Source organism: Bombina bombina, chromosome 3 (genome assembly GCF_027579735.1).
Source record: "Bombina bombina isolate aBomBom1 chromosome 3, aBomBom1.pri, whole genome shotgun sequence".
In the NCBI taxonomy this organism is placed as follows: Eukaryota; Metazoa; Chordata; class Amphibia; order Anura; family Bombinatoridae; genus Bombina; species Bombina bombina.
The window spans coordinates 426,609,855-426,681,943 of record NC_069501.1 but is presented as its reverse complement, the minus strand read 5'-3'; the positions used below and the strand labels follow the sequence as shown (position 1 = coordinate 426,681,943).

Sequence of the window (72,089 nt, the reverse complement as noted above, 5' to 3'; positions counted from 1 at the left end):
GGCCGCCACTTAAACCAATTCAGGAACAAGAGCACAGAAGGATTTTTGCCAGTCCGTTATCTGCCATCCAAGGGCCTGAGTTTGCTGGGTCGGTTTAACAATGTGGGATATTGCCTCCACACCGACTGTATACTTTACAGCGACTGTATCCAGCATGTCGTCTCCCTCAGTGAGTAAACTGCTCCCACACCCTGACTGGGTAGGAGGTGAGTAGTTATGAGTTGTCCCAGCAAAGACCCTAGTCAGGTGCGTTTCCAGTAGCCGGAAGGAGGCCTCAATAAGGCCCAAAGCTGCTGACTCCCAATCCTCCACCATTGCCATTTTCATCATCAGTGAAATCAAAACCGCTTCTGGTAAGACTTCAAGGCTGCTTCGATAACGCAGTTCAAGAGGCTGGGTACATATAAAGATCCACTTTTGAGTATTTTGTAATATAAGCCTTATTATAGCTGTCTCCGGTCATCTGTTAGCTGCCCTGGCTGTCCTTATCTGTGTGGCCACATTATGGGCTTAAACGAGAATTAGGTGTGTTATATAGCTATTTAGGCTTGACTAGCAGGATACTCTATGATGATATCTTGCAATGGTCATCGATAAATCTATAAAAGTATATATTAGGCTTTGTTTTTATCCCTATTATCTAAATTGAGAGCCGGAGCTCTTGCGGTGTGCATCTGGTCGTTTAGGAGGTTGGCTCTGCCCCCCAGTTTAATTTATAGTTTAATCATAGTTTTTTTTTTATTTCACAGTTAAGTTTATATTTATTTAAAGACAATTATATTGTAATTTAAATTTAGGTTAGGGGGGTGTTAGGTTTAGGGGTTAATAGTTTAATTAAGTGTTTTGCAGGGGCGTGGCCTGACTGAGCTCAGAGATGGCAGCTTAGTGTGTGAGCTCCAACCAACATAGAGGCTAATTGGGATATAGCCATCTCCAAATGCAGCTTTTTGACACTACCTGAAAGGAGACACTGCCAGGCAAGTAAACCAGCTACATACTTGCCGAAAACTAAGCGAGTGGAGGTCGGACAGAACTCCGTTGCAGAAAACACAGGAGCATGTAACTCCGGAATGCCAGGCCTACACAAACACTCAGCCCGAGAACATGCATCACTAATACAGCCAGAGAGTGACTGGTTTGACCACAAAGAACAAGGTTCTCTGGGTGCACACAGTTTTGGGGACATTTAATACGCCATAATACACTATATATTAAGCCACATGGCCCTCAGATAGCGGTCTTAAAATGGCACCAGCAAATGTGAAAACAGCCTCTCTCCTCACTAGGCTGGATTTAAACCGGCCAGCCGGTCACTATAAACGGCAGACATACTAACATCAGATGCAGAAGGCTAACTACTAGGTGAAATATGGCCATAATGGGGATCGCTATTCCTAAAATCTAAGTAACAGTGAACATGATATAAAACAGTGTCAAGCAGCAGCATCTGGGCATATGCAAATAGCTTTGAGACTTCACATAAGGAGGCAGGTGTGGGCTCTGCACATTTCCTGAATCAGTTATAAAACACTAAGCATCGGAGTGAAGAAATCTCCTTACTTATTTAGAACCTTCATCCATAATAAAAGAGACATAGAGGTCAATCAGCTCCGGCTTCTATAACACAGCGCTTCCAAATCTATACTAACATACCTTATAATCACCACTACAATCCTCAGGGACCAAGTTAAAATGTCAAATAGGAAATCAACGAAAGGGGAGAATCCCCCTAAAGTGACCCACATGAACTCATTCTTTAAATCCTCTCAGAATCTTAGAAAATTAAACACGGGAGAAATAGATTCAGTAGAGCAGGAAGAATCAGAGCGGTCATGCAGATGGAAGATGTGCTTATACCAGTAACAAAGGCAGACTTGAAAGACTTGGTCTCAAAAAAGATTATATTAACGGGTGATTTTAACATTCCCATGGCTACGATACAGGCTAAAAAGGGCAAATCTCTATCAAATAAACATCAAAGGCATAATAGTATGATTAAATCTATTCAAGAATCCCTGTCCCACTCATTGATAGATACATGGGTCACTCTAAATGGTAACACAAATGACACCACATTCTACTCCATGGCACATAACACTTATAGTAAGCTTGATTATATTTACTCCAGCCACATTTTACAACCAGTCCTTATCTCTTCCTCTATTCATCCTTTTGTATGGTCTGACCAATCCATAGTTACACTACAATTACAGGGGGTCTGCGATTTTCAAAAAATTAGATTGTGGACATATGACTCAACGATCCACAAAGACCCAGTGACTCTCCAACACCTTACTGAATACTGGAATATAAATGTGGAATCCACTGATAACCAACTATATACCTGGATGGCACACAAAGCGGTTTTTAGAGGTCTACTAATTCAGGAAAAAATTCTCCATATGAGGCAATCTAGAAACCACATGGCTCAATTGTATAAAGATATTGAACATTTAGAACGACAACATAAACTCACCAGACGATGAATTCTCAGGCCTGTCGGGCTATAACAAAACTGAAAGCGCAATACTTAATTTATGCCAATAAACCAGGCAAGTTTTTAGCCCACAAAATTAGGGAACGCAATAAAAAGGTAAACATTTAATGTATTGAGAAATCTGATAAATCCCTGACATCACATCCTCAAGCTACAGTTGACATATTTGCGGAATATTATGGAGAACTATATAGTGGGAAGAAGGTGAATCACACCCCAGAAGTAGAGAGATCCACAAGGGAATTTCTAGACACTGCTCCCTTGGGGAAATTGTCGGAGGAAGATAAGAAAACACTAAATGCTCACATATAAAAATAAGAAGTAGTTTTAGCTGTCATAGCCCTTAAGCTGGGGAAAACGGCGGGGCCAGATGGCTTCCCTGGTGAGTATTATGAATTATTTAGAAACAATCTTATTCCTCACCTAAGTTTTGTAACTATATCATGGTGGGACACTCGATACCTCCAGAATTACTACAGGCCAAAATTGTGGTTATACCTAAACCAAACAAAGACCCTAAAAAATGTTCCAACTATCGCCCAATTTCCCTTATAAATCAAGATTTGAAAAATTTTACAAACATTTTGGCCAACAGACTTAAACATATGCTACCTGGTCTGATCCACATGGATCAGGTGGGTTTTATTAAAGATCGGGAAGCCCCTGATAACATCAGACATCTAGTAAACATAATTCACTTTCTGAATGAGTCAAAGACGCCTTCTCTGCTCCTTTCGTTGGATGTGGAAAAGGCGTTTGATAGAATAGATTGGCGTTATATGATGATGACGTTGAACCATATGAGTTTTGGGGGCCCTTTTGTAGATGCTTTGAGAGCAATTTATTCATCTCCATTAGCCCAGGTATCTTCGAACGATTACAGATCTCCCTTTGTATTGATCCCCTTGCGGCACGAATTAGAGATCATAAAGACATTCAGGGGGTTAAGATAGGCAATATGGAGTACAATTTGACTCTTTTTGCGGACTATATCCTGCTCACTGTCACAAAACCACTGTTGTCTCTCCCCAATATATATGATATTCTAAATACATTTTCAGTAATCTCAGGGTATCGGATTAATCTAGACAAATGTGAGATGTTATGCATAGAGATCCCCCCTATAACTAAAAAGCGCCTGGAAATCAACTTTGAACTGCAACAAACCTGTCATATTCCTGTAGCTTTAAGAACTAAGACCAACCCACTCCTTTACCTCCCTTTAAAGGTGTGTTCAGTACACCTGTGCTTTGCTTGATAATTGAAGTTTGTAGTTCCCACTCTGCTTCAAGCTCTAAAGCTAAAATCTACAGATCCTGCTTTTGTACCTGTTAAAGGAAATCCTTGTTGTCATTTCTCCAGCTTCTAAACCTAAGAAGCATTTCCTGCTGCTTTACACTTCAAGGAACAGTCTTTGGCAGCAACTCTTGCAAGTCTGTGTTAACTCTGCAGTCTGATTTTCCAGCCAGCTCCATTACTGAGTGTTTACCTCTACCAGGAAATAAGAACATCTTCCCTGCTGTGATCCATTTTGACTCAGTGCCAACTTCGCTCTCTGCAGTTCTAAACTCACTCGCAAGTATCATTAATTTTATATACAATTGTCTCTAGCTGTATATATTCTTATCCAAAGTTCTGCTGACATACAAACTGTTAAAGTGCTCACAACTGGTTAAATCTGGCTCTCTCCTTCTCTCTGCATCACATACTCTGCCTGCTGTAACCTGATACCTCTTGATATATGGACATTGCAGACTGCAAATCAGTTTCTCATTTCTAAGCTTAACTATAAAGAGACTTTGCTATAAAATTCTGCTTTTCTCAGACAATACCAATAAGCTGCTTGTTTGCTGCCTTCTATCTTTAAAGAACACAACTCTTTACAACTGTGTAAAATATACAAAGGCTTCATTTCATCTGTTTTATTCACTTTATTTTGATTTTGTAAAGTGTTATAAAAAGAACTTGTACTAAGTAAACCAGCTATCTCCCTTGGTAATAACCTTTTGTATAAGCCTGTTTTACTTAAGGTTCTCTGGGAATAGCCACATTATACAAGCTTATAACAAAACCAAACAATCCCCCCAATACTTAGGAGTACATCTCACAACACAAACCAATATCTATACCAATTTAACTACACAGTACACACCACTGTATAAAACAATAAAAAAGACATCCAGAATTTGAAGAGCTACAATTTTTCATGGTTAGGGAGAATGTCTGCAGTCAAGATTAATATTTTGCCCTGTGTGCTATATCTTTTCAGGGCTCTTCCGATCAAGCTAATTTACTCTGATCTTGCGGCCTTACAAACAGAACTAATAGCATTTGTCAGGGGGAAAGGTGCAATGAGAATATCTAATAAAAATATGATGAAACATAGAGGCATGGGAGGGCTGGGAATACCTAATTTGATTGACTATTACAGGTCTGCGAGAATAGCGCAAGATATACTATTGGGCAAAATGAGGCAGGATGCTATATTGATAAAATTAGAGGCAGATTTGGGAGGCTGGGACACCCCTGATGCAATTATATGGGGAGACAAGCCTCCAACCAGAAAATCAAGGATGCATGAAACTCCTGTGACAGACTTCACCAGGCAACTCTAATCAGAATTAGTAGTAGCAAAAAAATTGTGGCCAACTGGGTCCGCGCTGATGCCAATCAGATATTTACTGCAAGAGGATTTCAGAAGAGATATAGGTAAATGGGAAATCAAAGGCCTGTATAAGGTAGCAGATATTCTCACACAAAATAAGATAATGACGTTCACCCAGATCCAAGAGAGAGTGTTCCCTATTAAAGTACACTGGTATTTATACCTTCAACTATCCTCTTCCTTGAGGATCTAGGTCCATTTTAGAGAACATCTATGCTACACAAAATAGACCACAACAAACCATTAGCAAACTATTGGCTAGATTACGAGTTTTTCGTTTTGAGCTGTGCGGTGCTAACGAGCAGTTTTCTCTCACCGCTCACTTACATGCAGCGCTGGTATTACAGGTTTTTATAAACCCGGCATTAAAAGACAAGAAGTGAGCGTTGAGCAAAATTTTGCTCCTTACCACACTCCAATACCAGCGCTGCTTAAGTCAGTGGTGAGCTTGTCGTATGTGCTCGTGCACGATTTCCCCATAGGAATCAACGGGGAGAGCCGGCTGAGAAAAAGTCTAACACCTGCAAAAAAGCAGTGTAAAACTCTGTAACGTAGCCCCATTGATTCCTATGGGGAAACACATTTTATGTTTACACCTAACACCCTAACATGAACCCCGAGTCTAAACACCCCTAATCTTACACTTATTAACCCCTAATCTGCCGCCCCCGACATCGCCGACACCTGCATTATATTTATTAACCCCTAATCAGCCGCTCCAGACACCGCCGCCACCTAAATGATACTTATGAACCCCTAATCTGCTGCCCCCGACATCGCCGACACCTGCATTATATTTATTAACCCCTAATCTGCCGCTCCGGACACCGGCGCCACCTACATTATACTTATGAACCCCTAATCTGCTGCACCCAACATCGCCGACACCTACATTATATTTATCAACCCCTAATCTGCAGCCCCCAATGTCGCCGCAACCTACCTACACTTATTAACCCCTAATCTGCCACCCCCAACGTCGCCGCCACTATAATAAACATATTAACCCCTAAACCGCCGCACTCCTGCCTCGCAAACATTAGTTAAATATTATTAACCCCTAATCTGCCGCACCTAACATCGCCGCCACCTACCTACATTTATTAACCCCTAATCTGCCGCCCTCAACGTCGCCGCTGCTATACTAAATGTATTAACCCCTAAACCTAAGTCTAACCCTAACCCTAACACCCCCTAACTTAAATATAATTAAACTAAATCTAACTAAAAATTCCTATAATTAACTAAATTATGCCTATTTAAAACTAAATACTTACCTATACAATAAACCCTAAGATAGCTACAATATAACTAATAGTTACATTGTAGCTAGCTTAGGTTTATTTTTATTTTACAGGCAAGTTTGTATTTATTTTAACTAGGTAGAATAGTTGTTAAATAGTTTTTAACTATTTAATAACTACCTAGCTAAAATAAATACAAAAGTACCTGTAAAATAAAACCTAACCTAAGTTACAATAACACCTAACACTACACTATAATTAAATAAATTAACTAAATTAACAACAATTAAATCAAATAAATTAAATTAGCTAAAGTACAAAAAAACAAAACTCTAAATTACAGAAAATAATTACACCTAATCTAATAGCGCTATCAAAATAAAAAAAAAGCCCCCCAAAATAAAAAAACCCTAGCCTAAACTATCAATAGCCCTTAAAAGGGCCTTTTGCAGGGCATTGCCCCAAAGTAATCAGCTCTTTTACCTGTAAAAAAAAATACAAACAACCCCCCCAACAGTAAAACCCACCACCCACACAACCAACCCCCCAAATAAAATACTATCTAAAAAAACCTAAGTTCCCCATTGCCCTGAAAAGGACATTTGGATGGGCATTGCTCTTAAAAGGGCAGTTAGCTCTTTTGCGGCCCAAACCCTAACCTAAAAATAAAACCCACCCAATACACCCTTAAAAAAACCTAACACTAACCCCCTGAAGATCAACTTACAGTTCTGAAGACCGGACATCCATCCTCAAGGAAGCGGCAGAAGTCTTCATCCAACCGGGCCGTAGTCCTCAACGAAGCCGGGAGAAGTTTTCATCCAAGCCGGGTGAAGTGGTCCTCCAGACGGGCAGAAGTCTTCATCCAGGCGGCATCTTCTATCTTCATCCATCCGACGCGGAGCGGCTCCATCTTCAAGACATCCGACGCGGAGCATCCTCTTCTTCCGATGACTAAAGATGAATGAAGGTTCCTTTAAGTGACGTCATTCAAGATGGCGTCCCTTAGATTCCGATTGGCTGACAGAATTCTATCAGCCAATCGAAATTAAGGTAGAAAAAATCCTATTGGCTGATGCAATCAGCCAATAGGATTGAAGTTCAATCCTATTGGCTGATCCAATCAGCCAATAGGATTGAGCTCGCATTCTATTGAATGATTGGAACAGCCAATAGAATGCAAGCTCAATCCTATTGGCTGATTGCATCAGCCAATACGATTTTTTCTACCTTAATTCCGATTGGCTGATAGAATTCTACTCATTATGGACTCAAAGTGCAGAACTGGGGGGCACGAAGATATGGTGGCTTTCTGTTCTGTGATAGAGATCTCAGACTGTATAAAACTGCTGTATAACCTGATACTTAGATTTATATGTACGGAATGACTAGATTTGTTATGTTGAAACCAAAATGTTTAATAAAAATGATTTAAACATAATTTAGTGTTTTGCAATGTGGGGGGCCGGCGGTTTAGGAGTTAATAGGTTTATTTAAATATTTACGATGTGGGGTCCAGTGGTTTAGAGGTTAATATGTTTAAATAGTGTTGGCAATGTTGGGGATGGCGGTTTAGGGGTTAATAATTTTATTTTGTGTTGGCAATGTCGGGGGAGGCGGATTAGGGGTTAATAGCTTTATTTAGCGTCTGTGATGTCAGGGAGTGGTGGATTAGGGGTAAATAATTGTATTTACTGTCGGCAATGTCGAGGGCAGCGGATTAGGGCTGTTTAGACTTGGGGTTTATGTTAGGGTATTAGGTTTAAACATAACTTTCTTTTCCCCCATAGACATCAATGGGGTTGCGTAACGGCGATCTCCATTCCGTGATTGCAGATGTTAGTTTTTTCTCTAACACTTTCTCCCCATTGATGTCTATGGGGGAAAGTGTGCACGAGCACATAAACTCAGCCCTTGGCTTTTGTTTGATATGGATCTTAACGTACCATACCGCACAGCACGAGCAGGCTTTTCAGTAACTCGTACTGGCAGCGCAATGGAAAGTGCAATAACACTAATTTTTTGGCTTTATTTTCGCACCCTGTTTAGCGCAACATTCGTAATCTAGGTGGTCAATTGCTCCTCTCTGGATTCTACCTCAATCAAGGGATCTACTTCATCAATGACCCATTCTTCTTCCACAGCCGTTAAAGTTAGAATCATGGCTTCTGAAATTTTGCGATTACAACAGTTGAACATCTCCTTGTCTGTTATTCAGACTTCACTTCAAGCCAGACAAAAGTCAACATGCACAGTTTTTAAAATAATTTGGGATGTCTTTTCTTCTTGGATGTCTCACCATTCCTTTTCTGTAGATCAATTTCTTCTATTTAAACTTTTAGAATTCCTACATTATGGTTTCCTTTAAGAACTAGTCTTAGAACTTTGAAAGTGCAAGTCTCAACACTTTCGGCTATTTCAGGAAAGAAGTGGTCTTTGAAATCTTTGTCCTTCTACAAGATCTTGTATGCCTGCCTGGGATTTGCCTCTTGTTCTTTAGGCTCTAATGGACGTACATTTTGAACCATTAAGAAAAATATCTCTTGTTTCTAACTTAAAAAAAAAAATCCTTGTGGCTATTACTTCTGCTAGACGTGTATCAGAACTTTAAGCATTTTCAGTAAAGGAACCATACATTACCTTTCATCAAGATGAGGTTGTTTTGAGAAATGTTTCTGAGTTTCTTCCTAAAGTAGTTAGTGATTTTCATTGTTCTCAAGATGTTGTCCTTCCATCTTTTTGTCCCTACAATAAAGAGACTCATATTAAACCACTTTGGATGGTTGGATGAGATATGATTTTTGTATATCTATGTTACCAGCAAGTAGGAAAATTGACCAGCTCTTTGTGATACCTAAATGTCCTAGTCAGGGTCAAGCTCAAGCCAAAACTACCATATCTGACTGGATTGTTAAAACAATCTCAAAAGCCTACAAGCAAAACAATTAAGATATAGTTTTATATTTTTGATTCATATTAGGCGCATTAGTATATATGATTGATGTATTATTTGAACATCCGTATAATATATTTATGATATTGTTATGATATATGTTAAAGACCAATAAGTTTAGATTTATAAGTATGGGGTTAGAACTACATATCCCATACATCTTAGCGCCCATACTTCTGATTACTGGAAGTGACGTACTGGAAGTGACGTACCTTTAATGATGTCACTCAGATACCGGAACCGGAAGTGATGCAGATGAAAACGCGATTGGCGCCAAACTTTTGCTTGAATACTCTGCACTGAGATGCCCAATTTAGGGCTCATTTCCATTGAGCTGTCAACAATGGAGCCATACTACCAAAGTTGCTAGCGGCTAAAAGTAAATTTCGGCTCTATTTTTGTACCGGTGTCTAATTAAAATAGTTTGCGGATTGCATGCAGTCGCCCTTTTCGTGTAGGTGTAAGTTAGAGTTGTGTTAACGCTGCCACCCGATGCCGGATTTCTTGAAAATCAATAGGTTGCTATGGTAACCGACCTTAAACTACATTTACACTCGATTACATATATGGCGCACGTATATTTTACCTGTTGCTCGCTGTGATAAAAGCAAACACCTAACGCATGTGCAATATCTACCTCTCAACAGCCATCGTCCTACCGCCATAACTAATAGATGTATTAACCTCTAAACCGCCATCCCCCACATCACAAAGTATCTATTAAAGTTATTAACCCCAAAACCGCCATCCCCTCACATCCCAACTAACAATAAAATGTATTAACCACTAAACCACCAGCCCCCCACATCGCAACTAACAATAAAATGTATTAACCTCTAAACTGCCATCCCCCACAACGCAAAGTACCTATTTAAACTATTAACCCCTAATCCACCATCCCCACCACAACGCAAAGTACCTATATAAACTATTAACCCCTATTCCACCATCCCCCCACAATGCAAAGTACCTATTTAAACTATTAACCCCAATTTTGCCATCCCCCACAATGCAAAGTACCTATTTAAACTATTAACCCCTAATCCACTATCCCCCCACAACCCAAAGTACCTATTTAAACTATTAACTCCTAATTCGTCATCCCCCACAAGGCAACCTATTAATCTAATCACTAAGCCCCCTAACCTAACACCCCCTAAGTTAACCCCCATTACATAAAATAAAAAAAGACTATTAAACTAATAAATTAATTAAAATACCAAAATTAAAAATCCTAATCTAAAATTAAAATAAAAAATCCTAACTTTACATAAAAATTAAAACCTGTCAGGGTTTTCCCTGCTGTGTTTGCCATGTGTTGCTGGCAGCCATTTTACTCACCTCGCTTGCTGACTCTGGTGCATACTGTGTGATGCTGATCATTTCCTGCACTTCCTTTTATGGCCAGACTGGTGTACATCATCCGTCTGAGACAGGATGCAGTCTCAGAATTGTGATGTCATCACTTATTATTTAAAGGGCCTCTGTTCAGTATGCTTTGCCCTTGCGTTGTCTCAGACCTGTTTGTGAGAGCTCCTGTGTATTACCTGGCTGTCTGATGTCCCTCCTGGTTCCTGATCCCTGGCTTGTTCCTGACTCTGCTGTTCTCCTTGTTCCTGATTCTGGCTCATCTGACTACTCGCTTTGGCTCCTGACTTGGCTCATCTGACTACCATCTCTGGTTTTGATTCCTGGCTTGTTATTTGACTTGGGGACTTTTTATTATTTTTTGCTATTAATAAAGGTGTGATTATTTTTGCACTTCTCGTCTCAGTCTGATTCCTGGCACCCTGACAATGACATTACGCATGGGCCATGAATCCTGATGGTGCTAATAATCCACCTTTACCTGCCATAATTTCCAGGATGGATGAACAGGATCACCGCTTGGATCAATTTGCACTAACCCTGCAAACCCTGCTGACTCGCACTGCACATTTGGACCAAAAGTGTTCCGCAAGTTATGGCTGCTCCTGTTTCCGCTGCTGCACCTAGTCCTACCAGAAGCATGTCCGGTTCTGCACCTCTACCTCAGCGATATGGAGGCGATCCTAATCAGTGCAGAGGGTTTTTGAACCAGGTGGGCATTTTCTTTGAGATGTTACCTCAGGCGTTTCTCTCTGACAGAGCTAAGGTGGGATTTCTCATCTCGTTACTCTCTGACACAGCTCTTGCCTGGGCTAATCCCTTGTGGGAGACTAATAAACCTGTGATTTCAAATTACCCTGAATTTGTGGCCTCCTTTTGAAGGGTATTTGATGTTCAGGCTCGCTCCCACTCTGCTGCTAAACGACTCATGTCCATTCAGCAAGGTACAAGATCTGTTGCTCAGTATGCCATTGAGTTCCGTATGCTTGCCGCAGAGGTAGGTTGGAACAATGAAGCCCTTGTTGCCGCCTTCTTTCATGGGCTCTCTGATGCGATTAAAAACGAAGTTGCTGCCAGAGATTTACCAGAAGATCTCGAGGCATCGGTGTCTTTTTTGATCCTAATTGACATCAGACTAAATGAGAGGCCCTCTTTCAAGGAGCGCTTGCGGAAGCCTCCTGTTCCGTTGTCTCCTACGTGTTCGTTCCCACCCATGCCTCCTGGTCCTGAGTCACCAGGTACTGCTGACCCGATGCAGTTGGGATTCACACGTCTCTCCATGGCGGAGAGGGCCTTTAGGAGGAGGGAGGGCCTCTGCCTCTATTGTGGGTTACAGGGCCACTTTTTGAAGTCTTGTCCTACACAGCCGGGAAATGCTCACACCTAAGGTCCTGTCGGGGGCAGACCTTGGGTGGTTTATCCTCGTCCCCGGATTCGCTAAAGGAGAAACCGTTGGTCACGGTTGTCCTTTCCTGGATGGAATCCTCCATAGTCACCCAGGCTCTTGTTGACTCCGGTGCTGCGGGCTATTTCATTGACAGTGCTTTTGTATCAAAGCACTCCATTCCTGTTTTGCCTCGGTCCGTTCCGCTTGCTATTAAGGCCATTGATGGCAGGCCCCTTCAGCCCGCACTTGTTACTCACGAAACAGCTCCGTTATCCATGGCTGTCGGGGCTCTCCATTTTGAAACCCTCCAGTTCCAGGTTATAAACTCTCCGCATTTTCCGTTTAAGGCTGTGACACACTGCAAGCGATGCAGTGCGAGGTGAAGCAGCTGCTTCGCTCCGCATCGCATCGCTTCTGAAGTTCAGATATTTCATCTCTGAGTGCAGCAGAGTGCTCGGATATGAAAAGGCAAGATACACTGAGCGCACACAGCTGCATCTACACTCTGCGCGCTGCTCCACTTGCAGTGTGTCACAGCCTTTATTCTGGGTTATCCCTGGCTCCAAAAGCACAATCCCAGTCTCGGCGCAGGTCCAAAATTTTGTCGTGGTCTCCGCAGTGTATTTCCACTTGTCTTCGGAAACCAGTTAAAGTCTTGTGCATGTTTTCGGTATCTCAATTGCCAGAGGAGTACCGAGTGTTCCTAAACATTTTTCACAAGGTGCGTGCCGGTACGTTGCCCTCTCACCGGTCTTATGATTGTGCCATAGACCATAGACCTGCAACCCAGAGCCATTCTTCCTTGGGGCCGGGTTTACTCTCTGTCTATTGCGGAGAATTTGGCTATGGAGGAGTATGTTGCCAATGCTCTGTCGCGGGGGATCATCCGCAAATCCTGCTCTCCTGCAGGGGCTGGCTTCTTCTTTGTGAAGAAAAAGGGTGGCGAGTTAAGACCATGCATCGATTATAGGGGTCTTAATCGTCTTACCATTAAGAATGCTTACCCTATTCTGCTCATTACGGAACTCTTTGACCGCCTCAAGGGAGCTACGGTCTTTACTAAACTTGATTTGAGAGGAGCTTACAATCTCGTTAGGATCAAGGAGGGCCACGAATGGAAAACAGCATTTAACACCAGGAGCGGGCATTATGAGTATCTAGTAATGCCCTTTGGCCTAAGTAATGCTCCTGCTGTTTTCCAGGAATGTATTAATGATGTCCTACGAGATATGTTGCAACAGTGTGTTGTGGTGTACTTAGACGACATCCTCATACACTCACCCACACTTAAGGCTCATCGTTCTGATGTTACACGGGTTCTTCACAGACTACTTGAGAACAGCCTGTTTTGTAAACTCGAGAAATGTGAGTACCATCAGACTCAAGTAACCTTCCTAGGTTATGTTATCTCCGTTGCAGGGTTCTCCATGGATCCTGACAAGTTATCTGCAGTTCTGCAGTGGCCTTGCCCAGTTGGTCTTCGGTCTATTCAAACGTTTTTTGGAGTTCGCCAATTACTATAGAAAGTTTATTAAAAACTTTTCTTCCTTGGTCAAACCTATCACAGACATGACCTGTAAAGAGAATGATCCACTCCATTGGTCACCTACTTCCATTAAGGCCTTTGATAGTCTTAAGACTGCCTTTGCTGCCGCTCCAGTTCTGGCTCATCCTAACCCTGTCCTGCCTTTCATTCTTGAGATCGATGCGTCTGAGACTGGAGTAGGTGCCCTCTTGTCTCAACGTCCTACGTCGGACGGTTCCTTGCATCCGTGTGGTTTCTTTTCTAAGAAATTGTCTCCAGTGGAGTGTAATTATGAAATTGGCGACAGGGAATTACTGGCCATAATTTTGGCACTCAAGGAATGGAGGCATCTTCTCGAGGGTACTAGCGTGCCAGTGCTCATTCTTACTGACCACAAAAATTTAACTTATCTATCTGAAGCAAATTGTTTGTCGCCCCGACAGGCCAGATGGGCGCTATTTTTTTCTCGGTTTAATTATGTGGTCTCCTACCTGCCTGGTAGTAAGAATGTTAGGGCTGATGCCATCTCTCGACAATTTTCACCTCTGTCCAAGGAGGAGTCTGTACCTACTCCAGTTATACCTCCTGACCATATTTTGGCTACCATACGTACTAATTTGACTTCACCCTAGGGGGAGGAGATCCTGGCTGCACTAACCAATGCACCTCCTGAGAAACCTAGTGGTTAGTGTTTTGTTCCTGAGAATCTTCAAACTAAACTTTTGCACACTTACCACTATCCTAAAGCCGCAGGTCACCCAGGCAAGAAACAAATGATTTGGTCTGTCACTCGACAATTCTGGTGGCCAGCTCTTCGTTCTGATGTATGTTGCCTCCTGCTCAGTTTGTGCAAGAATAAGACTCCTCAACATCTTCCTGTGGGTCTTCTTCAACCTATTGCTAATGGTGAGCGTCCTTGGACACATCTTTCCATGGACTTCATTGTCGAGCTCCCTGTTTCCAATGGCAATACTGTTATCCTTATGGTGGTTGAACGTTTTTCTAAAATGTCACATTGCATTCCCTTGAAGAAGTTGCCTACCGCTCAGGAGCTTGCTTCAATTTTTGCCCCGGAGGTCTTCTATTTACATGGGTTACCCAAGGAGATAGTGTCGGACCGGGGTAGCCAGTTTGTCTCCAGATTTTGGCGTTTCTTTTGTGCTCAAATGGGGATTCAGCTTTCCTTCTCCTCGGCATATCACCCTCAATCCAATGGGGCTGCGGAACGGTCTAATCAAGCTCTGGAACAGTTCCTCCGTTACTATGTCTCAGATCACCACAATAATTGGTCTGAACTGTTACCTTGGGCAGAGTTTGCTCGTAATAGTGCTATTAATGCTTCCTCCAAGTTATCCCCGTTCATGGCAAATTATGGGTTTCAATCATCCTTGTTGCCCGATTCATTTGTTCTATGCAGCGCCAAAAGTTCCAGGCTGTTTGTAGTCATCTACCCGCGCCTTCCTACCAGGTTGGTGAGAGAGTTTGGCTGTACTACCGCAACTTGAACCTTTGTGTGCCTTCCAATAAACTGGCTCCCCGTTATGTTGGTCCTTTTTGAATACTCTGACGGGTCAATCCTGTGGCCTACGCTCTTGACCTTCCTCCTGCAATGCGCATCTCCAATGTTTTTCATGTCTCCCTCTTGAAACCATTGGTTTGTAATTGGTTTACCACTGTGTTGCCTCATCCCCATCCTATCTTTGTTGACAACCATGAGGAGTATGAGGTCAGCAGCATTATTGCATTATTTAAATATAAAACCTAAGATTACATAGAAAAAAAAATTAAATCACAAAAAATAAAAAAATCCAAGATTACATTAAAGATAAACAAAATTATCTAAAACAAAAAAATTAAACCTAATCTAATACCTCTATAAAAACAAAAAAGCCACCCCAAAATAAAAACACCCTCTAATCTAAGAATAAACTACCAATAGCCATTAAAAGGGCCTTTTGTAGGGCCCTAAAGCAATCAGCTCTTTTACCTAAAAGAAATACAAATTAACCCCAACAGTAAAAACCCCCCACCTACACAATCCCCCAAAATAAAAAAGACCTAAATATGAAAATCTAATCTGCCCATTGCCCCTAAAGGGTCATTTGTATGGACATTGCCCTTAAACGGGCAATCAGCAATTTTGCTGCCCATTAAAAAAATCCCTAATCAAAAAAAAAACATTAACCGCACAAAAAATGTACTCACCGTTCCTGAAGTCCAAACATCCATCTTCATCCAGGCGGCGACAAGTCTTCATCCAGGCAACGACATCTTCATCCAGCACCGGGACATCATCTGTCTTCTTCCCAGAGGTGCAGAGCGGTCTTCTGATGTGCGGAGAGGTCTTCGGCGGCGGTGCGATCATCCGACATGGAGGCTCCTCTTCATGCGATCATCCACCACACACTGAAGCTTGAATGCAAGGTACCTGTTTTATATTGGGGAACCTTGCATTTCTATTGGCTGAAAATTTCAAATCAGCCAATAGGATGAGAGCTGCTTAAATCCTATTGGCTGTTCAAATTTTAAGACCGCTCCGCACCTCTGGGAAGAAGATATATGTCGTCCCCGCGCTGGATGAAGATGTCGCCGCCTGGATGAAGATGGCTGTCTGGACTTCAGGAACAGTGAGTACATTTTTGGGGTTAGTGTTAATTAGTTGTTTTTTTGGGGGGTGTTTTTTTTTTAGATCAGGGATTTTTTTTAATGGGCAGCAAAAGAGCCAATTGCCCTTTTAAGGGTAATGCCCATACAAATGCCCCTTTAGGGACAATGGGTAGCTTATTTTTTTTTAGACTTTTTTATTTTGGGGGGTTTCGTGGGTTTTTACTGTTAGCGGTTAATTTGTATTTCTTTTTAGGTAAAAAAGTTGATTGCTTCAGGGCAATGTCCTACAAAATGCTCTTTTAAGGGCTATTGGTAGTTTATTCTTAGATTAGGGGTGTTTTTATTTTGGGGTGGCTTTTTAGTTTTTATAGGGGTATTAGATTAGGTTTAAAAAAAATTATTTGTGATAATTTCACAATTTTTACGTAATCTTAGATTTTTTTTATTTTTTGTGATCTTAGATTTTTTTTATTTTATGTAATCTTAGATTTTGTATTTAAATTAAATCTTAGGTTTTATTTTTTATGCAATGTTAGGATTTTAGATTTTAATTTTAGATTAGGATTTTTAATTTTGGTATTTTAATAAATTTATTAGTTTACTAGTCTTTTTTTATTTTATGCAATGGGGTTAACTTAGGGGGTGTTAGGTTAGGGGGTTTAGTGATTAGATTAATACTTTGCGTTGTAGGGGGATGGAAAATTAGGGGTTAATAATTTAAATAGGTACTTTGCGTTGTGGGGGATGGCGGATTAGGGGTTAATAGTTTAAATAGGTACTTTGCGTTGTGGGGGATGGCCGATTAGGGATTAATAGTTTAAATAGGTACTTTGCATTATGGGTGGATGGCGGTTTAGACGTTAATACATTTTATTGTTAGTTGCGATGTGGGGGATGGCGGTTTAGAGGTTAATACATTTTTTGTTAGTTGCAATGTGGGGGGATGGAGGATAGAGGGGTTTTGACATGTCGGGTTTATTTTTGGGAGGCGGGTTAGATTTTAATGGGAAATAGGTCTCAAAAAGCTCCTTTTTCCTAGTTTACACCTAGTTGAGCTTGGTGTAATTTCTCTCATTGTATCGACAGCCTCCAACAGTGTATTAACGGTTTGCACGGTGATTGGAAACCTGGTATTATTTATAGATTAGCGGCTTCTGATACTTTCTATAAGACAAGAAAATGTTTTTGGCAGCCGAAATCTGGTTGCCGAAATTGAGGTATAACAGGCCATTGGAAGCAGTCGGTGAGCGATATTGCTTATGACAGCATATTTATCGTTTTGCAAGTGCACGGTCTTGTTAAAGACCTTGTGTGGTCAAATTGCATTGGCAAACTTGTGCATTATTATCTGGTCAGTGTATACCCACTAGGGTCGCTGTTTATAATATCATTTTGCTCTATTTGTTTTTTTCAGGTCCTGGTAAGCTGCATGTATTCAAGTCCATTTAGAAATCCATCAATGTGATTGTCTCTGCCTCTCTTTGTGGATTAATCAGGATACCACCTCCAGAGGTTTGTTTTTGGATTAAAAACTTTGGATTTTATTCTGATAATTTATAGGTTGATAAGTGACTTTAGTGCTGGCACTTATATCTGAATAGTACTTCAGAGGCCTTTTTTACAACATATGTTTGTGTATGATATTTTTTAGTACATATGTGCTTATATATATATATATATATATATATATATATATATATATATATAATTTTTATCTGTATTTGAATATGTGTGAATAAATATTGGTACTTTATCATTGTTTATGCCCTTTATCTGTCATTAGTATAATTTGTAACTTTTATTTTAGGATAGAGAAGTATTAGGTTCAAAATGTTCATGTCTTAGCTTTTTAAACAGGTTTTTTGATGCGGGTAATGGATGTTTAAGGAGTTAAAGGGACATTATACACCAAAATTTATATAGGCTATTTAAATAAAGCATTAATTGTAGATACAATTTGCAATTGACATGCATTACCTATTTTGCAGCTAACTCTCCTAAAAATGGGAAAAACAATGCAGGGTGTTCACTGAATATGTATACCTACGTACTATACTCTAATCATGAAGCTATTGTTTTCCCCTCACTCCCTAACTAACTGCCTACAGACAGGAAGTCACAAACTGACATGCCTGACTCACTGAAGCTGCACTTTGTTGTTTTATTTTTAAAATAAGAAGAACAGTAAAAGAGATACACAGAACTGCCTTAAACTCTCCAGATTTGCCTGTAGCCACTTGGGCAATGGTAAATGCGGGCAGTGTATAGCTGCCATGTGGCCGAAATGCTGCTCGGACAGGTTTGTGAAAACAAACCCTTGTCCGTCTGGACTTTCATAAATGGAACCCTTTATATTATAGCAATTATGAATGCATTAAAAGCTGATTTGTAACAGCTCTAAAATCCCAGAGTGCAATCATCTTTCAAAAAGAAATAGTAATATCCCTGCAACAAACTGCTACTTTTTACACAAGTCAGGAGAGAAAATGGTGCATTAAGAGTCATTTTTGGTTGTTGTCCATTATTAAAATCTGTTAATTCTCAGAATAAAGCTTCAGATCAGGTGTCAATCTGTAACTTTGGCGCAATCCCAGCCTCTTCTAGGGTTGCCACCCTGCCGATATTTTATCGACAATTCCGGTAGTTTTAAGGTTCAGGTGGTCAGACTTTAAAATAAAGATTACATTTATATATATAGATAGATATATTAAATATAGAAATAAAGATGGTGAAACGTCTTGTGTGTTAAAGTAGTGTATAACTAGAAGTGAGCTAGCAGGGCTAAGTTGCAATGCATACTTACAAATGTAGGCATCATATAGTGTGGGGTTTGGTAAGGTTCAACTTTCATAAAAAAATACAGTGAGGCCTATTTATGAAATGTCTGTCGGACCTGATCCAACAGTGCGGATCAGGTCCGACAGACATTGCTGAATGCAGAGAGCAATACGCTCTCCGTATTCAGCATTGCACCAGCAGCTCTTGTACTCGATCGGGTTGAATTCCGGCAATTCCTGTCTGCCTCATCAGAGCAGGCGGACAGGGTTATAAAATTAAACAGGACTTTTAAAAACATTAGGTAAAAAAAAACAACTAAAAACTGTTTACCATGTCTATGCTGAGTGAGTTATTCATCACTCTCCCATATTTATGGTTTTTGAAAGTGCACCTCTTAGTACATTATCCCTTTTTGTGGCCTTCTTTCTGTGCTTCATTAGTGGCAGATCACACAAATCAGTTCAGTTTGTGTTAACAAAAGAAGGGGAGTTGGGTGAGTGCGTAGACCTGTGCATTTAGCAGTTTTATTCACTGTCGAATGCAGAAGAAGGTGGACACTCGTGGCATTCAACTCTTTTTCTGAGCCAGATTTATTCTTGTGAAAGTTCAACACACTGAGATCTGTGCAAATCCAGATCTTAGTGTATTGCACTTTCACAAGAAAAAATCCAGGCTGCAAAAAGAGCTGATTGCTGCAAGCGGCCATTTTCTTCCGCATTTGGTAGTGAACTAAAGTGCCAAATGCACAGGTCTATTATTATTATTATTATTATCGGTTATTTGTAGGGCGCCAACCAATTCTGCAGAATCTAAAGTGGCAGTTATTGTTAAACTGTTGTGGGGGTGAGCGGAAGTTAGTATTAACCTCTGGTGGGTTAAATTAACAATGGATATTTTAGTTTCTTTTTCATAATTTGCATTGAGTCTGTCTGTATACTAAATGGATTACTATAACAACTAAAATCAGTTTTACAACTGGTTTCAGGACATGCTTTCCTCATTTTAGGTCAGATTACAAGTGGAGCGCACAAGTGGAGAGAATTTCAAGACGTGTGGGCTGTGACCCATGGTAAGGTTCCCAGAGGCAGTTGCTGCACCAGAGGCTCTGATTAGAACAGAGCACTCTGGAGCGTATCTGCCCTCGGCTGAAATTGGAACATTCTTTGGCTTCTTTTTCAATAAACAGTTTACATGAGAGAAACAAACTTTTCTAAAAAGCAAAAGTGCTTGAAAGTGTATTATTTGTTTTTCAACTGTATTATCACAGATACATTACAGCTAGAATGGCAGATATTTCACATTCTCAGTACGATGTTCTTACATTTATTTGTGCTCATTGCATAATTCCACAATGGGTTGCAGGGAAGTCGATTCTGTAACAATTCAGAATGCAGAATGGGAAATATACAATGCTTAGAAGTGTAGAGGCCAAGATGCTAATAAATGCAAAAACAGAATGAGAGCAGTTGTTATACCCTTGGGAAAACTACTATAAACTTGTTAAGAAGTTGAAGTGTGTCTGGGCAATGAATGATGCATAAAGTGTGCCGCACTGCCCTTTAAGATTTAGTTTTTACCGCCATTTTCACAAAAAAGTGCCCCAGGCTCTCTAAAAAAAGTGATATGAACTGATTATCATAGGAAAAACCATGGGACTCCCTTTAGTTTATATATATGTTACCGCTAAAGTGCATTTTTTGCCCTTTAACTAGGGCCTAGTAGGTAATGTGCAGATTATCTAGGTAATTTGCAGATTACCTAGGTAATTTGCAGATTACCTAGGTAATTTGAGAAATGAAACAATTTTTCTGCACTTTAACTGATTACCCTAGTTAATCTGCAGATTAGCTAGGTAATGTGCACATTAACTGATTTCTGCACTTTAACTGTAACATATATGCTTCTATACATATATATTCATTTGCCTGATTTGATTGTAACTTCTTTAAAGGAACATGAAACCTAAAATGTTTATTTCATTGTTCAGCTAGAGAATAGCAATAAGAACAACTTGTCAGATTACTTCTATTGATAGAATGTTGTTTAAAATTGTATGCTCTGTCTGAATTATGAAAGTTTAATTTTGGCTTAACTGTCCCTTTACGCTGGTGCATTTCAGATTCCTTCTGCATTACGTTCCCTCTGTTTGGAAGTGTTTCACATTGCACTTGCCCAGCCATTGCTTGATTTGTTTTCTGTACTTCCTGTTAGTATGACCCATGTATTTACATTCCGCCTGTTCCTGCATCTTTTCCTTAGGGCTTGTTTCTGTATGCCATACAATTCTGGATCTTGCTCCTCCAAGATCTCTGTTCCCAAACCTATTCCTACTCCATGATGAGGCCAGTCCTGTCCTAGTTCCATATTTCTGCCAGTTCTCATGCTGGTTCCAGTCCTGCTTTCTGTTGCTGTGCTTCTATAATCAGAACTTTTAGGACTATCATTCAATTATCCCAAACAATTTATATTATACCACATTACTCCTGCCTTACAGTTAGGGTTACCACCTCAGCCATGCATTCCTGGACACTTATGAGTTATACATTCTGCAGGGTGTGCAGGAAGGAACATGAATTTCAACCCTGGACAGCACACAAATAGTGACGCTGAACAGCACAATTCATGTTCCTCTCTGCACACCTTACAGCATGAATAGCTCATTAGTGTCCAGGAAAACATGGCTGAGGTGACAACCCTACTTACATGTGCTGCATATGGGCCCTTGATTTAGTTACATGTTAAAGGGGCCTTAAACTCAGCATTTCATCACTCCCATAAAAGGCGTAATTAAAGGGACAGTAAAGTCATAATTAGACATTCATAATTTAGACAGAGCATACAATAATAAACAACTTTCCAATTTACTTCTATTATTTAATTTTCTTCCTTGAAAAGTTTATCTAGGTAAGCTCAGAAGAAGCAAAGAACCTAGGTATTAGCTGCTGATTGGTGGCTACAAGTATATACTGATTGTGATTGGCTCACCCATGTGTTCATTTAGTCACCAGTAGTGCATTGTTGCTCATTCAACAAATGATACCAAGAGAATGAAAAAAAATGTTAATAGAAGTAAACTGGAAAGTTGTTTAAAATTGTATGTTCTACCTAAATCATGAAATATTTTATTTGGTTGTCATGTCCCTTTAATAAAAATAACAATATTCCAATATACATTCATTATCCTGTCCTTGTAATTATAGTAACACAGTGCAATATACTAGATATTAAATATGTGAAGCTATTTAGCTTTTTTATTATAAATTCTATGACATTTACGTGTGTTTTCTGAACTGTTTTCTTACACAGAATTTCTTTTGTTTAGTGATGTAATGATGCTTCTATATATCTACTCTTTTATACACTGTTTTTTTGCTGTTGTTTTTTTGCAAGAGATTACTGCATGTGACCAGAGGAAGCACCCATCTCTATCAAGTTTCAAAAGTTTGTTCTCTAAATATTCAGTACAAACTTTGTAGTAGTTCGTTTTCATTAGCAGCCTATAGTAGCATATGATTACTACATCCTACCAGAACGATGTTTTGAGATCACTCAAAACAGCAGCTATTTCCTTTGGACAGCAGGTTTCATCCTTCAATTGTTATCTATTTTTGAAAATCAGAAAATAGAAATTGCACCGGCAAAAACACAATTATAAACCACTTTTTGTCATGGAAGGATGAGCTGTATCAAGAATCACAGGGCTACAGCATCTCAGATTTATGACCAAGATCTATTTTGTTCTTCTGGAATATAGGTGCTACTGTGCATAACCATCTCTAGCTATGGCTAATGAAACCACAGACAATTATACGATATTCTACATTGCTGCTGAAACTTTGATTGGGATTTCAGCTTTCTTTGGAAATATAATGGTGATTTTGGCTGTGAAGCTGAACCCAGGTCTACAAAACACAACTTTTTACTTTATTGTATCTCTGGCACTGGCAGACCTGGCAGTGGGAATTCTTGTTGTGCCTTTGGCAATTATTGTTACACTAAATATGGAACTTCATTTTCATGCTTGCTTGTTTATGAGCTGTTTGATCATCATATTAACAAATGCCTCCATCCTGTCTCTGCTGGCTATAGCCATTGATAGGTATCTAAGAATTAAGATACCAACCAGGTAGGTTAAATGTTTCTTTTACTGTTGAAGATGATTTTTAAGCACATTTTTTAAAATATCACTGCTTAATCATGTATTTGTCAATATAAAAAAGAACAAGCATTATACTTACTAACATTTCAGTATTCTCTCCAAATAATATTTATATGGCATAAGTCTATGTTATTCACAGAACAGGTTGTATAATCTATGGATTGGACAGGCCACTGCTTAATCACAGGTTGGTCAATACAAATGTACAAGGGTTATATTCACTAATACTTGAGTTTACTCTCTAATTATAATAATAAATCATAAGTGTATGTTATTCTCAGAACATGATCAGTTGTATAATCTATGGATTGGACAGGCCACTGCTTAATCACAGGTTGGTCAATACAAATGTACAAGGGTTATATTCACTAATATTTGAGTTTACTCTCTAATTATCATAATAAATCATAAGTGTATGTTATTCTCAGAACAGGTTCTATTGAATAATCTATGGATTGGACAGGCCACTGCTTAACCCCTTAATGACCACAGCACTTTTCCATTTTCTGTCCATTTGGGACCAAGGCTATTTTTACATTTTTGCAGTGTTTGTGTTTAGCTGTAATTTTCCTCTTACTCTTTTACTGTACCCACACATATTATATACCGTTTTTCTCGCCATTAAATGGACTTTCTAAAGATACCATTATTTTCATCATATCTTCTCATTTACTATAAAAAAAAATATAAAATATGAGGAAAAAATGGAAAAAAACACACTTTTTCTAACTTTGTCCCCCAAAATCTGTTACACATCTACAACCACCAAAAAACACCCATGCTAAATAATTTCTAAATTTTGTCCAGAGTTTAGAAATACCCAATGTTTACACGTTCTTTGCTTTTTTTGCAAGTTATAGGGCAATAAATATAAGTAGCACTTTGCTATTTCCAAACCACTTTTTTTCAAAATGAGCGCTAGTTACATTGGAACCCTGATATCTGTCAGGAATACCTGAATATCCCTTGACATGTATATATTTTTTTTTTAGAACACATCCCAAAGTATTGATCTAGGCCCATTTTGATATATTTCATGCCACCATTTCACCACCAAATGCGATCAAATAAAAAAAATTGTTCACTTTTTCACAAATTTTTTCACAAACTTTAGGATTCTCACTGAAATTATTTACAAACAGCTTGTGCAATTATGGCATAAATGGTTGTAAATTTTTCTCTGGAATCCCCTTTGTTCAGAAATAGCAGACATATACGGCTTTGACGTTGCTTTTTGGTAATTAGAAGGCCGCTAAATGCCACTGCGCACCATGCGTGTATTATGCACAGCAGGGAAGGGGTTAATAAGGGAGCATGTAGGGAGCTTTTTGGGGTAATTTTAGCTTTAGTGTAGTGTAGTAGACAACCCAAAGTATTGATCTACGCCCATTTTGGTATATTTCATGCCACCATTTCACCGCCAAATGCGATCAAATAAAGAAAAACGTTAAATTTTTCAAAATTTTAGATTTCTCACTGAAATCATTTACAAACATTTTGTGCAATTATGGCACAAATGGTTGTAAATGCTTCTCTGGGGTCTCCTTTGTTCAAAAATAGCAGACATATATGGATTTGGTGTTGCTTTTTGGTAATTAGAAGGCCGCTAAATGAGACTGCGCACAACACGTGAATTATGCCCAGCAATGAAGGGGTTAATTAGGTAGCTTGTATGGAGTTTGCAGGGTTAATTTTAGCTTTAGTGTAGAGATCAGCTTCCCACCTGACACATCAGACCCCCTGATCCCTCCCAAAGAGCTCTCTTTCCTCCCCCACCCCAAAAATTGTCCCCGCCATTTTAAGTACTGGCAGAAAGTCTGCCAGTACTAAAATAAAAGGTATCCTTTTTTTATATATAGCATATTTACATATGCTGCTGTGTAAGATTCCCCCCCTTAGCCCCCAACCTCCCTGATCCCCCCCAAAACAGCTCTCTAACCCTCCCCCTCTGCCTTATTGGGGGCCATCTTGGGTACTGGCAGCTGTCTGCCAGTACCCAGTTTGCATGTAAAAATGTCTTTATTTTTTTTATTTTTTGTTTTTTCTGCAGTGTAGCTTCCCCCCCCCAAGACTAATCCCCCACCCCCTCCCAGATCCCTTAGATGACTTTAATTAGGGATTTTTTTCCCTCCTTTCTCCCCATAATACAAAAAAAACGTTTCTGTAGTGTAAGTGGTTCCCACCCGCTCCCTCCCCGTGCACGCGCCCGCCCACCACCCCCCGTGCACGCGCGCGCGCCCGTGCGCGCCCCCGGCGATACCGCCCCCGATCCCGCCCCCCTCTCTGACCAAGAAGCCATCGATGGCCGCCCACCCACCTCCCACTTCAGCTCCCACCCACCAACGAATGCGGCCATCGATGTCCGGTGCAGAGAGGGCCACAGAGTGGCTCTCTCTGCACCGGAGGGGTAAAAAATGTTATTGCAGGATGCCTCAATATCGAGGCATCCTGCAATAACCGGAAAACAGCTGGAAGTGATCAGGATCGCTTCCAGCTGCTTTCCACACTGAGGACGTGCAGGGTACGTTCTCAGGCGTTAACTGCCTTTTTTCTGAGGACGTACCCTGCACGTCCTCAGTCGTTAAGGGGTTAATCACAGGTTGGTCAATAAAAATTTAGAAGGGTTATATTCACTGTCATTTATGGAACACAATCATCCTAGTACAATGCATTATGGGTAAGTAACATATCCACAGTTTAATTCACTGTGGGCTAGATTTCAAATGGAGCACTAAATTATTGCGCTTCCGCAAACGGGCAATAATTAACCAGCCATTACAAGTGGCTGGTTATTGCTACCGCGAGCTCGCAGTAGCAATTAGCGCTCCGAAAATTGACTAGAGATTAGATCAATGGTTAATTTTCTAAACGTGCCCCAAATGCCCTAAAAAAAGAGGGCATTGTAGTTTTTAATTTAAAAAAGTAAAAAAAAATTAAAATTAAAAACAACTGCACTAGGCAGTTTTTGGAGTCTGAAGTTGGTGGGAGTGGGGTGTTAGAAAAAAAAAATGGCCCTGAAAAGTGCTTTTACATTGAGGTCTATGGGAATTGTGTGTTCCCATAGACTGCAATGTAAATATATGTATATGATTATATACATATATATTTATGTGTATATATACACACATTAACACATAAATATATATATATGTATATAATCATATCCTATTATATAGAAGGCCAAATGTGCTTGTCCGAAGCTGTCATGCACAGTAGAGACAGCACGAGGACAATCACACCTGGCCTTTGAGTCCTACTCCCTAGCTGATCTGAGGCAGAAGTCGGCGTGATCGAGCGTGAGCGGGGGCGCGACCGGCATGAGGGGGTGTGGCCGGACGTGCATGGCCTGAGGGGGCATGGTCATGCATGAAGGGGGCGTGGCCGGTTTCGGTTGTGAGATAAAGAGGGGAGGAGATAGAGAGAAGGGGAGAGAGAAGAGAGGGGGAGAGAGAGAGGAGAGGGGGAGAGAGAAAGAGAGAGAGAGGGGGAGAAAGAGAGAGAGAGAGGGGAGAGAGGGGGGGAGAGAGAGAGCTCAAAAGAGAGGGGGAGAGAGAGCACAAAAGAGATGGGGGAGAGAGAAAGCTCAAAAGAGAGGGGGAGAGAGAGCGCAAAAGAGATGGGGGAGAGAGAGAGAGCAAAAGAGAGGGGGGGGGGGAGAGTGCGAAGAGAGGGGGGAGAGAGCGCAAAGGACAGGGGAGAGAGAGCACAAAAGAGAGGGGGAGAGAGCACAAAAGAGAGGGAGAGAGAGAGAGAGAGAGAGAGAGAGAGAGAGAGAGAGAGCAAAAGAGGGGGGGAGAGAGAGAGAGCACTAAAGAGAGGGGGAGAGAGAGAGAGGAGGGGAGAGAGAGGAGGGGAGAGAGAGAATAGGGGAGAGAGAGAGGAGAGGGGGGAGAGAGAGAGAGGAGGGGGGGGAGAGAGAGAGGAGGGGGGGAGAGAGATTGAGAGGGGAGGGAGAGAGGGGGGAGAGAGAGAGAGGGGAGGGAGAGAGAGAGGGGGGAGAGAGAGAGCTCAAAAGAGAGGGGGAGAGAGAGCGCAGAAGAGATGGGGAGAGAGAGAGCTCAAAAGAGAGGGGGAGAGAGAGCGCAAAAGAGATGGGGGAGAGAGAGAGCAAAAGAGAGGGGGGAGAGAGTGCAAAGAGAGGGGGGAGAGAGCACAAAAGAGAGGGGGAGAGAGCACAAAAGAGAGGGGGAGAGAGAGAGCGCAAAAGAGAGGGGGAGAGAGAGAGAGCAAAAGAGAGGGGGGAGAGAGCGCAAAAGAGGGGGGAGAGAGAGCAAAAGAGAGGGAGAGAGAGCGCGCAAAAGAGAGGGAGGAGAGAGAGCACGCAAAAGAGAGGGGGAGAGAGAGCAAAAGAGAGGGGAGAGAGAGAGATCACAAAAGAGAAGGGGGAGAGAGAGATCAAAAGAGGGGGAGAGAGAGAGAGAGCACAAAAGAGAGGGGGAGAAAGAGAGAGAGGAGGGGAGAGAGAGAGAGAGAGAGAGAGAGAGGAGAGGAGGGGAGAGAGAGAGGAGAGGGGGGAGAGAGAGAGGAGAGGGGGGGGAGAGAGAGAGAGGAGGGGGGAAGAGAGAGGGGGGTAGAGAGAGAGAGGAGGGGGGAGAGAGAGAGGAGGGGGAGAGAGAGAGGGGAGGGAGAGAGAAAGGAGGGGGATAGAGAGAGAGGGGGGAGAGAGGGGAGGGAGAGAGAGAGGGGGAGAGAGGAAGGGAGAGAGAGAGCTTAAAAGAGAGGGGGAGAGAGAGCACAGAAGAGATGGGGAGAGAGAGAGCTCAAAAGAGAGGGGGAGAGAGAGCGCAAAATAGATGGGGGAGAGAGAGAGAGCAAAAGAGAGGGGGGAGATAGTGCGAAGAGAGGGGGAAAGAGCGCAAAAGAGAGGGGGAGAGAGAGAGCGCAAAAGAGAGGGGGAAGAGAGAGAGGAGAGGGTGGAGGGAGAGAGAGGAGGGGGGAGAGAGAGGGGGGGTAGAGAGAGAGAGAGGAGGGGGGAGAGAGAGAGGAGGGGGGAGAGAGAGAGGGGAGGGAGAGAGAGAGGAGGGGGAGAGAGAGAGGGGGAGAGAGGGGAGGGAGAGAGAGAGGGGGAGAGAGATGGAGGGAGAGAGAGAGCTCAAAAGAGAGGGGGAGAGAGAGCACAGAAGAGATGGGGAGAGAGAGAGCTCAAAAGAGAGGGGGAGAGAGAGCGCAAAAGAGATGGGGGAGAGAGAGCAAAAGAGAGGGGGGAGAGAGTGCGAAGAGAGGGGGAAAGAGCGTAAAAGATAGGGGGAGAGAGCGAGTGCAAAAGAGAGGGGGAGAGAGAGAGCGCAAAAGAGAGGGGGGAGAGAGAGAGAGCAAAAGAGGTGGGGGAAAGAGAGAGCACAAAAGAGAAGGGGGAGAGAGAGAAAGCAAAAGAGAGGAGGGGAGAGAGCGCAAAAGAGGGGGGAGAGAGAGAGCACAAAAGAGAGGGGGAGAGAGAGCGCGCAAAAGAGAGGGGGGAGAGAGAGCAAAAGAGAGGGGGGAGAGAGAGAGCAAAAAAGAGGGGGGGAGAGAGAGAGAGCAAAAGAGGGGGGAGAGAGAAAGCGCAAAAGAGAGGGGGGGAGAGAGAGCGCAAAAGAGAGGGGGAGAGAGAGCGCAAAAGAGAGGGGGGAGAGAGAGCGCAAAAGAGGGGGGAGAGAGAGCGCAAAAGAGGGGGGAGAGAGAGAGCGCAAAAGAGAGGGGGGGAGAGAGCACAAAAGAGATGGGGGAGAGAGAGAGTGCAAAAGAGATGGGGAGAGAGAGAGCGCAAAAGAGATGGGGGAGACAGAGAGCACAAAAGAGAGGGGGAGAGAGAGAGCGCAAAAGAGAGGGGGAGAGAGAGCGCAAAAGAGAGGGGGGGAGAGAGAGCACAAAAGAGAGGGGGAGAGAGAGAGAGCTCAAAAGAGAGGGGAGAGAGAGAGCAAAAGAGAGGGGGAGAGAGATAGAGCAAAAGAGAGGGGGAGGGAGAGAGCGCAAGGGGTGGGACCGCTGTACTGCAAAAAATGGCCCGTGTGAACGAGCTTTAAGACTAGTACATATATATTTAAAAATGCTGCCCATTATTGCACTACTAACCATCTATGCTGCACAAGGTTCTGATACTAACTGTAACGGCATCAGAACGAGGCTCCCATAAGAGCCTATGGAAGCACATTCTCGTGAGCGCAATGCTTCCTAACAATGCAAACGCGAGCTCACGTTCGCATTGCGTTTAAATTGTAATACCAACGCACATTATCGTGGGCTGGTGTTACAAAGTGGAGTGATCCACTTGTAATCTGGGCCTGTGTAAGCTATTTGTGAAAATATGAAATATTAAAGGGGTATAAAAAACAAAATTAAAAATTCATGACTCAGAGCATGCAGTTATAAACAACTTTCTAATTGCCATCAGTTAGAAAATTTATTTTGTTCTCTTGGTATCAGTTGTTGAAGAGCATATCTAAATATATTGCAATACATTTCAGCAAAAATTGTGCAAACATTACTTATGTACAGTGTTTAAGATATAAGCACGGTTTGAACATACAGTATCTAAATATACAATTCAACAAAAGATACCAAAAGAACAAAGTAAATTTGATAACTAAACTAAATTTAAAAGTTGTTTAAAATTGCATGCTTTATCTAAATCATGACAGTTTAATCTTGATGTTCAGTGTCCCTTTAAGCACAATGCAGTTCTTAAAAGTTGAGTATATTTCAGTATTGGAAATTATTAAAGTGGTATCAGTTATAGAATCTCCTTCCAATGGACAGCAAAGAAGGCATAAAAACTAATGAAAAGAATATAAAGTAAAAAATGAATATGATCAAAAGAAGCAAGATTTATTGTAATGGGATAGATGCAATAAAGCTTGCTTGTCCTATAAGCTGCTTATGGCCTGAAATGACCATGAAGATTGCAAATAGAGACATTTTACATTTAAAGTTAAGTACTACACAGTATACTTGTCATTAGTTTAATATTAAATCTGTGTATTGTGTATAAGGGGTGGGTATTGGTAAATAAATATTTGAAGGGAGGACATCTGGACAGAGCTCCAAAAGTGCTATGATAACTGGTATCCCTGCATTTGTTACCAGGGAAAGAAAAATCAGACATCCAACATTTTTCAATATTCTATAAAAAGTGAAACTAATAAAGCATAACTGACCATGCATACACAATCTTTGTCCATACATACACAATCATTGACCATACATACACAATTACTGACCATACACGTATAATCACTGACCATGCATGAACAATCATTGACCATACACATACAATCACTGACTATGAAAGTACAATCACTGACCATAAATGTACAATCACTGACCATGAATGTACAATCGCTAACCATACAAGTAAATCACTGACTATGAATGTTCAGTCATTGACCAAGAATGTACAATCACTGACCAAGAATGTACAATCACTGACCATGAATGTATAATCATTGACCATACATGTACAATCACTGACCATGAATGTACAATCACTGACCATGAATGTACAATTGCCGATCATGCATGTACAGTACAATCACTGACCATGCATGTATGATCATGTGCAATCACTGACCACGCATGTACAATCACTGACCATAAATGTACAATAGTTGACCATGCGCATACAATCATTGACCATGCATGTGAAATAACTGACCATGCATGTACAATCACTGACCATGAATGTACAATCATTGACCATACATACACAATCACTGACAATATAAACACAATCATTGATCATACATATACAATGTACAATCACTGACCATGAATGTACAATCGCTGACCATACACGTAAATCACTGACTATGAATGTATAATCATTGACCATACATGTACAATAACTGACCATGAATGTATAATCACTGACCATGAATGTACAATCGCTGACCATGCATGTACAGTACAATCACTGACCATGCATGTACGATCACTGACCATGCATGTATAATCACTGACCATGAATGTACAATCGCTGACCATGCATGTACAGTACAATCACTGACCATGCATGTATGATCACTGACCATGCATGTGCAATCACTGACCATGAATGTACAATCACTGAGCATGCATATACAATCACTGACCATGCATGTACAATCACTGACCATAAATGTACAATCACTGACCATGCATGTACAATCACTGACCATGAATGTACAATTGCTAACCATACACGTAAATCACTGACTATGAATGTTCAGTCACTGACCAAGAATGTACAATCACTGACCAAGAATGTACAATCACTGACCATGAATGTATAATCATTGACCATACATGTACAATCACTGACCATGAATGTACAATCACTGACCATGAATGTACAATTGCTGACCATGCACGTACAGTACAATCACTGACCATGCATATATACGATCATGTGCAATCACTGACCATGCATGTACAATCACTGACCATAAATGTACAATAGTTGACCATGCACATACAATCACTGACCATGCATGTACAATCACTGACCATGAATGTACAATCATTGACCATACATGTACAATAACTGACCATGAATGTATAATCACTGACCATGAATGTACAATCACTGACCATGCATGTACAGTACAATCACTGACCATGCATGTACAATCACTGACCATGCATGTGCAATCACTAACCATGAATGTACATTCACTGACCATGCATGTACAATCACTGATCATGCATGTGCAATCACTGACCATAAATGTACAATCACTGACCTTGCATATACAATCACTGACCATGCATGTACAAGCACTGACCATAAATGTACAATCACCGACCATGCATGTACAATCAATGACCATGAATGTACAATCACTGACCATGCATGTACAATTACTGACCATGCATGTGCAATTACTGACCATACATGTACAATCACTGACCATGCATGTACAATTACTGACCATGCATGTGCAATCACTGACCATACATGTACAATCACTGACCATGAATGTGCAATCATTAACCATACATGTGCAATCACTGACCATGAATGTGCAATCATTATCCATACATGTACAATCACTGACCATGCATGTGCAATCATTAACCATACATGTACAATCACTAACCATGAATGTGCAATCATTAAACATACATGTACAATCACTGACCATGAATGTGCAATCATTATCCATACATGTACAATCACTAACCATGAATGTGCAATCATTAACCATACATGTACAATCACTGACTATAAATGTGCAATAATTAACCATACATGTACAATCACTGACTATAAATGTACAATCACTGACCATGCATATACAATCACTGACCATGCATGTACAATCACTGACCATGCATGCACATGTGATATAACTTGCTGGACTTGATTGATATTGACAACTGCATGAAATCTTTGTGCACAAACAATGCTGCTGTATTTGTGTTCTTGTATTTTCTTGTACTACTTCTAAAAGCTTTTTATACAAAGTTATATTTTTATAACATCTTGCTGTATAATGCACACCATGAACAAATATTTTGATTGCAAAACATGATGATCAAAGCTTCATCTGATATCTATATGTCCTGTGGTTTTGATATGTTTCTAAATCTGAAGTGAAACATTCTGATATTTATCTATGTCTTTCATAGCAGATAAAGGGCAAGCATCATTACATATTCTAACAGTGATTTGAAAATGAATTGTGATAATATAGGGGGTATATATCCTACTTGATGTTTGTCCCAAAGCCTGTGTTCTATTAAGTAGCAGAGATTCCAACTATGTGAAATTGTCACTGTTTTGCCCACTCTCCCATCAGCAGCTACCAAGTCCCATGCTGCTGAGGACAACATAGCCACTCCCCACAAGATATGTCCAACGTAACCTAGACATCTCCACCCCTGATTTGTTGCAACTCTGTCACTGAATCTCACTACCTAGACCACCAGCTTAACGGCTAGATTTGGAGTTTTGTCGGTAAGGACCCGCGTAGCTAACGCCGGCTTTTTTCTGGCCGCACCATAAAAATAACTCTGGTATTGAGAGTCCACATAAAGGCTGCGTTAGGCTCCAAAAAAGGAGCGTAGAGCATATTTAACGCAGCTTCAACTCTCGATACCAGAGTTGCTTACGCAAGCGGCCAGCCTCAAAAACATGCTCGTGCACGATTCCCCCATAGGAAACAATGGGGCTGTTTGAGCTGAAAAAAAACCTAACACCTGCAAAAAAGCCGCGTTCAGCTCCTAACGCAGCCCCATTGTTTGCTATGCGTAAACACTTCCTACGTCTGCACCTAACACTCTAACATGTACCCCGAGTCTAAACACCCCTAACCTTACATTTATTAACCCCTAATCTGTCGCCCCCGCTATCGCTGACCCCTGCATATTATTTTTAACCCCTAATCTGCTGCTCCGTAAACCGCCGCTACTTACATTATCCCTATGTACCCCTAATCTGCTGCCCCTAACACCGCCGACCCCTATGTTATATTTATTAACCCCTAATCTGCCCCCCACAACGTCGCCTCCACCTGCCTACACTTATTAACCCCTAATCTGCCGAGCGGACATGAGTGCTACTATAATAAAGTTATTAACCCCTAATCCGCCTCACTAACCCTATAATAAATAGTATTAACCCCTAATCTGCCCTCCCTAACATCGCCGACACCTAACTTCAATTATTAACCCCTAATCTGCCGACCGGAGCTCACCGCTATTCTAATAAATGTATTAACCCCTAAAGCTAAGTCTAACCCTAACACTAACACCCCCCTAAATTAAATATAATTTTAATCTAACGAAATTAATTAACTCTTATTAAATAAATTATTCCTATTTAAAGCTAAATACTTACCTGTAAAATAAATCCTAATATAGCTACAATATAAATTATAATTACATTGTAGCTATTTTAGGATTAATATTTATTTTACAGGCAACTTTGTAATTATTTTAACCAGGTACAATAGCTATTAAATAGTTAAGAACTATTTAATAGTTACCTAGTTAAAATAATTACAAAATTACCTGTAAAATAAATCCTAACCTAAGTTACAATTAAACCTAACACTATACTATCATTAAATTAATTAAATAAAATACCTACAATTACCTACAATTAAACCTAACACTACACTATCAATACATTAATTAAATACAATATCTACAAATAACTACAATGAAATAAACTAACTAAAGTACAAAAAATAAAAAAGAACTAAGTTACAAAAAATAAAAAAATATTTACAAACATAAGAAAAATATTACAACAATTTTAAACTAATTACACCTACTCTAAGCCCCCTAATAAAATAACAAAGCCCCCCAAAATAACAAAATGCCCTACCCTATTCTAAATTACTAAAGTTAAAAGCTCTTTTACCTTACCAGCCCTGAACAGGGCCCTTTGCGGGGCATGCCCCAAGAAGTTCAGCTCTTTTGCCTGTAAAAAAAACATACAATACCCCCCCCCCAACATTACAACCCACCACCCACATACCCCTAATCTAACCCAAACCACCCTTAAATAAACCTAACACTAAGCCCCTGAAGATCTTCCTACCTTATCTTCACCATACCAGGTTCACCGATCCGTCCTGAAGAGCTCCTCCGATGTCCTGATCCAAGCCCAAGCGGGGGGCTGAAGATGTCCATGATCCGGTAGAAGTCTTCATCCAAGCGGGGCAGAAGAGGTCTTCCATCCGATTGAAGTCTTCATCCAAGCGGGGCAGAAGAGGTCTTCCATCCGATTGAAGTCTTCATCCAGGCGGCATCTTCTATCGACATCCATCTGGAGCGGAGCGGCAGCATCCTGAAGACCTCCGACGCGGAACATCCATCCTGGCCGACGACTGAACGACGAATGACGGTTCCTTTAAATGACGTCATCCAAGATGGCGTCCCTCGAATTCCAATTGGCTGATAGAATCAGACAATCAGAATCAAGTTCAATCCGATTGGCTGATCCAATCAGCCAAATCAGATTGAGCTCGCATTCTATTGGCTGATCGGAACAACCAATAGAATGCAAGTTAAATCTGATTGGCTGATTGGATCAGCCAATCGGGTTGAACTTGATTCTGATTGGCGGATTCCATCAGCCAATCAGAATATTCCTACCTTAATTCCGATTGGCTGATAGAATCCTATCAGCCAATCGGAATTCGAGGGACGCCATCTTGGATGACGTCCCTTAAAGGAACCGTCATTCTTCAGTTGGACGTCGCCGGATGAAGATGGGTCCGCGTCGGAGGTCTTCAGGAAGGAGCCGGTCCTCATCAGATGAAGATAGAAGATGCCGCTTGGAAGATGATGGTTGCCGGTCCGGATCTACTCTTCTTCCCGGATAGGATGAAGACTTTGGAGCCTCTTCTGGACCTCTTCAGCCACCGGATGATGGATGTCTAGCCCCCGCTTGGGTTGGATGAAGATTTTGGAGCCAGGACGGATCGGTGATACCTGGTGAGGTGAAGACAAGGTAGGATGATCTTCAGGGGCTTAGTGTTAGGTTTATTTAAGGGGGGTTTGGGTTAGATTAAGGGTATGTGGGTGGTGGGTTGTAATGTTGGGGGGGGGTATTGTATGTTTTTTTTTACAGGAAAAAGAGCTGAACTTCTTGGGGCATGCCCCGCAAAGGGCCCTGTTCAGGGCTGGTAAGGTAAAAGAGCTTTGAACTTTAGTAATTTAGAATAGGGTAGGGCATTTTTTATTTTGGGGGTCTTTGTTATTTTATTAGGGGGCTTAGAGTAGGTGTAATTAGTTTAAAATTGTTGTAATATTTTTCTTATGTTTGCAAATATTTTTTTATTTTTTGTAACTTAGTTCTTTTTTATTTTTTTGTACTTTAGTTAGTTTATTTCATTGTAGTTATTTGTACATATTGTATTTAATTAATTTATTGATAGTGTAGTGTTAGGTTTAATTGTAGGTAATTGTAGGTATTTTATTTAATTTATTTATTGCTAGTGTAGTGTTAGGTTTAATTGTAACAGGTTAGGATTTATTTTACAGGTAAATTTGTAATTATTTTAACTAGGTAGCTATTAAATAGTTCTTAACTATTTAATAGCTATTGTACCTGGTTAAAATAATTACAAAGTTGCCTGTAAAATAAATATTAATCCTAAAATAGCTACAATGTAATTATTATTTATATTGTAGCTATATTAGGGTTTATTTTACAGGTAAGTATTTAGCTTTAAATAGGAATAATTTATTTAATAAGAGTTAATTAATTTCGTTAGATTTAAATTATATTTAACTTAGGGGGGTGTTAGTGTTAGGGTTAGACTTAGCTTTAGGGGTTAATACATTTATTAGAATAGCGGTGTGCTCCGGTCGGCAGATTAGGGGTTAATGTTTGAAGTTAGGTGTCGGCGATGTTAGGGAGGGCAGATTAGGGGTTAATACTATTTATTATAGGGTTAGTGAGGCGGATTAGGGGTTAATAACTTTATTATAATAGCGGTGCGGTCCGCTCGGCAGATTAGGGGTTAATAAGTGTAGGCAGGTGGAGGCGACGTTGAGGGCGGCAGATTAGGGGTTAATAAATATAATATAGGGGTCGGCGGTGTTAGGGGCAGCAGATTAGGGGTACATAGCTATAATGTAGGTGGCGGCGCTTTGCGGTCGGCAGATTAGGGGTTAATTATTGTAGGTAGCTGGCGGCGACGTTGTGGGGGCAGGTTAGGGGTTAATAAATATAATACAGGGGTCGGCGGTGTTAGGGGCAGCAGATTAGGGGTACATAGGGATAACTTAGCTGGCGGCGCTTTGCGGTCGGCAGATTAGGGGTTAAAAAAATAAATCGAGTGTCGGCGATGTGGGGGGACCTCGGTTTAGGGGTACATAGGTAGTTTATGGGTGTTAGTGTACTTTAGAGTACAGTAGTTAAGAGCTTTATGAACCGGCGTTAGCCCAGAAAGCTCTTAACTACTGACTTTTTTCTGCGGCTGGAGTTTTGTCGTTAGATTTCTAACGCTCACTTCAGACACGACTCTAAATACCGGAGTTAGAAAGATCCCATTGAAAAGATAGGATACGCAAATGACGTAAGGGGATCTGCGGTATGGAAAAGTCGCGGCTGAAAAGTGAGCGTTAGACCCTTTTTTGAGTGACTCCAAATACCGGAGTTAGCCTAAAACCAGCGTTAGGAGCCTCTAACGCTGGTTTTCACGGCTAACGCCAAACTCCAAATCTAGCCGTTAGATAGTTATTAGGACATTTAAATCATGAAAGTTTAATTTTGATGTTTAAGCACAATGCAGTTCTTAAAAGTTGAGTATATTTCAATATTGGAAATCATTAAAGTGGTATCAGTTATAGAATCTCCTTCCAATGGACAGCAAAGAAAGCATAAAAACTAATGAAAAGAATATAAAGTAAAAAAATGAATATGATCAAAAGAAGCAAGATTTATTGTAATGGGATAGATGCAATAAAGCTTGCTTGTCCTATAAGCTGCTTATGGCCTGAAATGACCATGAAGATTGCAAATAGAGACATTTTACATTTAAAGTTAAGTACTACACAGTATACTTGTCATTAGTTTAATATTAAATCTGTGTATTGTGTATAAGGGGTGGGTATTGGTAAATAAATATTTGAAGGGAGGACATAAGGACAGAGCTCCAAAAGTGCTATGATAACTGGTATCCCTGCATTTGTTACCAGGGAAAGAAAAATCAGACATCCAACATTTTTCAGTATTCTGTAAAAAGTGAAACTAATAAAGCATAACTGACCATAAATACACAATCACTGACCATACATACACAATCATTGACCATACATACACAATTACTGACCATGAAAGTACAATCACTGACCATGAATGTACAATCGCTAACCATACACGTAAATCACTGACTATGAATGTTCAGTCACTGACCAAGAATTTACAATCACTGACCAAGAATGTACAATCACTGACCATGAATGTATAATCATTGACCATACATGTACAATCACTGACCAGGAATGTACAACCACTGACCATGGATATACAATCACTGACCATGCATGTACAATCACTGACTATGAATGTACAATCACTGACCATGCATATACAATCACTGAACATGCATTTACAGTACAATCACTGATCATGCATGTACGATCACTGACCATGCATATACAATCACTGACCATGCATGTACAATCACTGACCATGCCTATACAGTACAATTACTGACCATGCATGTACGATCACTGACCATGCATGTGCAATCACTGACCATGAATGTACAATCGCTGACCATGCATGTACAGTACAATCACTGACCATGCATGTACGATCACTGACCATGCATGTGCAATCACTGACCATAAATATACAATCACTGACCATGCATGTACAATCACTGACCATGCATGTGCAATCACTGACCATAAATGTACAATCACTGACCATGCATATACAATCACTGACCATGCATGTACAATCACTGACCATAAATGTACAATCACTGACCATGCATAAACAATCACTGACCATGCATGTACAATCACTGACCATGCATGCACATGTGATATAACTTGCTGGACTTGATTGATATTGACAACTGCATGAAATCTTTGTACACAAACAATGCTGCTGTATTTGTGTTCTTGTATTTTCTTGTACTACTTTTAAAAGCTTTTATACAAAGTTATATTTTTATAACATCTTGTTGTATAATGCACACCATGAACAAATATTTTGATTGCAAAACATGATGATCAAAGCTTTATCTGATATCTATATTTCTTGTGGTTTTGATATGTTTCTAAATCTGAAGTGAAACATTCTGATATTTATCTATGTTTTTCAATATTTCATAGCAGATAAAGGGCAAGGATCATAACATATTCTAACAGTGATTTGAAAAAAAATTGTGATACTATAGGGGGTATATATCCTACTTGATGTTTGTCCCAAAGCCCTGTGTTCTATTAAGTAGCAGAGATTCCAACTATGCCACATTTTGTGAAATTGTCACTGTTTTGCCCACTCTCCCATCAGCAGCTACCAAGCCCCATGCTGCTGAGGACAACATAGCCACTCCCACTCCCCCACAAGATGGTGTATATTTATTAATGTTCGAGCGGACATGGACATGATACGATGTAGCGTATCATGTCCGCCGCACATCGATAAACGCAGACAGCATACGCTCTCTGCATTTATCATTGCACCAGCAGTTCTTATGAACTGCTAGTGCAATGCCACCCCCTGCAGATTTGCGGTCAATCGGCTGCTAGCAGGGGGTGTGAATCAACCCGATCGTATTCGACTTGGTTGATTTCTGTCCGCGGCCTCAGAGCAGGCGGACAAGTTATGGAGCAGCGGTCTTTAGACCGCTGCTTAATAACTTCAGTTTTCGGCTCGCCGGAAACAAGGGGCCTCAAGCTCCATACGGAGCTTGATAAACCGGCCCCGATGTGTCTAACTTAAAGGGACACTGAACCCAAATTTTTTCTTTCATGATTCAGATAGAGCATGCAATTTTAAGCAACTTTCTCATTTACTCCTATTATGAATTTTTCTTAATTCTCTTGCTATCTTTAATTGAAAAAGAAGGAATCTAAGCTAAGGAGCCAGCAAATTTTTGGTTTAGAACAATAAACAAGTGCTGTCCAATCAGCAAGGACAACCCAGTTTGTTCACCAAAAATGGTCCGGCATCTAAACTTACATTCTTGCTTTTCAAATAAACATACCAAGAGAATGAAGAAAATTTGATAATAGGAGTAAATAAGAAAGTTGCTTAAAATTGCATGCTCTGTCTGAATCACAAAAGAAAAAAATTGGGTTCAGTGTTCAACCTAGACAATCTCCACCCCTGATTTGTTGCAACTCTGACACTGGATCTCATTACCTAATCCACCAGCTTAGGATAGTTATTAGGACATTTTGGCAGGTATGTAGCAATATGGCTGCCAGTGTTGGGGCAGTGGTTACCAAAATGCACATTGCTCTCTTGGGGAGATCTGTCCAGCCTTATTAGCAAGTTTGACAATAATGTTACAGTAACTGACCACAATATCCTATCTAGTGTATGCTATAGTTCCTTTAAGCTAGTCTGCTCAGAAAAAAAACAGTCTCTTTCAAATCATTATGAAATAGGTTAAAATTATAAAATTAAGACAGATCTTCACTTTAAAAGAGGATGTCTGTAAAATATAGAAGTCATTTGTAGGGTTACATAAGTGGCATTTACTGTGAAAGATGAGATAAGACTGCTTCTCAAACCACAGAATACAAGAAAGCTTTTCAACAAGGTTGCAGTTTCTTTCTCTCCAACAACCTATTTTATCTAAAAACTAATACTAATCCCACTGCAAATCAAGTGTTATTCAAGTGAATAAATACATATATCTAAAAAATTTGATATTTCTAAGAATGTCAGAATTTCTTACATCCAAGGCCATGTTAGCAAGGCAGTGTATGGCAGGGTAATAATGAACCATTTTGTATGCTGAACACTGTGCTGTAGAATATACGTGCCTTAGTCATGTTGATACCGGCTTCTTTTGCATGACCCCATAGCAAAATTAACAGCTAAACTGATAATATGCCCCAAACTCTAAGACCCCTAATTTACTAATTAACCCCTAAAACCAACATCCTCCCCATCTCTTTCAGTACCAGAAACCCTCCTGAACAAACCTACCCTAAACCTATCCCCCAAACTTGAAAACGTCACCACAATTAACCCAGAATTCAATACCTTCAAGCCCCAATGAACCCTAATAGCAACCTACACCACCATAAGTAGCCAACCAAAATTATCACTATTCACAATCCCCATACTTCAATTAACCCTAATTGTAACCCCTAACTCTAGTTTAATGTACATGTAACACTACTTCACAATTAATCCAAATAAGAAGCCCCTACCACAAATAATGTTAAATAAAGGCCTATTCCTAATTATCTCTAAATTCCATTCCTAATAGACGGCTAGATTACGAGTTTTGCGGTATGAGTGAAAAAGCAGCGTTAAGGCTCTTTTTCACTACCGCTGGTATTACGAATCTTGCAGGTTTAGGGGCACCGCACACTTTTTTTGGCAGTAACGCAACGTAACTATCGCAGCTTTCAAAAAGTCCTTTTTCAATGTGACTTCCTTTGCACTGGTATTACGAGTCTGCCTGGGAGGCCAAAAAGTGAGCGGTACAGCCTAAAACTTCAAGAACCATACCGTAAACTGAAAGTCAGTAGTTTTGAGTTTTACGCTACAAAGCTGTAACATAAAACTCATAACTAAAGTTCTAAAAAATACACTAACACCCATAAACTACCTATTAACCGAGGCCCTCCCGCATCGCAAACACTAAAATAAAATTATTACCCCTAATCTGCCGCTCCGGACATCACCGCCACTATAATAAACATATTAACCCCTAAACTTCCGTACTCCGCATCACAAACACTAGTTAAATATTATTAACCCCTAATCTGCCGCCCCTAACATCGCTGCAACCTACCTACATTTATTAACCCCTAATCTGCCGCCCTCAATGTCGCCGTCACTATACTAAATGTATTAACCCCTAAACCTAACCCTAAGTCTAAGCCTTAAGCCTAACCCTAACACCCACTAAGTTTGATGTAATTAAAATAAATCTAAATAAAAACTACTATTAATCACTAAATAATTCCTATTTAAAACTAAATACTTACCTGTAAAATAAACCCTAAGCAAGCTACAATATAACTAATAGTTACATTGTAGCCATCTTAGGTTTTATTTTTATTTCACAGGCAAGTTTGTATTTATTTTAACTAGGTAGAATAGTTACTAAATAGTTATTAACTATTTACTAACTACCTAGCTAAAATAAATACACATTTACCTGTAAAATAAAACCTTACCTGTCTTACACTAACACCTAACCTTACACTACAATTAAATACAATTATCTAAATTACAAAAAACCCCCACTAAATTACACAAAATAAAAAATGAAATTATCATATATTTAAACGAATTACACCTAATCTAATAGCTCTATCAAAATAAAAAAGCCCCCCCCAAAATAAAAAAAAACCCAAGCCTAAACTAAACTACCAATAGCCCTAAACGCCTTCATCTTCAAGACATCCGGCGCGGAGCATCCTCTTTTTTCCACGGCGACTGAAGAATGAAGGTTCCTATAAGGGACGTCATCCAAGATGGTGTCCCTTGAATTCCAATTGGCTGATAGAATTCTATCAGCCTCTGTTTTTTTATTATTTACCTATGAAAACTATATATATTTAAGTAGACAACCCAATGTATTGATCTAGGCCCATTTTAGTATATTTGATACCACTATTTGGCTGCCAAATATCTATACTATAATCACGTTTGTAATGCGTCCATCTGTGTCGCCAGTTGCGCACGCATCCTCAAAGAAATGTTGGCTGTGCACAGCCAAAAGAATCCAAATGGATGCAGCAAAGTTGCATCCCGGTGGATTCTGAAAATGGCAGGGTGGATTATAACAAAAAACCTAAACACCTGCACAAAGTATAACAAAAAAAACCTAACCTCCCACAAGAAGTATTAACAAACATCTAAAGCGCCAACCCCCAAATCGCAAAATAATAAAGTAATTAACCCCTAATCCGCAAATAACATAATTAAAATACACATCGCAATAAACCTAATTAATCTATTAACCCATAAAACGACAAACCCCCACATCGCAATAAACCTAATTAACAGCGCTACGGAATTTTGCGGCGCTATACAAATAAATTATAAATTAACCCCAATACTAAGTTACAATTAAAATAATAAAACCTAACATTAAATTACAAAAAAATTAATCTAAAATTACAAAAAATAAAAAACTCTAAAATTACAGAAAAAAAATAAACAAAATTATCAAAAATAAAAAAATTAACCTAATCCCTATGAAAACAAACCCCACCAAAATAAAAACACTCCCTAATCTAAACTAAACTACCAATAGCCCTTAAAAGGGCCTTTTGTAGGGCATTGCCCTAAGTTAAACAGCTATTTTACATTTAAAAAATACTAAATCCCCCCCAAACAGTAAAACCCCCCACCCACCAAACCCCCCAAAATAAAAAACCTAACACTAAAAAAATCTAAACTATCAATTGCCCCTAAAGGGGCATTTGTATGGGCATTGCCCTTAAAAGGGCATTCAGCTCTTTTACTGCCATTAAAGGGGCAATAAGCTCTTTTACAGCCCATTAAATCCCTAATCTTAAAAAAAAAAAAACCTAAAAATAAAAAAAATCCTAAAACTAAACCCAAAATAGGTACTCACCATTCCTGAAGTCCGGCTGAGAAGGTCATCTTCCAGGCAGCTCCATCATCTTCTTTCTTCATCCGGAGTGAAGGCGACACGGAGCAGAGGTGCGGAGCTGGCTTCCCGGATGCACGGATCCTCAGCAGCGGTTCTCAGCGGTGGTCCTCAGCAGCGGTCTTCAGCGGTGGTGGTCCTCAGTGTCGTGGAGGCTCCTCTTCATGCGATCATCCATCGCACACTGAAGATTGAATGCAAGGTACCCCATATTTATTGGGGTACCTTGCATTCCTATTGGAAGAAATTTTGAAATCAGCCAATAGGATGAGAGCTAATGAAATCTCATTGTCTGATTTTAACAGCCTAATCCTATTGACTGATTTCAAAATTTCAGCCAATAGGAATGCAAGGTACCCCAAATTGATTGCGGTACCTTCCATAAAATTTTTAGTGGACGCCAGAGATCGGATGAAGAGGAGCCTCCACAGCGCTGAGGATCACCCCTGCTTAGGACCGCCGCTGAGGACCAACGTTTTGGATCTGCGCATTGGGAAAGACCGCTCCGCACCTCCGCTCCACACCGCCTTCGCTCTGGATGAAGATAGAAGATGATGGAGCCGTCTGGAAGAAGACCTTCTCCGCTGGACTTCAGGAACAGTGAGTCCCTTTTTGGGGCTTAGTTTTAGGATTTTTTTTTATTTTTAAGATTAGGGATTTAATGGGCTGTAAAAGAGCTGATTGCCCGTTTAAGGGGCAATGGGTAGCTTAGGTTTTTTTAGACTTAGTTATTTTTATTTTGGGGGGGTTGGTTGGGTGGGGGGTTTTACTGTTAGGGGGTAATTGGTAATTTTTTAAAGTAAAAGGTGTTTAACTTAGGGCAATGCCCTAAAAAAGGCCCTTTTATGGGCTATTGGTAGTTAGATTAGGGGGTGTTTTTATTTTGGAGGGGATTTTTTATTTTTTACAGGGGTATTAGTTTAGGTTTAATTTTTTTTATTTTGGATAGCTTTGTTTATTTTTCTGTAATTTTACATATTTTATTTTGTTGTAACATTAGCTTGGGGGTTTGTAATTTTTTAAACATAGACTGCCCTCTGGGCAGGCTTATCGCCTAGTGAACATATACAAAAAAAAAACATTAGCTTTACTGAAAACGTTGGGTTTCTCACTGAAATGATTTAAGCACAACTACTGCAATCATAAGACAAATGGTTGTAAAAGCTTCTCTGGTATCCCCTTTTTTTTTAGAAATAGGAGACATGCATGGCTTTGCCATTGGTTTTTGTCAATTTGAAGGCCACTAATTGCAGCTTCCCACCAAATTTCAGTTAATCAGGTAGCTTGTAAGTTAATATTTTTTCTAGTGTAGGAGTTACCCTCCAACCTGACTGATCCCACCCTCAGATTCCTACCTGAAACCTCCCAAACACACCTCTTCCCTTGTCACCACCATCTTAAGTACAAGCAGACTGTATGCTATTATGCACCTTAGGGCTTTTATTTTTTTATTCTATTTCTTGAAATATTTTTTTAAAATATTTCTGTAGTGTAGATCCCACCTCCCTGTTAACCCCAAAAACAGTTCTCTAACCCACCCCTACCACTGCTCCCAATCATGTTTGTTACTGGCAGCCCAGCTGCAGGTAAATTATTTATTTTTGTAAATATGTATATATATATATATATATATATATATATATATATATATATATATATATATATATATATATTATACTTATTATACTTGTTTTTTCTGTAGTGTAGGGATCCTCACCCTCCCTACTCCAATATCAGTTTTTTTTATAGTGTTGGGTGGTCCCTCCAGTTTACATTTTTCTGTATTTTAGGGCCACATCACCATAAAATCTTTTTTTTCAAAGGTGGGGTCACATGTCTAATTGGCTATTAGGTGATCACCATGAAAACACTTATCTCCTAATAGAATGATAGGCAAATTAGACAAAAATAGGGGTGGGGCATACACTCTCTTGTTTTTCATCAATACAGAGATGAATCCACTTATTTGAAAACAGCAACTCTCCTTCAAAACAATGGTCCTATGTACATCCAGCTGCCAGGTGATTGTCATTACAATGACAAATATCCCATAGCAATGGTACTATTTGGGGGGATCAGGTGACTTTAAAGATATATAAAAAATATGGGTGAGGGGAATAAAATATGTGTAAAAATAACTGACATTTGGTGAAATTCTATATAGAAAGATATATATTTATTTATTATATGTTTTATGGGGTTTTTTAAATGGTTTTACTAGGAAAAATGAGTTTGGAAAATAAATACATATTCAAAATGGGACGCACATCAGTGATATCAGAATTTCTGTAGTTTTAAAATGTATTCGGCTAGATTACGAGTTTTTGTCGGTAATGGTGTGCAGTGCTAATGCGCAGTATATGCTCACCGCTCACCTACAAACAACGCTGGTATTACAGGTTTTTTTATACCCGGCGTTATCCGCAAAAAAGTGAGCGGAGAGCAAAATTTAGCTCCACATCTCACCTCAATACCAGCGTTGCTTACGGTAATGGTGTGCTGGCAAAACGTGCTCTTGCACGAGTTCTCCATAGGAATCAATGGGGCAGATTCGGCTGAAAAAAAACAAAAAAGCAAAAAATCAGCGTTCAGCTCCTAACGCAGCCCCATTTATTCCTATGGGGAAATACTTTTTATGTCTACACCTAACACCCTAACATGAACCCCGAGTCTAAACACCCCTAATATTACACTTATTAACTCCTAATCTGCCGACCCCGACGTCGCCGACACCTGCTTTATATTATTAACCCCTAATCTGCCGCTTCAGACACCGCCGCAACCTACATTATACTTATGAACCCCTAATCTGCTGCCCCCAACATCACAAACCCTACATTATATTTATTAACCCCTAATCTGTCGCTCCCAATTTCGCCACAGCCTAAATACATTTATTAACCCCTAATCTGCCACCCCCAACGTCGCCGCCACTATAATAAATATGTTAACCCCTAAACCTAAGTCTAACCATAACCCTAACACCCTCCTAACTTAAATATAATTTAAAATAAACTAAATAAAATTACTACAGTTAAATAAATTATTCCTATTTAAAACTAAATACTTACCTATAAAATAAACCCTTAGCTAGCTACAATATGTAACTAATAATTACATTGTAGCTATCTCAGGGTTTATTTTTATTTTACAGGCAACTTTGTATTTATTTTAACTAGGTACAATAGTTATTAAATAGTTATTAACTATTTAATAACTTCCTAGTTAAAATAAATACAAAAGTACCTGTAAAATAAAACCTAACCTAAAGTTACAATTACACCTAACACTACACTATAATTAAATTAATTACCTAAATTAAATACAATTAAATACAATTAAATTAAATAAACTAAAGTACGAAGAAACCCCCCCCCACTAAATTACAGAAAATAATAAAATAATTACAAGAATTTTAAACTAATTACACCTAATCTAATCCCCTTAATAAAATAAAAATCCAAGATGGCATCCCTTGAATTCCGATTGGCTGATAGAATTCTATCAGCCAATCGGAATTAAGGTAGGAAAAATCCTGATGGCTGATGCAATCAGCCAATAGGATTGAGCTTGCATTCTATTGGCTGTTCCAATCAGCCAATAGAATGCAAGCTCAATCCTATTGGCTGATTGGATCAGCCAATAGGATTGAACTTCAATCCTATTTGCTGATTGCATCAGCCAATAGGAATTTTCCAACCTTAATTCCGATTGGCTGCTAGAATTCTATCAGCCAATCGGAATTCAAGGGACGCCATCTTGGATGATGTAATTTAAAGCAATATTCATTCGTCGGGTAGTCGTCGGCCTGAAAGGATGCTCCGCGTCGGATGTCTTGAAGATGGACCCGCTCCGCTCCGGATGGATAAAGATAGAAGATGCCGCCTGGATGAAGACTTCTGGCCATCTGGAGGACCTTTTCTGCCCGGATCAGATGAAGACTTCTGGCCTTCTGGAGGACCACTTTTGCCCGGTTGGGTGAAGACGTCTCAAGGTAGGGTGATCTTCAAGGGGTTAGTGTTAGGTTTTATTAAGGGGGGATTGGGTGGGTTTTAGAGTAGGGTTGGGTGTGTGGGTGATGGGTTGTAATGTTGGGGGGCATTGTATTTTCTTTACAGGTAAAAGAGCTGATTACTTTGGGGCATTGCCCCACAAAAGGCCCTTTTAAGGGCTATTTGTAATTTAGTATAGGGTAGGGCTTTTTATTATTTTGGGGGGCTTTTTTATTTTATTAGATGGATTAGATTAGGTGTAATTAGTTTAAAATTCTTGTAATTATTTTATTATTTTCTGTAATTTAGTGGGGTTTTTTTTCGTACTTTAGTTTATTTAATTTAATTGTAATTAATTGTAGTTAGTTTAGGTAATTATAGTGTAGTGTTAGGTGTAATTGTAACGTAGGTTAGGTTTTAATTTACAGGTACTTTTGTATTTTTTTTAACTAGGAAGTTATTAAATAGTTAATAACTATTTAATAACTATTGCACCTAGTTAAAATAAATACAAAGTTGCCTGTAAAATAAAAATAAACCCTGAGATAGCTACAATGTAACTATTAGTTATATTGTAGCTAGCTTAGGGTTTATTTTATAGGTAAGCATTTAGTTTTAAATAGGAATAATTTATTTAATTGTAGTAATTTTATTTAGATTATTTTAAATTATATCTAAGTTAGGGGAGTGTTAGGGTTAGACTTAGATTTAGGGGTTAACATATTTATTATAGTGGCGGCGCAGTTGGGGGCGGCAGATTAGGGGTTAATAAATGTAGGTAGGTGGCGGTGATATTAGGGACGGCAGATTAGGGGTTAATAAAATTTAACTAGTGTTTACGAGGTGGGAGTGCGGCGGTTTAGGGGTTAATATGTTTATTGAAGTGGCGGCGATGTCCGGTCGGCAGATTAGGGGTTAAAAAATGTATTTTAGTGTTTGCGAAGTGGGGGGGCGGGGGGCCTCGGTTTAGGGGTTAAAAGGTATTTTATGGGTGTTAGTGTACTTTTTAGCACTTTAGTTAAGAGTTTTATGTTAAGGTGTTAGCCCATAAAACTCTTAACTACTGACTTTTAAATGCAGTAGGAATCTTGACAGGAGAGGGTGTACCTCACACTTTTTCCAAGACTCGTAATACCGGCATTAGGAAAATCCCATTGAAAAGATAGGATACGCAATTGACGTAAGGGGATTTGCAGTATGCTCGAGGCGCGGAAAAAAAGTGAATGGTACACCTGTACCTGCAAGACTCGTAATACCAGCGGGCGTTAAAAAACAGCGTTGGGACCTCTCAATGCTGCTTTTTTTTTTTTTTTTTAAATAATTTTTTATTGAGAAAGCTCAGAGGTAACAAAAATGAACAATAACTCTACAAATGTAGTAAATCACATGTGACCAGAAAATATCACTAAACATGTTACAGCGGTTATCCATGTAAGACAGTTAGAAGTGGGGTTGTCAAATAACTTATAACATAGACTAAGCAAAGGCCTTTAACAACCTAAAAATATGATAAGTAGGATAGAATAAATAGATGGTAATCCTAGATATCTCTGTACTAGCGTCACATAAATGTCTAATTTCCAACTTAACTTTTCTCATTTTCTGTTTTACATCTTAACATACAATATCTCTCATAGTTTATTAGATCCAAAGGAGAGTGAGAAGTAAGGGAGGCAGTAAAGGAGGTAGTAAAGAGGTGAGGGTAATGGCCTGGGGGGAAAATAGTAGTGTATATCTACCAATTTCAGGGGGGAATTTCTCGCTCCAGGGTGTCCAAATTTCATAATAGGTGTCCAATTTGTCTAGCATTGCATAGGAGTATGCTTCCATTCTTAGGAGGAAGTTTACTGTTGTAATAATCTGTGTAATGGAGGGGGGAGTGGGGAATTTCCACGCTTTGGCATGTAGATGATCAGAGATTTTTGCGCGAGGGGTAGTGTCGGAAAGTATAAATGAAGAAGACATGTTTGTGGGCCTAGTGTGGGAGTGATGTTTAAAGAGTGCAAGATGTCAAAGAGCTGTGTCCAAACTGGTGTTACCTTAGGGCAGAACAACCAGATATGAGCTTGAGTTCCTATTTGGCCACATCCCCTCCAGCAAGTGGGAGGATGGGTGCTGTATATCTTGTGGAAAGCGGCAGGAACCAAGTGCCAGCGGACCGCAATCTTATAGTGTAGTTCCCACAGAGTAGTACAGTGCAGTAACTTCTTAGTAAATATTAGTTCTCTATACCAAGAATCAGTGTCAGTGGTGAAATTTAATTCCCTCTCCCAAGCTAAGTGTTGAGAGATTTTATGTTGAGAGGAGGGGTTAAGTAAAATGTCATAGTGGAAGGAGAGAGTGCCTCTAAGTTTGTGGTTTTGTGACCATCTCTGCTCCCATCCCGTGGCAGCTCTAAGGTTCTTCTTAGGAAATCCCCAAGATCGTACTATTGAGCAAAGCCGAAAGGTTTCGAATCTCAGTGTCGTTGGAGTGTGTAATTTGCAACAAACTGCATTATGAGATAATGCATTAGTGTGATCATATAAATCCGAGATATAGATAGCATCGAAATTTTCCCAGCTAGAGATGTGGGAATCTGGGAGAAAAAAGAGAGCACTAGCAATTGTTTGTCTCGGGGATGGATGAGGGGCAACAGTAGGTAGATATCTAATTTGTTCCCAAAAGTGCAGAGTGTCCATGATCACTGGGTGGGTAATGTGAAGATTTTTCCTACAGTGAGATGGAATCCAGGGTAAGTCTATTAAGCGTAGACCTGGTGGGAGGAGAGATCGTTCGACTTCCCTCCAAGAGGCAAGACTCAATATGACCCCAACTCATCAAATGGGTCATCCGGGCTCAACGCTGCTTTTTAAGGCTAACGCAAGACTCGTAATCTAGGCGATTGATTGTTGATATGGTTTAGATTTAAATGATTATTTTTTTATTGAATAACGAAGGTATATAATACAATATTTATGTAAAATAAATTATAACACAAATTTAATTTTACTATTAAAATATAATGAATGGATTTTCTATTAAGTAAGAAAATTCCATCAAGGTGTCTACCCTTTATCAACTGATCAGAAACTGAATTTGATAGTTTCCTCATCTGGACATAATTGAATGACTAATCAGGAATTCATTTAATTGTACTTTACAAATCTTTAGGAGTGGGGTTGGGGATAACAGTACACTTATTTTATATATAATACTCAGATGATTGGTTTCACCTGTCACATCAATCATTTGCTTTTATTCATGATTAAAGAGAATAGTCTTGATGTCATTTGTTAAAAAAAATTTCGGCTAGATTACAAGTGTTGCGGTACAGCTTTTAACACTGAAAAAATGGCCATTCCAGCGTAATGGCCAGGAACGCATATTATGAGTCGTGTCGGTATAGCTATACCGTAAGCATTTTATCCTGTAACGCAATGTCCATTCTGCACTCAAAAAAATGACGTTTTTGTGTGGGATTTTCATATCGCAAGTTTTACAGGCTGTGCGTTCCGGTTAGGTTTAGGGGTTAATAGTTTAATTTAGTGTTTTGCGATGTGGGGGGGGGCTGGTGGTTTAGGGGTTAATAGGTTTATTTAGTAGCGGCGATGTGGGAGGCCGGAGGTTTAGGGGTTAATAAGTTTATTTAGTGGTGGCGGGTTAATACGTTTTAAATAGTGTTTGTGATGCAGGAGGGCGACGGTTTAGGGGTTAATAGGTAGTTTATGAGTGTTTGTGTACTTTGTAACACTTTAGTTATGGGTTTTGGGAAACATTTTTGTTTCGCAAAATCCATTACTAGTGGTCTCAGATGGCGGCATGGATCGTGTCGTTATAGGCTGTAATGCAAGCATTTTAGCAAGAACGTACAACCTGTAATACCGGCGATATCAAAATCCCACACAAAAATGTCAATTTTTTGAGTGTGGATTGGATGTTGCATTACAGGCTAAAATGCTTGCGGTATAGCTATACCAACACGACCCGTAATATACATTCCTGGCCATTACGCTGGAATGGACATTTTTTCAGCGTTAAAAGCCGTACAGCAACACTTGCAATCTAGCCAAATTTATTTTTTAATAAATGACATCAAGACTATTCTCTTTAATCATGAATAAAAGCAAATGACTGATGTAAAAGGTGAAACCAATCATCTGAGTTTTATATATAAAATAAGTGTACTGTTATCCCCAACCACACTCCTTAAGATTTGTAAAGTACAATTAAATGAACTCCTGATTAGTCATTCAATTATGTCCAGATGGGGAAACAGTTGATAAAAGGTAGACACCTTTTCAGCGTTAAAAGCCGTACCGCAACACTTGCAATCTGGCCGTATGTTTCCAGAAATATCAAACAAATTTGAGAATTTCTGCTAATCAACACATAAATGTATAGTTTCAAGTAAACAGCTTAAAATAAACAATTATTTAGCAAAATAAACTGTTTTCAATAGGTGGAAAACTATAGCACAGAAAAGGCAAGACATATGGAACTCTAATACAACTTGCACAAACTCCATAGTGCTTCAATCTTTGCTCTCAAATTACATGTAGTTGCTTTTTTGTGATTTGCCATACTTATGTAAGTTGTGTGCTTTGCACTGGCACATAAAAACTTCCATTTCTCCTTGATGCACTCTTAAACCCTGAACTTCCAGACCCCCAGTGTGATTAGCCACCAAGATGCCACAACCCCCATTTAATGAACCCCACCTCTAAAAAAAAATATTCTGGTATTAAATGGACAGTGTACTGTAAAACTGGTTTCCCCTTAATATGTTCCCAATGTCTTGTTATACCAGCTGCAGGATAAAAAATGTGTGATAAATTGCTCCTTTATATTTCTTTTTTTATGAAATAGCTGAATATGCTCTCTGAAACCGTGGCCTATCAAAATAGGCTAAGCTTGCAAACAGATCAGACATCTTTATCTTATCACTCAAATACTTCCCTTTCTTATTTTTGTCTCTATACAATAAAATATTAACATTTTATAACTTTATCTCTCTCACACCTCACTGGGAGTGTAATTTATTCACCTGACTGTGTTTACATAGCTTGTACATATCCTATACCTAAGTATAGAAACTTTCAGTATAGGTAGGAATAACACAGGCAAAATCAGCTGTTTCAAATGCCAATATTAAATCAAAGAAGCTATTTGTAAACAATTTATTACACTCCAGCAGGTAAAATTGATCATTGTAAACAATTTAAAGGGGAGGAAAGTTTGGAGTAAACTGTCCCTTAAACTTTCTATCCATGAAACAACCCCCCTAAAGGAAAACTCTACTCTGTTATTAACCCCATATACAACCCTCAAACTTAAACCCTATCCACTATTGACCCCCATAAATGTAAACCCTAATGATAAAACACCAACTGTTATTAATTATTAAGATACCATGTTTTAACATTTAGTTGCCAGACCCCAATACCAAGAAAAAAAAAAATACCACTATTTCCCTTAAACTACCAGACGCTCATCACAAAAAAACTCCTCTGAAGGTTGTTGAGAATAGGGCGATAATAGTAGATAGTAGTTTTATCAGATATGGGGATCTTGTTATTTTTTGGTGATTTAGGGGTTAAATACATTGAGGGTGAGGCAGTTTAGGGTTTATTACAGTGGGCTTAGGTAAACTTGTGGGTAGGTATTCTTACCACTTGCAGTAATAGTTTAAACCATGTTTTACCAAGTGGCATTACAAGTTGATTATCACGTACACTTAAACGTGTAGTTAGGTACTTTCACCACTCTTGGTAATAGTTTATGCCATGTTTTACAAATTTATATGACAATGTGATTAGCACATGCACTAGGCACACAACACTTAGCTTGTGCAGTACACAATCAGAATCGCTCAACTTAATCTAGGCCTGTGTTTTACATGGAGAATGATCAAGGAGTGGTGTTTGATAGGATGTGGAAGGCCAATAAAAAGAACCTTCAACTGTGGCTCCTAGGCCCTAGGTTACAGCAAATTTTTTCAGCCACAAAAAGTCCAGCAGATTGCTGCATTCAGCTTATGTGCAGCAGCTATAAACTTTCAATGGGAAAAAGTTATCAATATCATATTTTTTTTCTCTGTATCATTTAGCTTGCTTTGCTCTTGTAATATTATACATTTTTTTATTGAAATAATTATAATTATACTACTAATAATAAAATAATAATTATAATAAGTATTATTATTAGTAGTAGTAAAGGGACCGACAAAAATGCTCTAATGTGTAAGAGCATTTTATTTCACTATTGCTTCCATATAACTATTGGCTAGATTACGAGTTTTGCGTTATAGTGAAAAAGCAGCGTTATCAGGTTATAACGCTGCTTTTTTACTACCGCTGGTATTACGAGTCTTGCAGATTTAGGGGCACTGCAAACTTTTTTGGCCTTACCGCAAATCAACTTACGCAATTTGCATATAGTCTATTTTCAATGGGACTTCCATAGCGCTGGTATTACGAGCTTGTCCTGGGAGGCCAAAAAGTGAGCGGTACACCCTATCCCGTCAAGATTCGTACCGCATTTTAAAGTCAGTAGTTATCAGTTTTACACTACAAAGCTGTAGCATAAAACTCATAACTAAAGTGCTAAAAAGTACACTAAAACCCATAAACTACCTAATAACCCCTAAACCGAGGCCCTCCCGCATCGCAAACACTATAATAAAAATATTAACCCCTAATCTACTGCTCCCGATATTGCCGCCACTATAATAAACATATTAACCCCTAAAACGCTGCACTCCTGCCTCACAAACATTAGTTAAATATTATTAACCCCTAATCTGCCGTCCCTAACATTGCCGCCACCTACCTACATTTATTAACCCCTAATCTGCCGCCCCCAACGTCGCCGCCACTATATTAAATTTATTAACCCCTAAATTTAAGTCTAACCCTAACACCCAATAACTTAAATATAATTAAAATAAATCAAAATAAAACCTACTCTTAATAACTAAACAATTCCTATTTAAAACTAAATACTTACCTGTAAAATAAACCCTAAGCTAGCTACAATATAACTAATAGTTACATTGTAGCTAGCTTAGGCTTTATTTTTATTTCACAGGTAAGTTTGTATTTATTTTAACTGGGTAGAATAGTTACTAAATAGTTATTAACTATTTAATAACTACCTAGCTAAAATAAATACAAATTGACCTATAAAATAAAACCTAACCTAAGTTACACAAACACCTAACACTACACTACAATTAAATAAATTCCCTAAATTAAATACAATTAACTAAATTCAATAAAATTAGCTAAATTACAAAAAAAACCACTAAAATACAGAAAATAAAAAACAAATTACAAAATCTTTAAACTAATGACACCTAATCTAATAGCCCTATCAAAATAAAAATAAAAACACCCAAAATAATAAAAAAAACCCTAGCCTAAACTAAACTACCAATAGCCCTTAGAAGGGCCTTTTACGGGGCATTGCCCCAAAGAAATCAGCTCTTTTACCTGTAAAAAATATTACAAACAACCCCCCAACTGTAAAACCCACCACCCACACAACTAACCCCTCAAATAATACCCTAACTAAAAAAAAATAAGCTCCCCATTGCCCTGAAAAGGGAATTTGGATGGGCATTGCCCTTAAAAGGGCATTTAGTTCTATTGCCGCCCAAAGTCCTAACCTAAAAAAAAAACCCCACCCAATACACCCTTAAAAAAACCTAACACTACCCCCCTGAAGATCCACTTACAGTTTTGAAGATCCGACATCCATCCTCAACGAAGCCGGGAGAAGTCCTCATCGAAGCGGCATGAAGTCCTCAACGAAGACGGGAGAAGTCTTCATCCAAGCCAGGAGAAGTTTTCCTCCAGATGGGCAGAAGTCTTCACCCAGACGGGATCTTCTATCTTCATCCATCTGGTGTTAAGCGGGTCCATTTTCAAGACATCCGGCGTGGAGCATCCTCTTCCAATGACGACTACCCGATAAATGAAGGTGCCTTTCAGTGACTTCATCCAAGATGGCGTCCCTTAGATTCCGATTGGCTGATAGAATTCTATTAGCCAATCAGAATTAAGGTTTAAAAAATCCTATTGGCTGATGCAATCAGTCAATAGGATTGAACTTCAATCCAATTGGCTGATCCAATCAGCCAATAGGATTGAGCTCGTATTCTATTGGCTGATTGGAACAGCCAATAGAATACAAGCTCAATCCTATTGGCTGATGCAATCAGTCAATAGGATTGAAGTTCAATCCAATTGGCTGATTGCATTAGCCAATAGGATTTTTTCAACTTTAATTCCGATTGACTGATAGAATTCTATCAGACAATCGGAATCTAAGGGACGCCATCATGGATTACGTCACTTAAAGGTACCTTCATTCATTGGGTAGTCCTCATTGGAAGAGGATGCTCCGCGCCGGATGTCTTGAAGAAGGACCCGCTCCGCGCCGGATGGATGAAGATAGAAGATGTCGTCTGGGTGAAGACTTCTGCCCGCCTGGAGGACCACTTCTCCCGTCTTGGATGAAGACTTCTCCCGGCTTTGTTGAGGGCTTCTTGACGCTTCGATCAGGACTTCTCCCGGCTCCGTTGAGGATGGATGTCGGATCTTCAAAACTGTAAATGGATCTTCAGGGGGTTAGTGTTAGTTTTTTTTTAAGGGTGTATTGGGTGGGTTTTATTTTTTAGGTTAGGGCTATGGGCAGCAATAGAGCTAAATGCCCTTTTAAGGGCAATGCCGATCCAAATGCCCTTTTCAGGGCAATGGGGAGCTTAGGTTTTTTAGTTAGGGTTTTATTTGGGGGGTTGGTTGTGTGGGTGGTGGGTTTTACTGTTGGGGGGTTGTTTGTAATATTTTTTACAGGTAAAAGAGCTGATTTCTTTGGGGCAATGCCCCGCAAAAGGGCCTTTTAAGGGCTATAGGTAGTTTAGTTTAGGCTAGGGGTTTTTATTATTTTGGGTGGGCTTTTTTTATTTTGATAGGGCTATTAGATTAGGTGTAATTAGTTTAAAGATCTTGTAATTTGTTTTTTATTTTCTGTAATTTAGTGGGGTTTTTTTTGTAATTTAGCTAATTTTATTGAATTTAGTTAAAGGGACACTGAACCCAATTTTTTTCTTGAGTGATTCAGATAGAGCATGACATTTTAAACAACTTTCTAATTTACTCCTTTTATCAATTTTTCTTCGTTCTCTTGCTTTCTTTATTTTAAAAAGAAGGCATCTAAGCTATTTTTTGGTTCAGAACCATGGAAAGCACTTGTTTATTTGTAGGTGAATTTACCCACCAATCAGCAAGAACAACACAGTGTGTTCACCAAAAATTGGCCGGAATATAAACTTATATTCTTGCATTTCAAATAAAGATACCAAGAGAATGAAACTAATTTGATAATAGGAGTAAATTAGAAAGTTGCTTAAAATTGCATGCTCTATCTGAATCACAATAGAAAAAATTTGGGTTCAGTGTCCCTTTAATTGTATTTAATTTAGGGAATTTATTTAATTGTAGGGTTAGGTTAGGTGTTAGTGTAACTTAGGTTAGGTTTTATTTTACAGGTCAATTTGTATTTATTTTAGCTAGGTAGTTATTAAATAGTTAATAACTATTTAGTAACTATTCTACCTAGTTAAAATAAATACAAACTTGCCTGTAAAATAAAAATAAAACCTAAGCTAGCTACAATGTAACTATTAGTTATATTGTAGCTATCTTAGGGTTTATTTTACAGGTAAGTATTTAATTTTAAATTGGAATAATTTAGGTAATAATTGTAGGTTTTATTTATATTTATTTTAATTATATTTAAGTTAGGGGGTGTTAGGGTTAGGGTTAGACTTAGGTTTAGGGGTTAATAAATATAATATAGTGGCAGCGACGTTAGGGCAGCAGATTAGGGATTAATAAATGTAGGCAGGTGGCAGTGATGTTAGGGGCGGCAGATTGGGGGTTAATAAATATAATGTAGGTGTCGGCGATGTTGGGGGCAGCAGATTAGGGGTTCATAAGTATAATGTAGGTGGCGGCGATGTCCGGAGCGGCAGATTAAGGGTTAATAAGTATAATGTCGGTGTCGGCGATGTCGGGGGCAGCAGATTAGGGGTTCATAAGTATAATGTAGGTGGCGGCAATGTCCGGAGTGGCAGATTAAGGGTTAATAAGTATAATGTCGGTGTCGGCGATGTAGGGGCAGCAGATTAGGGGTTAATAAGTGTAAGATTAGGGGTGTTTAGACTCGGGGTTCATGTTAGGGTGTTAGGTGTAAACATAAAATGTGTTTCCCCATAGGAATCAATGGGGCTGCGTTATTGAGATTTACACTGCTTTTTTGCAGGTGTTAGACTTTTTGTCAGCTGGCTCTCCCCATTGATGTCTATGGGGAAATCGTGCATGAGCACGTACAACCAGCTCACCGCTGACTTAAGCAGCGCTGGTATTGGAGTGCGGTATGGAGCACAAATTTGCTATATGCTCACTTCTTGCCTTTGAACGCCGGGTTTGTAAAAACCTGTAATACCAGCGCTTTAGGAAAGTGAGCGGTGAGAATAAAGTGCAAGTTAGCAATGCACTCCTCATAATGCAAAACTCGTAATCTGGCCATTTGTATTTAACTTGTAGGGGTTAAAAAGATCCTGAGCTAAATAAATGGGTTAGCGAACCAAGTGCAAGCAACATATGTCCATATCTGCCAATCACCATCTGTGTTCAATTCGGGAACAAAAGTGCACTGAGACACTGGAGCCGAAGTTAACTATGTATTTATTCCTTTTGCAGAGATTAAACATAAAAATATATTTGCGCAAACAATTTAAAATTTTGCTGCATTTTTACTTCTTATCAATTTTTTTTATTTCAGTACTTTGGTTTGTTTTTGTACTTCTCAATTAACAGTTATCTCCTTTTCAGGTACAGGATAGTGATGACATCTAGAGTGATATATATCTCCATCTTCAGTGTCTGGATTGTATCTTTTCTTATGGGAATTGTGCCAATGTTTGGTTGGAACAACAGGTCCAATCTACCCAAGGAAGATCAAGACACTCTTAACTGTACCTTTACCAGTGTGATGAGTATGAACTATATGGTTTACTTTAATACTTTTTTATGGGTCTTTCTCCCTCTGTTGATTATGTTGGGTTTGTACATAGAAATTTTCTACCTAATAAGAAAACAGATGAAGCTGCAAGCTTTCAGTTCCACAGGAAGAAGTTCGTTTTATGGGAAGGAATACAAAACGGCAAAATCCCTTGCATTGGTTTTGCTATTTTTTGCATTGAGTTGGCTTCCATTATCTATTTTGAACTGTGTGTCTTTCTTCAACCCAACTGTTAATGACTTAGATGTGTTTCAGCTTTCACTGTTCTTAGCCATATTACTGTCTCATGCCAACTCCATCATGAATCCAATAATCTACGCGTTCAAAATACAAAAGCTTAAAGATGCATATATCCGTATTATAAAGTCATGTTTTCTACAGACTACGGTGCTGTCTGATAGCGCTAGTAATGAGCAAACACTGGATGAAATATCTCAAGAGTAGGACTTGTATATCTAATTGAGATGGAAATAGTCAATGAAGATGTGAACAAAATAAACACAATTAATGATCACATACAACTGATATCACAACATTCTCTTTGAATTATTTGTCCTTGAAACTGCTATTGGCAATCTTGGTAAAAGAGAAGGGCAAGGAATAAAAAAAACAAAAAAAAACAAACAAACAAACAATGTAATGAAATAAACTTAAAGGCTTGTATTCGATAACTTCAAAATAATATTATTCAAAACAAATTATTGCATTGGTATTTACGTGAATGGTTACTTTATACTATGGGTGATGCATTTAAGAAACAGCCAAAATTACAGCGGTATAACATCTGAATAATGTTTATGCAGTTTAGCTATACTAAACAAATGGTATTATTCTGAGAAGAGAAGGTCTTATATATTAACGCTGCACTTCATAGACAAATTTTCCAGATGCATAAAATTATTATAAATCACATCTCTGAAATAATGGGGAACAAAATAAATAAGTGTAATATAAATAAATGTATATATTATGTAGATTCTGTTTGCGAGATACTCAGCTTTGTGGTAAACTTATGAGGTAATTCTGGGATGAATATATCTCATTAATGTTTTCTGTGTTATAGATATGAATCATTGTTTTTTTCTTGTTTAGGTGAGAGCATAAGGAAACACTTGGACAGGGCTGTGTTTATTAAAATGTTATTAATTTTATTTCTCCATGTTAAAATAACATTAAGGCAAAGCTCACAACATCAAGAGTTAACAACTAACACATTTCCTAACAAAAAGGCACTTCATCAGAGTTTATCTTGGTAAACAAGTAACATAACATAGTAACATGGTAACATAGTAGATGAGGTTGTGAAAAAAGACCGAAATCCATTGAGTACTTCATATAATAAAATTGTGCAGTTATTATATAATATAAAATATACCAAAAAATAGAATAAATTCCCTTTTGTTTTAAATGGAATGACCTGATGGGAATACATTGTGAAATTAGCATGATATGTAAGAGTTCCTCACAATTTTACTCCTTTTCCTTTTTATAAGATACAGTGGGGCAAAAAAGTATTTAGTCAGATACCAATTGTGCAAGTTCTCCCACTCAAGAAGATGAGAGAGGCCTGTAATTTTCATCATAGGTATACCTCAACTATGAGAGACAAAATGTGGAAACAAATCCAGACAATCATACTGTCTGATTTGGAAATAATTTATTTGCATATTATGGTGGAAAATAAGTATTTGGTCAATATCAAAAGTTCATCTCAATACTTTGTTATAAATCCTTTGTTAGCAATGACAGAGGTCAAACGTTTTCTGTAAGTCTTCACAAGGTTGTCACACACTGTTGTTGGTATGTTGGCCCATTCCTGCATGCAGATCTCCTCTAGAGCAGTGATGTTTTGGGGCTTTCGATGGGCAACACGGACTTTCTACTTCCTCCAAAGGTTTTCTATGGGGTTGATATCTGGAGACAGGCTAGGCCACTCCAGGACCTTGAAATGCTTCTTACGAAGCCACTCCTTCATTGCCCGGGTGGTGTGTTTGGGATCATTGTCATGCTGAAAGACCCAGCCACGTTCCATCTTCAATGCCCTTGCTGATGGAAGGAGGTTTGCACTCAAAATCTCACGATACATGGCCCCATTCATTCTTTCATGTACATGGATCAGTCATCCTGTTCCCTTTGCAGAGAAACAGCCCCAAAGCATGATGTTGCCACCCCCATGCTTCACAGTAGGTATGGTGTTCTTTGGTTGCAACTCAGCATTCTCTCTCCTCCAAACACGACGATTTGTGTTTCTACCAAACAGTTCTACTTTGGTTTTATCTGACTATATGACATTCTCCCAATTCACTTCTGGATCATCCAAATGCTTTCTAGCATACTTCAGACGGGCCCGGACATGTACTGGCTTAAGCAGGGGGACACGTCTGGCACGGCAGGATCTGAGTCCCTGGCGGCGTAGTGTGTTACTGATGGTAGCCTTTGTTACGTTGGTCCCTGCTCTCTGCAGGTCATTCACTAGGTCCCCCCATGTGGTTCTGGGATGTTTTCTCACCGTTCTTGTGATCATTTTGACCCCACAGGGTGAGATCTTGCATGGAGCCCCAGATCGAGGAAGATTATCAGTGTTCTTTACGTCTTCCATTTTCTAATTATTGCTCCCACAGTTGATTTATTCACACCAAGCTGCTTGCCTATTGCAGATACAGTCTTCCCAGCCTGGTGCAGGTCTACAATTTTGTTTCTGGTGTCCTGTGACAGCTCTTTGGTCTTCACCATAGTGGAGTTTGGAGTGTGACTGTTTGAGGTTGCGATCAGGTGTCTTTTATACTGATAACAAGTTCAAACAGGTGCCATTAATACAGGTAATGAGTGGTGGACAGATTAACCTCTTAAAGAAGAAGATACAGATCTGTGAGAGCCAGAAATCTTGCTTGTTTGTAGGTGACCAAATAATTATTTTCCACCATAATATGCAAATAAATTCTTTCCAAATCAGCCAATGTGATTGTCTGGATTTGTTTCCACAATTTGTCTCTCATAGTTGAGGTATACCTATGATGAAAATTGCAGGCCTTTCTCATCTTCTTAAGTGGGAGAACTTGCACAATTGGTAGCTGACTAAATACTTTTTTTGCCCCACTGTACATTACCATATGGGTATTTTACCTTAGTCAGGTGCGGAGTTACATCTGCTGGGATTTTAATAAGAAAAGATAGTTATTGCTTGTTTGCACAGAACAATAGTCTATATACTACCGTTATAATAATATCTGGTCATAGCTGCTAAATGCTTGGGTATTGAAAAATTATGCTCTAAGTAGGATAAAAAAGATGAAAAAATAATGACTAAATGAATAAATGAATGAATATATTATATAATATTTAATTCTAGCAATAACAGAATTATAGCACAAACATACATGAATATACATAAATACAGTTTCATGGATACTTGTGTATGAGTGATCAATAGGTCATTCTCTAAGGATACATTGATATCCTTAGAGAGTGACCAATTGATCCCTCATACACAAGTTTTTCTGAAAGATGCATAGCACCTTATACACCCACTAATATATGAGAGCGACTAGCTAAATAAATGGGAAGGAAGTCCTGGCTTATTTGAGTAGTGCAATTGGATACCTTTTACATTAAAGTTTCATGGGTATATATAATTGTATAGTAAATAAACAACAATGTAATAATATGGATATCTTTGTATAAGAGAGGAGCTACTAGCTCATGATACATCAAAGAAAAATCAGGAGGCGATCTCATTGGTGTAAAAATGAAAAACAAGACTTTATTCCATATGATGTAAAAGTTCAATACAGGATAGCAAGATTGTTTGGTTGTTCTTACGCGTTTCGGCGTGGTGCCGTATTCATAGACCTACTACATGGAGAGTCAATCATCTTTAAAAAGGGGCTGCTATGCAGCCATTGGACAAGCAATTAGTAATATGCTTAATTCTTAAAGTGTCTACACCTATTTTGCAAACAATGTCTATGGACGGTGGATACATTTGGAAAACACAATAATATATACAAAAACATCCAATGTCAAATGATGTGTCATATTAATAGATACAATGTCCCTATAAATAAATTTGAACAATGCTAACATTTTACCACATTCTGGTTCAAGTCTGCAGGGAATATATTCAATTGACTTATCCTCCTCAATCAAAATATTAGAATAAATAGTGCTCATAGTTTCATAAACCAATACGTTAAACATAATTTTATATTTGAGCCAAAAATATTATTTGTTACTGAGAAGAATATTGTCAACTCAATGTCATATTTTGTACATAATATGTGCGACATAAATAAGGATGGACAATTCTAAACCTAGTAGGCCATGGTATTAATCTCAGTACAGAGCGGGGGTTTTAACAATGAGTAAAAATTTGCTATTTGTGGTAAATAGAAGAACCATGTATCGGTTCAATAGGTGAGCATAGTGTCTATGTGAGACAAAAAGAAATGCTTGCAGTTAATTTACCAAAAAGAGTTCATAATGAAAAAGACAAAGAAAACTCTCCTAAAACCCCTGCCTATGGTAAAGATGCGTTCCAAGTGGTAAATGATTAATGTAATACAACTATCAAGGGGACTATTTTAGTTTATGTTGTAATGATATTGAATCATGATAGTGAACTGGAGTGTTAAGTATTTAAACATTTGTGTGTGGTTTATCATTTATTGTTAAGACAAGCTTTATTCCCAGTAATTGATGATGTCATACTCAGAATTTAACCGTCTGGGTATTTGTGTATCCAGTTTAAAGATCCAGAAAATGTCTTGTTTAGAGAGCAATCTATCTCTGTTACCTCCCCTACTGGGATTTCTGACATGTTCTATTGCCCTCCATCTGAAACTGCTGGTATTTTGATGGTGAACATCTAAAAAAATGCCTGGATAGAGCTGAATACCTTTTTTCATTGGTAATATAACCTAGGTGTTCTCTAATGCGTGTCCGTACGTCCCTGCTCATCATTCCTACATATTGTAAATGGTGTTCACTGAATTAAATAGATCACGTAAGAGGTAGAGCAAATAATGCATCCTTTTGTTTGGAACGTCTGACCAGTTGCACAAGAGTAAAATTCCTTTCCCGCCGTTAGGAAGTCGCAAGACTTGCAACGTGAATGGCCACAACGATAAGTACCATTGACCGTTAGCCAGGAATTATCGCTGTTAGGGGACTTAAGATTGCATGGAGAGAGAATGTTATCTAAAGTAATTTTTCTTGAGAACACATATCTACAGCCATTTTCTACCACTTTTTTCAACTTTTTATCCCCATAAAGTAAAGGGCAGTATTTTTTTATAATATTACAGACTTCTGTATATTCAGATGAAATTCAGCTTGCAATTTTTTTTTTGGTTTGGTGCAGAAAGTATTTTGTTAACAAGAGTGGTACAGTACCCTCTGGTTTTAAACCTTCTCTTCAATTTAGTACTTTGTGTACAATAGTCAGTTTCATCCGAACATATTCGTTTCGTTCGGATAAATTGGCTCTTGATGATTCCCTTAAATACATGCACTTTTTGCATGTAGAAGGGAATTTCCTGCAATCTTTACTAGCTCATGTCACAGTTATAGTTTAAGGGACATAAAAAAAACCCAAAATATTTCATGATGTAAATTTAAAAAAAAATGTCCAATTTACTTCTATTATCAAATTTACTTTATTGATAAGAGGTTGTTTTTTCAGTAGAGATAGGCAGAATGTATATAACTGAGTACATTTTTTCTGTTGGATAGAAGATTCCAGAGTAGAGTCACTAAAACCCACTTGTGTCTTTCACATGATGGTATTTTTATAAGTATATTAGTGTGGTAACTAAGGATGGGCTAATGTGCTGAAAGTTCAATTCCTTTGGTAGAACGAATAGTCCTGTGGACATTCCAATTGGATAATCAAATTTTGATAAAATTGAAAATCTATTAAAATTCAGTAATTGAATGTTATTTCTGATTTTTGAATATGACTTTCGTTCATAATTAAATAGAATATCCACATTCTAAATTTTGAATGTAACATTCGATTTAACAAATAATATTCAGAAGTTCAATAGTTCTTTTAGTAGACAATTTAGTAAATTGATACATAATAGATTCAAATATATCAATTAGAATGTTTCTATTTCGATTATAGCATAATATGAGTATTACAATTAAAGAGAGCATTAGAAATACTATAAGAAATATATAAATTTGAATTTTTCTAATTCAAATCCAATAATATAAAAGGCCAAGTGTATTTGTCCGAAGTTGTCATGCGCAGTAGAGACAGCGCGAGGACAAACACACCTGGCCTTACACAAACTAACCTGTCTGGAGAGAGTGGGCATGGCCAGGCAGAGTGGGCAGGGGCGGGGCATGATGCGGGCATGATACAGACGTGACTAGGTGGGACGAGCAGGACAGGGGTCGTGGTCTGTAGAGAGAGTGCGCAAAAGAGGTGGGAGACAGAGCAAAAGAGAGGGGTGAGAGAGAGCACAGAAGAGGGGGCAGAAAGAGCACAAAAGAGAGGGGGCAGAAAGAGCACAAAAGAGAGGGGGCAGAAAGAGCATAAAAGAGAGGGGGCAGAAAGAGCACAAAAGAGAGGGGTGAGAAAGAGCACAAAAGAGAGGGGTGAGAAAGAGCACAAAAGAGAGGGGGCAGAAAGAGCACAAAAGAGAGGGGGCAGAAAAAGCACTGAAGAGAGGGGGCAGAAAGAGCACAAAATAGAGGGGGCAGAAAGAGCACAAAAGAGAGGGGGCAGAAAGAGCACAAAAGAGAGAGGGCAGAAAGAGCACACAAGAGAGGGGGGAGAAAGAGCACATAAGAGAGGGGGTAGAAATAGCACAAAAGAGAGGGGGAGAGAGAGAGCACACAAAATAGAGGGGAGAGAGAGAGCACAAAAGAGGGGGGGAGACACAGAGCACAAAAGAGAGGGGGACAGATAGAGAGCACAAAAGAGTGGGGGACAGATAGAGAGCACAAAGAGAGGGGGACAGAGAAAGAGAGCATAAAAGAGGAGGGGAAAAAGAGAGAGCACAAAAGAGAGGAGAACAGAGAGAGAGAGAGAGAGAGAGAGCACAAAATAGAGGGTGACAGAGAGAGAGAGCAAGGGTAAGCCCATGTACACGGGCTTTAGGACTAATTTTGCATAATTCAAATCAAATTGGAAATTTTTTATTGAATATTACATTTAAAGAAAGCATTAGAAATATTATTACATTAAACAAATGTTAGAATGTTGTACAAACATACGAATTCTGTTTCATTTTTTGAATGTTGCAAAACATTCGCACATCCTTACTGGTTTCATCCAAAGAGAAGGTCTAGCACTGAAATATTAGTTAATTCATATCTTTTTAATGAGAGATTTGTGCAGCTGACTGCACAATCATTTTGTATGTCAGGATAAAGTTGTCAAAACATATTTAACATTTCCCCTAATTTAATTTCTGCATTTTGTTCTGTCTACTTCCTTAATTTCTCGTTGGGTTTAATTGTTCTATTTTGCTTGCTATTTCTAATCTGTTGCATAACAAAAAATAGTTTGCAACCCGGCAGATCTTGGTAGTTATCTTTTTGTCCTGGTTCTTGGTTCAACTGAACAAAAAATGTATAATCTTTATATGTTTATAAACATTGGTACCTAAATTACAGGTACCGGCAATGTCTCTGTATAGGGATTCGCTGATCTTCTAAGACAAGACAGAATGGTATAGTATAAAGTGTCTGAGATTAATTTTACAAGATCATTAACCCTAGAGCCGAGCACCTCTATGTAATTGATTCCACCTTTAAAATAATAATCAGAATGAAGAAATGAATTTCATCTAAGGTATTTATGCACCATCCATAATAAAAGGGGTGACACTTAAAAGCTAACTACACTCAGGGTCCTAATGGACCCCCAAGGCACAGAAGTCTTACCTTCATAATAAGAGGATGATGACTAATTCAAGTTACAGCCTTGCGAGTTCTATCAACTTCTGCCATACTGAGGTTTCATCCCTCATAAATATTAAATTAATTTTTTAATGCAAAAGTCTAAAAACTGGCTCTGCACAGGTACAAGAAGTCTCTCAGCACTGAAAGAAATGAGATGCATTAGGGAACTTTTTGCAACCACCTACCGCAAGTGATTCCTAACCATGACCCTCTGACAGCACGTATCACTAACTGCAACTCCAAGTTACATTTATCCCTATGACCCCAACACAAAAATATCCCTTTTAACCCCACCACAAGTTAGAGCTAAATGCAAACTCTCCCCTGCATGTAACACTAAATGTGATCAGTCTCAATGCACGGTAAACTTAATGATAACTTATACTTAACCCAACAGTGCTATTAACCGAGACAAAAATAATTCCATCAATATTAACCGTAACCGTGATTGCTCCTAAACAACCCCTTAAAACCTCCCACACTACAATTAACCCCAAAATAACCCATACATATTGTTGAAAACCTTAAGCCCTATGCCCCTTAAGTTAAAATAAAAATAAAAATAGCTTACATAAAAACGAGCAAATAAATAAATAAATAAAAAACACCTTTCTGTTATTGAAACAGTAAATACGTTTTTTACCCCCTTAAAATTATGCGACAAGAGGGGCCCTATTATATGTTTTATTAATTAATTATGACATATCATGATGAATAATGTGATGTTAACCCCTTTTTGTAACCCCAAAGTCTTTTTGTAGTAAAACAGATGTTTTATGTCTGTTTGCACTTCAGTTCTGCTCAGGAATCGAGGAATGCTCTCTGTATGGCAAACACCATCAGAACGATTGACAGAAGAAAGCTCTATTGTGATTCACTGTGCTGTCACACATCCTGTTGGAGTTTGCCATCAGAAGTACACGCCTGCTTTGCTGAATGGAGTAGGCAGGATGTCCTGTAATTGGATCCACCGGCTGGTTAAGGACCTATTAAGCATTGGTTTAATATCTATATATCTATATAGTTATTCAATTTGCTACTTAGTGCCAGATGTCATAATAGCAATACGCTTGAGACCAGTCTAGGTACTATACGCTTCTCTTTCTATTCATAAATTATGTAGTTTACACTGTTATGCTATTGTTATGTGTTAAAAGTATTAGTTGTTTACCTTAGTTCTACTTTAAAAAGTTACTGAGTATACCAGATTATGGGTCAATTTATTAATGTGCGAGCAGACATGATACGATGTAGCATATCATATCTGCTGGACATCGATAAATGCCGACAGCATACACTGTAGGCCTTTATCATTGCACCAGCAGTTCTTGTGAACTGCTGGTGCAATGCCGCCCCGGCAGATTCGCGGCCAATCGGCCGCTAGCAGGGGGTGTCAATCAACATGATCGTATTCGATCGGGTTGATTTCTGTCCACCGCCTCAGAGCAGGTGGACAGGTTATGGAGCAGCGGTCTTTAGAAACACAGGGCATCAAGCTCCATATGGAGCTTGATAAATTGACCCCTATGTATCTTTTTAACTTTATTGGCAATGATAACTTTCCCCTGTACCTGGATTTTATGGGAATAGGTTAGTTTTAGGAACATACTCTCCCAATTATCTCAGCAGGCTTTGTGTACTGATAGTAATACAGGAATTCCCTATATTATATCTGACATTTAATTTCTTTGTTGCACTTCTAAAAACTGATGCTGTTTGCCTTATACTCATGATCAGTATGGACTATATACTTCTGCAAGTTCTATTACCTACTATGTACTAGATATGGGCTAGATTACAAGTGGTGATTACTTTTTGTGTGCGTCAGGTAGCACTGGTATTACAAGTTGAAAGTAAAAATGTTGCACATGCACGAAACCCGATGCAAAAAGTTAACCAGAGGAGATTACGTTTGAGATATCACATTTACCCAATTGAATTCAATGGAGCGGTGATGTTCAAAAATACTACACCTACACTCACCCGTTAACCCCCTTTGCAATAAACCCCCTACTCTAATAATCTAAACTGCCATACTCCCCTACTCTTTTAACCCGTTTACACTATTAACCCCTAAGGCAGCACACACCCCCATCGCAAACTACCCTGCTACACTATAAAACTATAAATCACCACATCCAAATTTTTTAATTCCAATACAAATAGCCAATAGAAAAAGCTTTCATTCTATTGGCTGATTTGAATTGGAATTCAAAAATCAGTCAATAGAAAAGCAAGGGCACCCCTATATAAGTGAAAATCTTCCATTCAATCTTCATTGTGCTGTGGTGACAGCATGAAGACAGATTGGATGGTGGAAGAAAGAGAAGATGCCAGAGAGGAATGCCTCTGAAGACTGCTGGAGAGGAAGAAGAAGACCTGCCGCTGCCTGCTAAAGGAGCCAGATTCAAGTTGGTGACTAAAAACTTTTGAGCCGTAGTTTTTTTTTTGGAGGAGGAGTTAGGTTTAGTTATAGTGCTTGTAAAAGAGCACTTATGCCATTTTCAGAGCATTTTTTAGCTTAGGTTTTTTTTTTCGAATAGGGTTTTAAATTAGGATTTTTTAAAGATAGGTTTTCTTTTTTGGTGGCATAAGACCTAAATCACTCTAGGGCGCAGCTCCACAAATGCCCTTCTCGGGCATTTTTTTGAAGATAGGATTTTTTTAGATAAGCTTTTTAATTTGTGAGGTTATTTTAGTTATAGGGGCCGAATTATCAAGCTCCGAATGCTGTGTGCATTTATCAATGTGCGGGGGACATGATACGATACATCATATCATGTCCATTTGCACTATAATAAATCTCCCCCTTAGTATAGGTTTTTAGAAGCTTGGTTTTTTTTTATTTATTTTTTTTGGTAAAAAAAAATCCTGCCTTTTTTTTTTTGTAACTTACGGGGTCTTAGCTGTGGTCTTGGGGGTTATTGAGGTGGTGGTATTGGAAGTTTAGGGTTTAAGTAGTTTAGGGGTTATTGCGGTGGGGTATTGGTGGTTTAGAGGTTAAGTAGTGTAGGGGTTATACTAACAAACAAAATGAAAGTTATATAGGGGGCGCCCTTGGGCAAAAAATATTGTATTTTAAATGATAGTTGTTAATAATAATACTATATGACAATATAATATACTATTATACAATATATCTGAATCACGGATAAAAAACTTTACAAGATACAATTATCAGAACAGTGAATATAATGATAGTGTTCAAGTCCCATATATCAAAATTAGAGGGTATTACATAAAAAACCCTGTACAAAATGGTAAATCTAGGTCCAGGCAGCCGTCTGTGGTAGGATCCCAATTCATCAATCTGTAGAGAATATAAAGGAACAAAAGTGCCACATGGCCTAGCACTGTATATACTCTTGTAAGATAGTATATAAGATGTTCATACTCACATTTTATGGAGCACCCCTTTTGGTGCAAGTGAAGCAGGTTGGAATCTAACTGTCACCCAGCAGACTGACCTCTGGTATGGCTCGAACTCCAGCAACACAGGATACAATATCCCAGCAAAAAGTACACCAGATATCAGGTGTGCAGCAGAAAGGATTGTATACAGGCAAGAAGTAAGTGCAAAAAATGTACTTTATTAAAATAAAGATAAAAACAAGCAACGCGTTTCTCAGTCAACCAGTGACTGTTTTATCAGGCTTAATACAAAAGGTTTAAAAAACTCGCCATATATACAATCAAGATAATCTTATGCAAAAAGCTACACCTGGGAGGAGGTGTGTTAATCAATTACCTGTGACATATCAACCAGCATAAACAGTCCATATAAATATCATTGACACCTAGCATAGATGAAATATAACATAGAAAAGCTGATCAACAAAAAATATAACAATAAAGTGATGTCACTTACATATATAAAAACATAGATTTGCTAACAATAAATGCCTAGGAACGATTCCTACATATGTTCAGAGTGGAAGTTTCAAAGGTTATAATAAAAATATATATACACACATATACACAAGGGTCATATTAAGAAGCAGACTCATAGTGGCTACTCCAAATAAATTCTCATTCACAATATTGTCAGCTGAATGAAAAGGATCGATATAACTGAACTAGGATAATCATAAACTTTTTACTCATACATATGTGCAGAGATTCCGTGTGGTCATTGTTATTAGTAGTAGTATATAGACCACCATTACTGGATGAAGCATCAGACAAGTTAAAAATTGATTAAATAGACAAAATTACAATGAAGGACAATGTTATAGTAGTGGGGGACTTTAATATGCCTGATGTAGACTGGGAAGTACCTGTTGCCAAATCAACTAGAAGTAAATATATTCTGGAATCTTTACAAGGAAAATCTCTTGAGTACTAGTAAAAGACATGAAAAGGAACCATATTAGAAATAGTACTTACAAACAGTGATATAGTATCTGAGGTGTCTATGGGTCAGAACTTAGGCTCTAGTGATCATCAGTCTGTATGGTTTAATATTCAGGCAAAGGTACTGTGCAAACATAGTAAAACAAAAGTCTTAGGGGCCTATTTAAGAATGAGCGAGTGGACATGATCCGATATTCCGGATCATGTTCGCTGCACATCGATAAATGGCGACAGCATATGCTCTCCACATTTATCATTGCACCAGCAGTTCTGGTGAACTGCTGGTGCAATACCGCCCCCTGCAGATTTGCGGCCAATCGGCGGCTAGCAGGGCGTGTCAATCAACCCGATCATATTGGATCGGGTTGATTTCCGGAGATGTCTGTCCGCCACCTCAGAGCAGGCGGACAGGTTATGGAGCAGCGGTCTTTAGAAACACGAAGCATCAATCTCCATATGGATTTTGATAAATTGGCCCCTTAGACTTTAGAACAACTGATTTTTCTTACATGGGCAGATACCTAGAGGAATCTCTAAAAGGGATGGCACAGATTACAGGAGTACAAGAACAGTGGGAATATTTTAAAAATGCTATTCTAGATGCAACTAAACACTGTATTAGGCTTGTTTGTAAAAGTAAAAGAAACCAATATGGTTTTCAAGAGAAGTAGCACATGCAGTTAAGAAACAAAAAACAGTCTATAAAAAATTCAAACTCACTGGCTCAGAAGAGAATAAGGAAAAATGGAGAACCCATCAAAAGATGACAAAGCAGTTAATCAAAAAGGCTAAAGCTGATGCAGAAGAGAAAATAGCACAATCTGTAAAAAAACGGTGACAAAACCTTCTTTAGATATATCAGTGAAAAAGAGAAAAACTAACAGAGGGATAGTTAGACTCAAGAATGATGATAGAATAGTGAAAGAAGATAAACAAATAGTGAACTGTTTAAATTATTACTTTTGTTCAGTCTTTACAACAGATGGTAAAGATAGTGAGATTCTATTAAGGGGTGTTACTGGAAATAATAATGTGAGTAGTACTTTTCTTTTTACAGAGGAAGAGGTTTCAAATCTGTGGGTCCAGATAATATTCATCCAAGGGTTCTAAGAGAACTTTGATCCGTAATAGTTACTCTATTAGCTGATTTATTTATTTAATCAGTCACTTCTAACAGGAGTTGTTCCAAAAGACTGGAAAATTGGCAATGTAGTACCTCTTCATAAAAAAGGGTATTAGGGAAGATTCTGCTAACTATAGGCCATTCAGTTTGACCTCAATTACAGGGACATAAATGGAAACTCTTTTCAAGGAAAGACTTGTATCTTTCCTTC

The 72,089-nt window shown here is 39.0% G+C and overlaps 1 protein-coding gene across 1 annotated transcript; it reads left to right on the top strand.

Annotated features, from left to right (window-relative positions):
- Positions 1-22,539: 22,539 nt before the first annotated feature.
- LOC128653388 (adenosine receptor A3) lies at positions 22,540-59,464 on the top strand. The gene is made up of 2 exons (XM_053706637.1): positions 22,540-23,150; positions 58,299-59,464. Exons 1-2 carry the CDS (start codon positions 22,807-22,809, stop codon positions 58,930-58,932), a joined length of 978 nt encoding a protein of 325 aa, XP_053562612.1. The 5' UTR covers positions 22,540-22,806; the 3' UTR covers positions 58,933-59,464.
- The last annotated feature ends 12,625 nt before the right edge of the window (positions 59,465-72,089 follow it).

Excerpts from the sequence above, each read along its gene's own strand:
- LOC128653388 (XM_053706637.1), top strand. The coding sequence starts at position 22,807 with ATGGCTAATGAAACCACAGACAATTATACGATATTCTACATTGCTGCT. Across the intron at positions 23,151-58,298 it reads AGAATTAAGATACCAACCAG|GTACAGGATAGTGATGACAT; the intron begins GTAGGTTAAATG and ends TCTCCTTTTCAG.